The sequence below is a fragment of the Pinus tabuliformis genome, chromosome 1_1, assembly GCF_031772625.1.
Source record: "Pinus tabuliformis cultivar Carrire ecotype Pingquan chromosome 1_1, CPIR1, whole genome shotgun sequence".
Taxonomy (NCBI): domain Eukaryota; kingdom Viridiplantae; phylum Streptophyta; class Pinopsida; order Pinales; family Pinaceae; genus Pinus; species Pinus tabuliformis.
The window spans coordinates 474,904,874-474,976,962 of record NC_142297.1 but is presented as its reverse complement, the minus strand read 5'-3'; positions in this window follow the sequence as shown (position 1 = coordinate 474,976,962).

Here is a 72,089-nt window from a genome sequence, read left to right as displayed (position 1 = left end):
TGATTAAGGTCCCTTCTATAAATGTTAATTATGATAGGTCTTGTCTGATGCTTGTTGATGATGTTTTATTTCAAGTCCCTTTTGATAAAAAACTGCTTGATATCAAGCCATTGCATGGTTTGTTGATTTATTGTGAATCTTCCCCCATGCTTATCTTCAGACTTGTTCCCAAGTATTTTAAGTTTTGGAGAATGGTCCTATAAAAGCAAAAAAGGTAAAGAAAAACATGAAAAAAATTCATACTGGCCAAACATGTTGGTTTTATGATATGAATTCGAGTTTGTGTTGTGCCAGTATCCTGGGTTTTCACAACCAAACTCTTTTATTATTTTTTAACTTATTTTTTATTTTCTAGAGGTAGGGAAGGCATATTTCTATGCTTTTCCAATACTTCCATATCATTGTCTTCTGAATCTGTTTTCAAAAATTCTTCTCTGTTTATAGGCTTATGACAAACTTTTAATCTATGGCCATTAACCATAAAGGAATTTGTTGCTTCATCTATTGTATTTATCCTTACTGCTCCATTGTCAAAGATTTCTTCTATTTCATATGGCCCAAGCCAATGAGTAGTAAATTTTTCTTTGAAATATTTGAATTTAGAGTCAAAAGGTAGTGCCTAGTCTCCCTTATGAAATATTTTGTTTTTAATGAATTTGCCATGCCATTTTTTCTTCTACTGTAGGACTAGAGATGTATGTTCCATAGCTTGTTTTCTGATGTCATCTAGTTCATTGAGTTGCATGATCCTCTGTTGTTGTGCTTCTGTCAAGTCCAATCCAAATTATACTGCAAGTTTATATGTAGGAATCTCAAATTGTGGCAACAAGACTTCTTTTCCATAAACAAGATGATAGGGGCTAAATCTAGTAGTATTTTTCCATGTTATCCTATAATCCCATAGTGCTTCATTCGACTTCTCTGACCAATCTTTTCTTTGCAATTTCTCTATTTTTGTCATGATATTCTCAAGTACTTTGTTTGTTGACTCAACTTGTAAATTTTCCTATGGGTGGTATGGAGTTGATTTTCTATGCTTAATCTTGTATTTCTCTGTCAGGTTTCAAACAAGCTTGTAAGTGAATTGTGTACCTTGATCTGTGGAAATTTGCCTTGGAACTCCATATCTTACAAATATTTCTTGATAATGAAAACGAACTACTGCAGTTTTTGTTCCTTTACTCAATGCTTTAGCCTCTTCCCATTTTGTTACATAATCAGTACATACTAGGATGTACTTCTTACCATTTGATGGTGGGATGATAGGACCCACAAAGTCAAGAGCCCATTGTTCAAATGGCTCTATCAGTGCTTGTGGCTTCAATGGAATTTCATATAAAACTACAAGTCTACCTATTCTTTAGCAGATATTACATCTTTTAGCATAAGTCTTTGAATCTTTGAATAATGATGGCCAATAGTAGCCTTGATCTAAGACCTTGTATGTTGTCCTCTTCCCTACAAAATGACCACCACATGGTTTGCCATGACATGATTTTAAAATATCAATGATTTCATCTTCTCTTATACTTTTCCTAATTATAAGATCAGGTCCTGTATAGAAAAGATATCCATTATCCAAGTGTATCTTGTACTAATTCGAATTATTTTCTTTTTCTGCTTACTAGTGAAATGCAATGGTAATATTCAAGATGATATATAATTAGCTATATCTATAAACCATGAGGTTCTACTTGTGATAGAAAATAAATGATCATCAGGGAAGTTCTATGACACAAGTATAATATCATCAGAAGAATGAAGTCTTGATAGAAAGTCGGTTACTTGGTTTTCTCTCCCTGGTTGATCTAGAACAATGATATTAAATTCTTGCATTAATAACATCCATCTAGTAATTATGCAATTTGTAATTGTTTTGTTCATTATATATTTAATGGTTGAATGATCTGTATGGAAAAATACTTGATAACCTGTTATATAATGCCTAAATTGATTGAATGAATGGACAACAACTAGCATTTCTTATTCAGTTACTGTGTAGTTTAATTCTGGATTTTCATTTTTTCCTTGAAATGCTCATATTTTTGTGTCTGATACATCAGTAGATATATGGAATGGTAGAGACCAATTTGATCCTCTAAGAATGGGTGCTATAGACAATTTTTCTTTCAAATTTTCAAATGCACTTTGACAATTTGTAGTCCATTGAAACTCAGTGTCTTTTGAAAGTAGTTTAAACGAGGGTAAAACTATCTTACTAAAGTTTTCAATGAATCTTCTGTAGTAGCCTGCATATCCCATGAAAATTATTACTTCTTTCTGTGTTTTTTGTGGAATTAAGTTTACAATAACTTGTATCTTTGCTGGGTCTACCTTTATTATAGAAGAAGAAATCTGGTGTCCCAACACTATCCCTTCAGTTAACATCATAAAACATTTCTCATTGATGAGGGATAGGTTTGTCTCTATGCATCTCTTTAAATTTTTTTCAAGATTATTCAAACAATCACCAAATGCATCTCCATATACAATAAAGTCATCCATGTAAACCTCTGCACGTTCATGGATTAGATCAGCATAGATTTCAAGGATTTCTCTTTGAAAAGTAGCAGGTGCATTACATAACCCAAAGGGAAAAACTTTATATGCATATGTTCCCCATGGACAAGTAAATGTGGTTTTATCCTGGTCCTCTAATGCTATCTTAATCTGATTGTATCCACTAAACCCATCAAGAAAAGAAAATAATTTATTTCCAGCTAGTGAATCCAGTACTTGGTCAATGAATGGTAATGGGAAGTGATCTTTTAATGTTGCTTTATTCAGTTCCCTATAGTCTACACATATTCTCCATTTTCCATTTTTCTTTGGCACCACAACTAAGGGTGAAACCCATTGACTATTTGAAATAGGATAGATGAATCCTACTTGTAACAGATTTTGCAGTTCCTCTTTCACTATTTATATCATCATAGGATTCATTCTTCTTTGTGGTTGTATCACTGGTTTTATATGATCATCAGTATAGATATGATGAATACATGTATTTGGATGAATTCCTTGCATGTCTATATAATCCCAAGCAAAATCTTTTGAATATTTCTGTAATAATGCAATTACCTGTTGTTCTTGTGATGATTGTAGATTATTACTAATATTTAGATTCTTTCCTAGATTGATTTCAACAGTTTTGCTTTCATATTTGGTAATTGAGTTGACACAAAAAATTCCTTCAAATGAATTATGCGATGATTGAATATTACAATTTTCTTGAAAACATTGGTTTAAAATATGATTTGCAGCTTCATATTTTGTTATTCTTAGCTGCTTAGAAATATCAGGTTCTAAGATAAAAAGATCTATTAAATCCTCATTTTCTTCCTCTTCTCTAAAATTAAAGGCTTTATTAATGCTTAAAATAGGCTGAGTTTTTTCTTGTTCATCATCAAGCCATGATAGTAAAGAAGGATATTAAGCAGGAGGATAGAGTGTAATGTGTTTCCTTTCATCTCCATGTTCTATGATCATGCTTCCTGATATACATCCAATGAAGGCATCTGTTGTGGATAACCAAGGTTTGCGAAGAATTAAAGGATGGCCTCCTAAATTTTTTTTTTGGTTGCAAGATAAAAAAGTCTACAGGATATTTCCATGAATCTAAAGAAATAATGATGTCCTCAAGTATTCCTTCCTATACAACTTTAGATCTATCTGCTAATTCTAAAATTGTAGTAGTAGGTCAGATGTTTGGAAATTTTAAATACTTCATAGTTTATGTTGTCATGACATTTATAGCAGCTCCTAGATCAATTAAAGTTTTAGGAACTAAAAAATTATTGATCAAAATGGTAACCATAGGTATCCTAGGATCAATATATTTTTCAATTGTTGGTTTTGTAGACATGATACTAGCTAATTTGCCAATGAATTGAATTGTGGGTGGATCTCTTTTCTTTCTGCCAGTTTGCTTAATGCATAATTCCTTTTTTGTTTTTCTATAAATTGGAATTTTCTTAATAGCTTGCAATAAAGGAATTTTGACATAAGAATTCTGTAATTCTTCTATAATATCAAATTTAGGAAGAGAAATTGGAATTTTGATTTTCTACTCTACTAACCTCTCTATATAAGGTGGTGTTTGAGTCATAATAGTTGTTCCTTTCTAAATTTGACTTTCTGGATGATATTTTTCAGATTGTTCTCCTTGTTCCCTTTGCTCTTCTATGATTGATGGAGAATATTTGTGTAATACTTTCCCAAACCTTAAGTGGATATCTTGTATAGTAAGAATAAAATATGTAGGAAATAATGTTGTTTCTTCCATATTATATGTTGGCCTTTCCATTCTATTACTCAGATTTGCTACTTGATGGGATGGTAATTGAGTTGGTCAGGGTGGTGGTTGATTAGAAGGCAGATGAAGCTACTGAGGTTGATTTAGTGTAGGCATTGATTGTTGTGTAAATGGATTTGATTGAGTGGATTGTTGGAATTGTTGATATGGAAATGATTGTTGAGGATATGGTTATTGATACAATGGATAAGATTGATATTGTTGAGGGTAAAATTGTTGAGGAGGTTGGGCTCCATAGGCATATCCTCGCCAACTTTGTGAATTTTTGTTTTTGTTTCGCAGAGGAGGCCAAACCTTCCATGGCATAGGAGTATTCCCTGAGTTATGATATTGAAATTGTTGGGAATTTGTTGAGGAAAATGTTGAGATGTACATGCAAAACGTGGTTTCCAAGCTCTTCTTGGTGCCATATAATAAAATCCTTGAGTTTCTTCTATTTTACTTTCTTGCAACTCTTTTACTGTTGGAAAATCGTCTGTCACATGATTTTTTGTACATAGTCCACAAACATGTATATTATCCAAAGGACAGTCTCATAAAAGATACCTCTTCCTACACTTAGGACAAAATATTGACATTGTTTGTTCTTCTTGTTGTTGTTTCTTATTTTCTTTTAATACATCAAATTGTGTTCCTAAGTTACTCAAAAGATCTATTTTAAAGTTTTCTAACAAACTCCCTATATATGCTTTTGTCACTCCTCTTGCTGCAGATTTGGAGGCTCTAGAAGTTACATCCCTTTTCCTATTTTGGATCTACCTCTAGAGTACTTTTGACATAGTTAAGCTATTTCATCAAATGGTATGTATGAAATATTTCCTTTACCCATCACATTGAGAATATCAAGATACTCATCTTATATTACTTTAAGAAAAATTGTTATAATGGTATGAGGATTTAGAGAAGGTTGTTTGGATTTTTGCAGGTGGTAAAGGAATCATTCCAAATATTCATACAAACTCTCATCTTCTTGTTGAGACATTCTAAAAATACCTTATTTACATCTCTATGTCTGCAAAAGGATTGATATTTCTTAAGAAAAAATGTCTTCATTTCATCCCAAGAAGTAATAGAGTGTTCTCATAATCCCATAAACCATTTTAATGCAGTTGCTTTAAGAGTAGTAGGAAAAAGACGAAGTTTATGTGTATCATCAATGTAACCATAAGTTCTACATAAGATATCAAATTCGAACATGAATGAGTCAAGATCTTCAGTGGATATTCCATAGAAATTTGGTAAAACGGAAGGTCTAATATTCTTCATTTTTAATTTTTCTCCTATAATTGCTCTAGTATCTACAATTGGAAATCCAAAAGTAACTTCTTCATCATTTTCTTCATCTTGTCTTCTTGTATGATCATATTCTCTTTTGTTATCTTCTTCTCTTTTCCTTTCTTCTTCTCTTCTTGCCTCTTCTTCTCTTCTTCTTTTCCATTCTTTTTGTTGTTTTTCATATTGTAACCTTTGTTCAAAAGTGAGGATGGTAGATCCTTGCCCTTCTTCTGCCATATCTTTTTCAATAGTTTCAACTAGTATTTCAATAGAAAATTGAGACTCAACTTGTTCTATGTTTTCAAAGATAGGTTGATCTATTTCTTCAAGAATAGGTTGATCAATTGGCTTTCTTGTTTCTCTTTTTTTTCGTATGGAAGGTATTTCTATTTTTTTTGTCTTCTTTTCACTTCATAAGCTAACAAAGTTTGTCTTTCAACAAAAGTTAACCTTTGTCACTTAAGAAATGACGACCTTACATAATGGGAAGGCATTTCAAGGTAAAAACAGATCATGATAGTCTTAAATACTTTTTAGAACAATGATTATCTTCAAAGGAACAACAAAAATGGATCACAAAGATGTTGGGTTATGAATTTGAAATCATCTACAAAAAAGGGAAGCAAAATGTTGTTGCAGATGCACTTTCAAGAAATGATCAAGATGTGGAAGCATTTCTTTGTGCCATTTCTATTATCCAACCAGATTGGATAACTGAAGCGAGGGATGAATGGAAGAATGACGAAGAAGTGTGGGCACTCATTCAAAAGTTGCAGCAAGATCCTAGTACATCTGATACATTTAGTTGGAAAAATGATGCATTATGGTACAAAGGTCTTCCTGAACGTTGTTTTTCATCTAACTCTTTCAAAGTTGGTTTTCCAACAATTGGTGTAGTTAATTCAAATGGAGGAAGACCTGCTTCTACCAATGATTTAATAGTTGGGGGGGTCTTGTTTTATGTATCTATCATTTTCATCTCTATATCTAGGCATAAATGACCATAATGAAAAATCCTATCTATGCTTTTTTATGTTTATGTTTGTTTTCTATGTTTTTTTATTTACTTTCCAAATAATCTTCCTAATTACCTATATCCAAAAAATGCTTCCCTGGCAACGGCACCAAAAATGTCAGCTCAATTTATTGTTTAAATTAAGACATGTATTTTACTATCAATCCAGCTTGGTAATCTTAGAAGGAAACCACAATTTATGGATTTTTGGATAAGAACTAATATAGAAAGTAGTTATGAGAAAATAAGTGCATATTAAAAATATAAATCATTCTACATAACTAAGAATGGAAATGCATATTATAAATATAAATCACTTCACACAACTTAAGCAAAAATATCTAAGTCTATTCGATAAAAGCATTCATTATTGGTCAATAAAATTAGGTTATTTTAGAAAAGCAAGGAAGGGGCTCTTTCAAAGAGACTTGGTTGTCCTCCGTCAACAATTCTATAATGGCATTGCCAATATCTAAGTAAGCATGAACAAATATAATGAAAGCATAAGAACTTACACTAAGAAGGTTTGAAAGCAGTGAATCTTGTTCATCTTAGTCCTAGCTCACGGAGAAGAGGATCTTTTAAAGAGACCTAGTTGTCCTTCCACATTCAAGCTAATCACTAAAGGAAGCAACCTTCGCTTAACACGTTTCATAAAATAAATTCGCACTAAATATATTTACAAATATTTACAGCAAATGAATATAATAAACATGGAGAATTAAACTAGCATATGCACAAATATAAACATGATACAACAAAGTGTACTTAGCTTGGTATGGGGTCCCTCCTACCTTGCTGGTACACTACTAAAATACTCAGCTACAACAACTAAGTCACTCCAGAAAACACAAAGAAATCATGAAACAAAATCATTGTCTTCAATTATCTCAAATAATAAGTTTTTCTACATAGTCTAACTATGAATGCCTCTCTTTAAATAGGTAAAATTATAACCATATAAGCTAAGAAGTCTGAAACAACCATCGTTAATGTTATCCAACTTTGTCAGGTCGAAGCCATCCACTAGTTACAAGAAATCTAGAAAATTTCCAAAAACTCCTAAAACTACCCCTTTTTAATAGGGATTTCTGGGTGACAGGTCAAGTTTGACCAAAGTTGACCGGGCTTGTATTTTCTCATTTTTACCGAGACAATAGTTGTTCATTGTTATGAAACCAGTTCACAAAAAGATAGAAAAGATATATGAACGCCTTACATTTCAGCCTCTTCAAGGGGGAAACCTCCTTTACATTACACAAATGAACAATTATTCAATGATACAAATGAAAAGACCTCGTTTCTATATATAGGAGTCTAAGGGGTCATAATAATCAGAGCCGACATAACAATAATAATATAAGGGCACAATAATAACAATAGTGGGCTTCTATGGGGCACAATAGTAATAATATGGGCACTACATGGGTACATGAATATAATAAGGGGGTTGTAGTAATAACAATAAGGGGTTACACTAGTAGTATAGGGGCCTAACATGCCCCTATCCTTCAAAAAGTGTTATCCTCAACGCTTGAGTAGTTCTTGATGCTTCTGTATAAAATTATTTTCCTCCCATGTGGAATCTTCAGCGGGTAAGTTCTTCCACTTGATGAGATACCCTGAAATTGATCGATTTCGTAGCTGTCGGGTTCTTGTTTCTGTGACTGCTCCAGGTTCCAATATGATTTTTCCTTCCTCTTCAAGTTTTGGCAATACTGTTTGAATAGGGAACTTCTGCAACTTTTGAATGAGTGGCCATACTTCTTCGTCCTTCTTCCATTCATCCCTTGCTTCATTTATCCAATCTGGTTGGATAATAGAAATAACACAAACAATGCTTCCACATCCTCATCCTTTCTTGAGAGTGCATCTGCAACAAAATTTTGCTTCCCTTTTCTATGGATGATGTCAAAGTCATAACCCAACATATTTGTGAACCATGTTTTTTGTTCTTCTAAAGATAATAGTTGTTCTAAGAAGTTTTTAAGACTATCATGATCCATATTTACCTTGAAGTGTCTTCCCATTCGGTAAGGTTGCCATTTCTTAAGTGCATATAGTATTGCCAACATTTCCTTCTCATAAATAGCTTGCTTGAGATGTAGTAGTAAAAATACCCAATCACGTACATCAAAACATTTTTCACTACGATGTTGATCTACCTGTTGTTTCATTCGATTTTGCAGCAAAGTGGCGTTATCCTTTAAAGGTTGGAGAACTTGTTGTTGATGCTCGATGTGATCTTTCATTACTTGAACCTTTTTCTTCTTGATATGTCCTTCTATATTTAGAGTTTGAGGAGTGGTAATTTCTTCCAATCCTTTACAAGATATGGTTGGTTTCATTTCTTGATGCTCGATGTGATCTTTCACTTCTTGAACATTTTTCTTCTTGATATGCCCTTCTATCTTGATAGTTTGAGGAGTGGCAATTACGACCAATGAATTACAAGGTATGGTTGGATTAATTTCTTCTTTCTTGCTGTGAGCTTTCACTTCTTGCACCTTTTTCTTCTTGATATGTCCTTCTATCTTGAGAGTTTTAGGAGTGGTAATTCTTGCCAATGCTTTACAAGATATGGTCTGATTCATTTCTTCTTTCTTTGGGGTTGGGTCCTGGCGTATATCCTCTTCTTTTGATGTTTCTTGATCCTTTTCTTCCTCCTCTTCATACTCTATGTAAAATAATTTCTTCTCAACACACTTATGACCTTAGTGCATTTTCTATCACAATTGTAACAAAGCCCTTTTCCTCTTTTTTCTTCCAATTGTTGTGGTGTAACCCTTGTAGGTTGTGGAAGGCTAGTAGAAACAACACTTCCATATTTGTAGTTGTGAGGGGTAGACTTCCTTGTTGCCATAATTTTACTTTCCACTATGTAACAAAGCCCTTTTACTCTTTCCAATTGTTGTGGTGTTGCTCTAAAGAAGGTGTTTCTCTTTGTATCCTCATAATGTGTTATCATTTCCTCCATGAAAATTGACCATGTAACAAGTTGTTTACGAGAACAAAGCCCTTTATACCAAAAAAAATGATCTGGTTCTAAATATGAAGATGCAATACATACCTTTTGTACTAGTGGTACACCATGTAGATCAAATTATTGCTCCATCTGAAGTATCCAATTTACCGGATCCTTGCCATCAAACTTCCTCATATCGTCTTTTCTTGATTTAAGGAGGTCGATCTTGAAATGACTATAACTCTGTAATTTTAGTTCTTCCAATTATGAAATTGCAACCTACATTATCCCTATGCGTCCTCTTTCCAATGCCACCAGTCTGATCCAAATTGGATTCTCCAAGGAAGAGTTATTCCAAATCTCCCATAGTGACCTGACTATAGACTAGTTCAGTAGAGTGAACTTGTACGACGTGACACATGTCACTTTTTCGACCTTTTTCTCTGAAAAATATATACAAGAAACTACATCCCGTCCTCTTTCTGTACCTTCTTACGAAATTTCAATCCGATGCTCAGAGAGAAAGTTATGGCGATTTTCCGCAGGTCACCTATTTGGAATGTAATTCAGGAGTCTGCAAAAAGACCAAATTCCTTAGATCATATCTCCACAAATATAGTGCAAAAAGCTCTGAAATTCGGATACGAGGTTCAGTACGATTTCGTCTCAAATGGGTTTCTTTTTCTTCTGAAATGCCACAGAAAAAAAAGTTATAGCTAAAATTCCACGATGACCTATTTGGAGCAGCGAAACCCTAGAATCCAAAGCTCTGATACCAAATGTTATGAAACCAGCTCACAAAAAGATAGAAAAGATATATGAACGCCTTACATTTCAGCCTATTCGAGGGGGAAACCTCCTTTACATTACACAAATGAACAAGTATTCGATGATACAAATGAAAAGACCTCGTTTCTATATATAGGAGTCTAAGGGGTCATAATATAATCAGAGCCGACATAACAATAATAATATAAGGGCACAATAATAACAATAGTGGGCTTCTATGGGGCACAATAGTAATAATATGGGCATTACATGGGTACATCAATATAATAAGGGGGTTGTACTAATAACAATAAGGGGTTACACTAGTAGTATAGGGGCCTAACATTCATCCATCCTTGGTTCCTGAGATTTCCAAATATGTATTCAAATTGAGCCCAGGTGTCCTGGATATATCACTTTAATGAACCTATTACGGGAATTTCCAGTTCTGTCCAAAAATATTCTTAAAACGATTTTTTTCCAAAAATATCAAAAAATTGAAAAACATAATTTATTTACCTGAATATGAATAATAAGGTCAAAATGAGGCATATATGGATGATATAAGGTGGAATATTATGGAAGTTAAGTTGATTTTTAATAAGAAAAATTGATCAAAATCGAGGGCCAACAAATAGCTTCCACCCATACCAAGAAATAGGATACCAAATCACACAGGGGAGTAAACGTTCAACCCTAAAATTACATCAGGGAGCTATACCCTCAACCTAGTATCATATAAGGTCATCTCAACCCACCGGCCATCTCAGTCCATCCTATTGCCTACTGATCTTCCCATCAATGACCCAGAATAGTCATGTGGTAGAACACCTGCATCATAATCACCTTGGGTTACACACCCCCAACTACACTCTCAACTCATTGGAAAGGGGAGGAGTGGTACTCCCAACAAGCCTGCCTTGTGGGTATGATGCCAACTGGGGTATACTCTGCAAAGACTAAGATAGGGTGAGCTATAACTCCAACCCTATGGTTAATAGATATCGGTAACTTCCTATCATCTGAAGACGGATAGGGTAAAGCCCTATTGTCTAGAGTTCCCTCAACCCCAAGAGACCTTATCCCTCAATTCCTCACACTGGGATCTCAAACACAGGGGACGATTTTTCTTATGTTATCGATCAATGTCGCTCTCATCCCCAACTTGTCTCAATAGCAGCTATTTCCTGTTGATATAGAAAATAAAATCAAATATCATGTTAGATCATATATAATCATATAAATCACAGAAGGATACCATAATCATCCTCCCTCTCAAGGAGGTTGCAACCAAAATCCTAAGATTGTTTCAAACAACTACATTGTCTCAATTGTATGAGATTATCTCAGTCCCAACCATAAATATGGGACTTACTGCCTGTCAGATCATCACAATGTATCCATGTCATATCCAGATCATGCCCAAACAAATATCTAAGGAGCTTTCATATCCTTCCTCAGAGCTAGCCATGCTCAAGACATCGTGATCAACCTTGGTCATGCTATGGACCTCTCATCCAAGATATCATGGTAGATTGTATACTAAAGAAGCATCCAAATGTTCTTATCAACAATGATGTCAAATATCATTAATACATATATGTAGATACATATCATAGGAGAAATATCACATTCTCAAAATAGAACACCTCATGTAGATACTTCGAAGCATGCTCAGTGGTAGCTCTATGTGAGTGAAGCAACTCACTCATGAATTCATTAAGGTTCCATACACATAATACATATAAAAATGGATGTTCAAAATAGAACATCAATGCTTCAACCGTCGGATGCCATGATAAGTTCAACAACATCTTCAAATTACAATATCCAAGGATTTTCATTTTCATTATTCAAAACATTTTCCAATTGATTTGTAGTATGAAATTTATTTCCCAAACTCCATAAATCGATTCATCATGCCATGATACATTATTTTGGGCTTCATAAGTCATATCAATCTGATTAGATCATCAAAGGCTCATCATCTGTCACAAATAGATCATCAAGATATAAAACCAAAACCATAATCAATATCAAAGCCATACCTTGGAACTCATCATTCTGAATTCATCAGATAACTTTCAAATCTAGACATATCTGGATTGCAATTCTCTAACCATATTGCCTTGCTAAGCCACCATAAACATCCTTACATAACCCAATGTTATACCATCAATCAACAACGTCAACCCATCAAATTTTATAAGCCAAATCTCAACCATTATCAAAGTCATCATTTTCATACTATTAATACTTTAAACCAGGGCACACGTGGATCTCATATCAAATCTTGACTTCAACGTGCCAGCAAGTCATGCATTAACAATCTGAACTTGATTAAGTCATTCTCATAATCATAATACAAGTCATCCTGTGACTAGATGCAAATACATACACCAAGTATGAGCCATGAAGATTCCATTTTCATGCTAAATGAAAACAATCATTACTTCAACCTTTTTCCTAAGAACAAGGAGACTAGTCTCCAAATACCCACATAAGCCATCTTGCCCACATAGTATCAATATCAGGGCAAATCAACAATATTCAAATCAGATCATTAGACATCAGGTCAAGTCCAAATTTCTATCATAAAGAGATCTATAGTCAAAGAACATCTCAATCATCAATTCAAAATTATTGTCAAGCATCATGGAAAAACACCTTTCATATATACTAGTAATGCTAAATCATGTCAACATCTTGTAGAACAAACATAGTGACATATCTATATGTATGTCCCAATCACGTGCAAACAAAAGTTCAATCTGCATGTTCATGTTATGGAAAACATTCAAGCTTTTCTTGCTAGCAGATATTGTTGTTATCTGCAATACATTTGTGGTACTAATATCTTCCATGTGACCATCTGATTCATGCATAATAATTCATTATATGATCAAAAATTTAACTCAAAAACTTCAGAAATCAGTTAACAGTGGTATAATGTGTCAAGAAAATCATTATTCATGGTTTATTCAACTTTAGAAAGATTTAGATGATGGTCAACAATAGTCAAAATTATGTTCGCTCTCTTCAGGTTAGCATGGGAGTGACTTCAGCTCCCTGGACATTGTCTGGGCCATAGCATGCGTGCGACCAGGGACGAGATATCCTAGGTTTGTGACTGTGTCTGGAGCATAAACCCTAATTTATGTACGGACTTTAGATCTAATACCTTGATGTCTATCAATACTGTCAGATGCACATAAATCATACTTCAGCAACATATAAAACAAATGGTAATAAGGGTAAGAATCTTGAGAAGTGATTCTCCCTCTGACTTGGGATCTGCATCATTCATCTTCATTCATGTAAGAAACATGTATCCACTAGATTCATGTACCATCAGATATATTAGATCATAAACATATGACCATTAGCGTGATGACATCAATCTTTCATCAAGGGTTTGACTCAAAGCAGCGTATAGATCTCAAATATTATGAACACAATATCACTTTCTATCAAGTCACTCCATCATGTTAGGACATTCAATTTAATGATATGCTGTCAAGACAAGACCACAGGTAGTAAGAGGTTTGGAATATCAATCTTACACTTATACCTCTCACAAGCACTTCATTATCAGTGAGATCAAATTAGGTCATTCAATAAAAGTTTATCAAAACAACAAGAGTGTCAATCACTCTTTCCATATGCTTTCGTTGTGTTTTTCACAAGCATTACTAGCAAAATCATGTATATAAGTCAATGAACTATCCTTTTATATCAAATCCATCATGAAAAGTATCAAGAGTATCATTTTATAGAACCAAGGTGCTAGCCTTCTTTATAGGATCAATATATCCAACAGTTAGCCAAACATCAAGTGTATCAATGTATCGACATTAGATAGCCTAATAGAATTCAATAAGATAAAAAATGTTAAACACCAGGTGCATATTTTCATCATAGGAAACATAGATCCAAGTCACTTTCATATGAATGTATGAGCCAATAAACAAAGAGGCATTCCTGTCATACCTTAGGGCTTATCGAGCCAATAGTTGAAACATACCATACATACTATGTTGTATTCAAATACCTGAGCACCTACTTATTAGACATAGGACATTTTAAGCACTTTGTCATCTTTTCATCCAATACCTCTTTATCTCTTTCTAGATTTGCATCTCAAAATGATCCCTAAGAAGGAACTACTCATCACATCTCATCAAGGAGGTTAGAAACATCCATATATTCAAATACATATGTAGGAAGTACAACCATTAAATGTAATCATCATATCTATAAGTCTAACGAGTAAGAAACATCATAAGTCAAGAAATACTTATCTTCAATGAGAGGTGATCCTCTATCTCCTGAACAATTCTTCGAGAGCAATCAATTTCCATGGTCCATATACCAATGTTGTCATCAAATATCCAACCAGATCTGCTAAGGATTATCCTATCTAGGGATTCATCAAATCTTCCACAAGTGCTTGAGCATCTTCCCATTGACTAGCTAGGATCCATATCTCATATGCTTTCGAAATCCTAATCATCAAGATGCCTAGCGTTTTCATCAAACCCTAGAATTATTTAAGGTCTCCAACATCCTCTTCTTTTTTCCATCAAAGGTGTCATCATCAAGGTGATATCCATGGATTTTCTTCAGCTTAGCCCCGATACCATGTTAATTTTTCTTAAGGAGATATTTTTCTTTGCTATGATAGCTTCATTTCATCATTAATACATAAAGTTCGCCCCATTTCATCATTACATTATTTAGGTCTACACCATTATACACCAACATATGAAGTTAAATAGGAAGAAACAACATCACCATTATCACCAATGCAACAGAATATAAAAGGGATAGTAGAAGAAAGCATGCACACACATAGAGACACCATGATTGGTCTAAGACTAGGGAAAAACCCACTATGGGGAAAACCCTTAAAAATTTTCTTCTTCTTAGATCGTCATCAAATGATGCAGCGAAATAGAGTGCAATGATCCATAACTTTATCCATGTGGCAAAACAATAATGATATCTATGAAAAAAATCTAATCATGCTAGGAATCAGATCCCTCATACCGATGGCTAAAATGTGTTATCACAAACTAATGTCAACTATTGTATACCGCTATCGTTGTGTCGAACACTGCTGAGTACTGTTGTCACCGTCAATGAGCCCAATACATATGTTTGGAGCAGAAGCTAACAAATTATATCTACAGATCTACATAATAGTAGAGAGAAACCCAGATCTACGTGATCACTGAAGCCATATGATGCCAAGATGTCAAAACCCTAGATCTGAACAGGGTCACCCTCATCAACGTTGTCTTTGAGTGACTGAAACTTCTAGGTCTCTCTCATGAATATAGTATGCGAGAAAATGTGACTGTAGAGGCACCCGTATGAGGTATATATGCATTTGATTCTGGCACTAAAATGAAATTTCCCAAATTCGCTCCCTAACCGAGCTGCACGAACGATTGACAAACCAAAGTTGCACCCTTTCTAAGAGTTGTGAGCGACCGATATGAGAAGGTCACTCCAAGGGCTACCCAGTGTGAGCGACCATGGAATAGAACCTTCTGATCAACCTCTAAAGCCAGAGTCGCTCCCATAATTCTCTATGCTAGTGTCCAAGGGTCTATAGTTTCTCTCATAGGATTTTTTGTCAGCGAACAGGGACGAGAATTCCCTGTTCTATACTAGTGATCGAGATCTAGAAGAACCTAACCCAGAGCGAACCTTTCACTTACGATTTCGGAACCTTGAACGAACTCCTTTCGTCGAACCTGTGCGAACCAAGACAAAAGATGAGAATATTTGTCCAAATGATCTTTATGTGTCTTCTATTTATAGGATTTACTGAGGGCTCACTTGGGGTTAAGACTAACCCAAGTAGTTACTCATGTGGTTATGGTCGACTGATTCTGTAATACATGTATGAATAAAATAATTCATATCTCAACTTCCACTTAACCAAATGTTGTAGCATTTTTTTTTGGTTTTGATAAGATAGAATAAATTAGTCAAAAAAATACATAAAAATATTTTGAAAAAATGTTAATCTAGGATATGGACATAACAGTAGTGAATAAAAAGTTAGTAAAAAAATCTTGATGATGATGTCCATATCAAAGAAAATGTTAGGTTAGATGCTCTGAAAAATTAAGGCAAAAACAAAAGGTTAGGTTAGAAAGAAAATAAAACAAATAAACTCTGAAAGTGAGAAAGTCTAAATGCCACTACTCTTTTTCTGCAAAATAATGGTTGTGTGCAGCTTGTCTTAAATGCCACAACCCATGACAGTCAAACAATTTAATTTTGACTTCTTCATGCTTTAAATTTGATGTTATAGTTAGAGAATAAAATATCTCGCCAAACTGTTTAATCTCGGCAAATCAGTAGTTAGGTAGAGAATAATAAGGTGCTCGTCAGTTTAATTTGAGCCCTTGGAGGTTATAGGGGTAGATTTAGATAATTTGCTTTTGTCATATAAGAAGAAAGGAAAAGGGTTTGCTAGCCTAAATGCAACCATTAAGTGAAGAAAACATGATAGGATAAGCAAAGTTTAAGTAGAGAAAGGTTGCAAAAGTTTGATGATTGATTGGACAAATGTACATTTATCATGTTTCATCATATGTTTCTATGTCCATGAAGAAATTACACAAAGCAAATGATGTTGGCATTATGACACAGGTTTGGTGCTATGGCACAGGTGTTGTCCTCGATGGCAACTCACTCTGATGACAGATCACAGTTCAGTTTCTCAGATTGCAAGAAAAGATATATATGCAGGATCCCTTTGACCAAGTCGCATATACACACGGGTTAGACGAAGCAAAGATGCGTATATGTATACACGCACTTTCATGCAAGCAAAAGCGTGTACATGTGGGAGAACTTATTTTTGCTCCATGGTATTTAGTCCTTGGTATTTGAACCTATGGTTTTGGACCGTGGTATCACGTCTAAAGTATTTATCCCAAGTATTGGGTCCTTGGTATTGATTTGTTATGGTTTTGGACCATGGTATTGTGAAAGGCCTAAGACTATAAAAGAGGAAGGAGATCATTAGGCAAGGGCTCATCTGAATAAGGAAATATATGATAAAGTGCTAGATCTAGAATACTGGTGATTAGGTTATGGTGCAGAGCTAGATCTAGGAGGAACCTAAGCGCAAGGAGAAGGATAAGTTCTATTGATGGGTCAAAATCTTAAGGCTTGAATAATAGTATATTTGTATGATTTTGATCTGTTATATATGGCGCACGCTTGATCTATAAATTTGATAATCTAGGTTAACTAATGTCTGAATACTTGAAGGAGTGAATTATCTTTTATAGATCCGTATGTAGGTTCAGTGAAGCGAAGGCGCATATACACACTATTTCTGTAAGTGAAAACAGCGTATACGCAGGTTGGTCTTAACACAGAAGCGTATTCACATAGGTTTCTGGTTATTGAAGTAGCGTACGTCTCTTGAATTATGTTCTAGCTGCTTCTGTTTATTGCTGCAATGTTCTGGGTTCAGAATTGGTGTGTGGTTACTGTTACTGTGTTCTGGGTACAACTGACAGAGAAGTGTCTATTTGATTCAGTTTTGAATGGTGAAAAGGAGATTGTTTGATGCAGAATTCTTGATGTTTGATTGATGTTATTCATGGATCCAGTCTGAAAATGTATGAAATGAGGTCCCTGGAAGAAAGAGAAGGTTGTAGCCTTCTGTAGGTCAGCACCTACGTACTAGTACCTCAGCTAGTACAAGAGCTAAGGGGGTTGTAGCTCCCTTCCAGGAGAAGCTGGAGAACGAGAGAAGGTTGTAGCTTTCTGCAGGCAGAAGCCTGCGTACTGGGATAAGTCTGCTCCAGTACATAAACATTGTAAAAAGAAGTTTCTAATTAAAAGAAGATAGAGACAAATTGCAGCAGGTGGTTTTCACCCATATTGGGTTTCCACCTTATATCTTGTATCCTTGTGTGTGATTGTCTTCTACTCTATTTTATTGTTCCTGGTCACTGTTTATATGTTTTTGATGCACAGATTAATGATCAACATCTGTAGAATAAATTAAATTACAAGTCTGCATGGTATACACTGGTTTGCTTATCTGTACCTCTGTATATACGCGATTTTTACTAACTGAAGTAGCGTATATGATCTGGGTGTGAAATTAAAAGAATTAACTTGATAATACTGATTCACCCCCCCTCTCAGTATTATTTCCAACAATTGGTATCAGAGCAGGTCCTTTAGAAGAAGCTTGATCGCTTGAAGGAAGATATATCATCATGAGAAACTACGAGAGAGAAGCATCGATCAGGGCACCAATTTTTGATGGAACAAATTTCGTCTATTGGAAGGTAAGAATCACAGCTTATCTTCAATCTCTTGGTACAGAAGTCTCGGATATCATAGAAATAGGGTACACATTTCCATCAGCAACACCTATAGATTCGGCTTGCAAGAAGCAGTATGAAACAAATGAAAAGGCTGTCAATACTCTATTAGGGTGTCTATCTCAATCAAAATTCGTCAAGGTTATGCAGCTCAAAACTGCAAAAGGAATATGGGACAAGATCATTCTGAGCTATGAAGGAGATGAACAGGTAAAATGAGCAAAACTTCAAACTCTTAGAATTCATTATGAAAATCTCAGAATGCATAGTGATGAAAGTGTGGCTAACTATTTTCTACGTATAGATGAGAATGTCAATTGTATGAAAAACTTGGCTGAATAAATAAAAGAGGTGGTTTTGGTTGAAAAGGTTCTAAGATCTTTGTCTTCTAAGTTTGAATCAAAAGTTTCTGCTATAGAAGAAAAACAAGATCTACATAGCATTACCATGTCACAGCTACACGGAATTCTAACTGCCTACGAAATGAGGAAAGGGGGACCATCATACAGGAGAGAAGCCGCATTCAAGGCCTTAGGAAAAGGAGATTCCAATGACTCAGGACATATGTTAGAAGAAGAGGAAGAATCAAATTTCATCAAGAATCTTCAATGGGGCTCTGGAAGATTCAAAGGTAAGTTACCTTTCAAATGTTTTGCTTGTGGAAGAGTCGGTCACTATGCTACCAAGTGTCCTCATAAAGATAAGCTTGACGAAGGTAAGGAACTAGTTAGATGGAACAAAAAACAGAATGTAAATAAGAAAAGCTATTACACTCATGAAGACAGTGATGGACTTTCAAATAGTGATGAAGATGAACAAGGTAATAATTATAGACTTTTAATGGCTTTTGAAGATGATGATTTATTGGATGCTATAGATGAATAAGGTCTTTGTGAAGAGATTTCTAAACTCAGAATTTGCTTAGAAGAAAAGAATATGATCATAGATACTCTGCAATTCCAACTTGCTGAAAGGGAAAAACATCATGAAAAGTTAGAATGTGAAATTGTGGGACTTAGAAAAGAGATTGAGAAAACAAAAGCTCTTAATCTTAGATTTGTTAAAGGATCTGAAACTTTAGATGAGATTATCAAAGTGCAGCGTTCTCCACTAATCAAGACAGGTCTGGGATATAATGAAGAAGCATCTCAAACGCAGAAGCCATCCACCTCCAAAAGTTATCTAGATGCAGCAAGGAGAATTGAAAAGGTTGACAATCAATAGCAAAGGCACAATGCTGCTCACCAGGTAAATCAGGGACATTTTACTTCAAGAATGAACAAAGATCACCAAGTAAATCGGGGGCAATATACTTCAAGGATAAACAAAAGCTACAACAAACCGTAGGTAAATCATTCTCAATGTGCCTCAAGAATGGATTTCAATGAAAAATACAATCATTTGGTCCGCAGGGTTGATAATCGCAAGAATTTCTTCAATGGCCAATGTTTCTCTTGTCATAACTTTGGTCACAAAGAAGTTCAATGTGTTGCCTAAAAAACTATCATGACTAGAGAATCTCAAAAATAGACGAGTATGACTGGGATCATGAAAAGGACCTACAATAACTTTTCCGCTCTTGAAGATGAAATTGAATGTTCTATTTGTAACAACTTGGGTCATGAAGATTTTGAATGCAGGAGCAGGTTTTGGCAGACAACTTAGAAGGAGCAAGCCTCAAGTGCCAAAACATGGAGAATGAAAGAACCACAACCAGAAAGGTGTGGTATATCCTTATATGTGAAAGGGCAGGAAAATCAATGGTACATTGATAGTGGATGTTCGAAACATATGACAGATGATAAAGAAAAACTTCAGTCATACAGTGCCTTAGAAAAGGAGAAGAAGGTCTCATTTCGAAATGACACCCCTGCACTCATAAAAGGTAAAGGTTCTTTTCTTTTAAAAGAAAAGGTCAAAGCGGGAAATGTTATGTATGTTGATGGCTTAAAGCATAATCTATTGAGTATCAGTCAAATGTGTGATCAAGGAAATGAGGTGATATTTCAATCAAATGGATGTATTATTCGTGAGCTTGATACAGGAGAAACAGTGATCAAAGGCATAAGGACTCCAAATAATCTATACACTCTCAAGGGAGGACAACAACAATTCTACATGAGAAAGAATGATGAACACTGGATATGGCACAGAAGATTGGGGCATCTTAGCTTCTCTCAGATAAGGAAGGCATGCAAATACCAGGCAGTTCGTGGTCTTCCAGACATTAGAATTCCAGACAATACTATATGCAAATCATGTCAGTTTGGTAAGCAAACCAGAATTGACTTCCCTTAGAAGGAAGGATCAGCTAGCAGGCCACTTGAACTTGTTCATACTGATGTATGTGGTCCATCTACGAAAAGGTCACCTTGAGGAGAAGAATACTTTATATTATTCATTGACGATTTTTCCAGGATGTGCTGGATAGGACTTATGAAGCACAAAGACGAAGCATTTGAAAAGTTCAAATATTTTAAAGCCTTGGTTGAAAATGAGTCAGATCACAAAATCAAATGCCTCTGGTCTGATAGAGGTGGGGAGTTTACCTCGAATTAATTTTTCGATTTTTGTGAAGAACATGGAATAAAAAGAGAATTCTCTACTGCAAGGAATCTGTTAGGTTCCTATACCAATAGGTTTCATTTTTCATGATTGACTGTAGAAGAGCCAAATATGTTCATCCTTTCATGCTGTAAAGGTTCCATATTTTCTAAACAAATGAAGAAAATTAAAAAATGAAAAGAGGGTATGCCCTAAAAGAAAAATCAAAGGGAAAAAAGAGTGAATTGGTCAGAAAAATGATAAAAATGAACCCCAAACCAAAAGACCAGGAAAGTGTGCTAATTTAAATGCCACTACCGTTCCATTTTTGAAGAATTTCATTGTGTACAGGTGGTTGATTCTTGCAGAGTTGATGAATAGCCAGACAGTTCAATCCTGGTTAGATCATGTTTGAATTTACTTGTCTTTAGAATAGAGAATAAAGATCTGTCCAAACAGCTCAAGCTTGGTAGATGAGTAGGTAGGCAGAGAAACAAAGGAGCCCAACTACTTAATCTGGGCCCTTGGAAGAGATAAGGGCAGACTTAGATAGTAGGGCATTCAAAAGAAAAAGAGGAAAATCAGGGTTTGCTAGTCCAAATACACCCAATCAAAAGGAAGAAAAAATGTTAGGTGTATTAGGCTGGGTAGGCAGTTTGAGGTTGCAGAAGCAACTTTGTAATCATTTTTTGTGTTGTCAAGAAAGACTTATCGTGGATGTCACAAGTACCATGACAGTTGTTTGGTTGTAAAAAAATGGAGCATGAATAATTTCCCCTCTCATTCCCCCAAGTACCCTTACTGACATCCCCTCAAGGACATTGGGATCTGCCCAGTAGTCCTAGTTCATTTCATTATATGATAACTACTAAGTGGAACTTTGTGTTTACTTAGTCAAAAGAAGCCACATTTCTTGTGTAAAAGATCTTACCATTTTACTTCATTTCCCAAAAAACCTAAGTTATTACCTTATAAACTTAGCGTTACCTATCCATAAAATCATATTAACATTAACTTTATTGTATAGCTCCTTTATCATTTTCCCACCCCTATTTTATAAAAACTATATAAAAAACCCAAAAAATACATAATATCCCTACCCCTGGCAACTATAGCCTTATAACAAAGTTTTGGGGAATTATGGGTTCATTTGGGACCTTAATAATAGCCCCTCCACATTCAAAAAACCTTGGGGTTTATTTGACATCTGGTTAAATAAACAACCGCACTGAAACCCCCCACCTAAACCATATATTAACTCCTCGCGCGCATGTATATATTGGGATTTGTTTGACATTTGGTTAAACAAATAACCATAGCCGCCTGCATAAACCACATAAAACCCATAATCAAAGGTTTTAAACCCCTACAAACATTATTTAATGCCGAAATATTAATGCGGGTCCCGTGTCATAAACCTTTGCCGCTTACCTCACCCGTCGACCGTTAGATCCCGCGCCATAGATCCAACGGCTGGTGGCAATATCGGAAGCCCTTATCTACCGAACGTTAGTGTCCGGGGGATTGGTAGTATTGCTGCCATATCCCTGCCACGCGTCTACTTGCCGACGTGATCGGAGCCCCCTCCTCCAAAACCACCATGGCCCTAAGGCAGTGCGTGGAATACCGCTTATCGCCCTGCCGCCTACCCCCTGATGTCATACCCACGTCACTTGATGACGTCACCATCCACGTCACCCGCCACCACTCTGTATCAGCACCATGTCATCTGCTGACATCACCACCTCGCCTCCGTGTCGTCCGCCACGTCATCCGACACGTCATCCTCCGTACCCGCTACACGACAAAATTACGTCATGATGACGTCATCATAAAAAAGCGCCAAAAGCCCAAAAAAGCCCAAATTGTGTTAAAAGTCATGAAAGTGATTGTTTTTTGTTTATTTCTATTTGTTTGTTTGTGGAAAACTCTGCATGCGAATTACGACGAATTCGCCACCAAAACTGCATAGTCCATCACCCACTGAAAGCAACTCCACAACGAATTCCTCAGCTCAACCTGTAGTCCATGTTGTGCACCTAACGCCCATTTGAAGCAGGTATTTACCCAGTTGACCCCGAACCCTCTGCATTTCCAGTTTGTCTTTCTGTCTGAACCTATAGAATCAATAAATTGCACAAATCGAGTCACCAGCTCTTGACAGATATACTGCCACCATCCCTGTTTTTAACACCCTTTCCACAAAGCGGCCAGTTTTACCCATTTTCACAGTAAACCACACTTTTTAAACAAAAACGCAGTTCCGTACTCAAACCTGCGCGCTATAGCCTTTGTTTTTGTCCTGTTTATCAAAGGAATTCCTCAAAATCCATTTCCCTCTACAAGTTTCGCTCATTTAGCTAAAATTCAAGCTCATTTTCTCTGCAGTCCACTCGAAGAGCGAGCAAATCCAGCAAATTCAGTCAAAAACCCTGACTAAACTCTGAAAATTTTGTTTTTACCCATAAATTTTACACAATAAGGCCATTTTTGTGTAAGGCTCAGTCTGCAATTCCCTGGGAAAACCTCAGAGCTAGTACTCAGTGTTCTGTTGCTACTTAGACCCACATTCAAATTAAAGACATAGAGAGTTTAAAGATGGAGACTCCAGCAGCCTTGAATGTCACTCCTCTCAATGCACACCACAAGGAACTGGAATCATTACCTTTGGCTGATAGGTATTATCTAATCTAAGGCTTGGTTGGTGTCAGAAACCACCTGCAGACATTCTGTGAGCTGAGGAACAGTTATCTGAATAACAATGATTTTTATGGGATATGGGAATTAAATTTGCCCATATACTTCCTCCCCTCTGTCAATATCTTCCCTGAGATAATTCATCTCTGCTGTGAAAACTATGAACCAACTCAAAGGGCATTCAAGTCTCCATCTGGGAGCATCCTCTTTCATATAACTCCTGACTCCATCAATCAAATGCTAAATTTCAAACCAACTCAGCTGCTTTTCCCTCTTTCTATGAAATTCTTGCTTGATGAAGGTCCTAAACTCTCCAGCTCAGAGATAACCTGAATTTCCCAAATATTTATGAGAGCAGATCGCCAGCCTACAGAGCCACCTCCTTTTCACTATGTATGGTTCAATGAAGTGGGTAAATTACTGGTTGATATGATATCCTATGTTCTAGGTTTCAAGACAAGTGGACATGTTGATGAAACTATATTGGTCTTACTGTCTACATTTACCCCAGGGCAGCCCCCTGCTGTCAAATACAACTATGCCAAATTCATTGCCAGCAAGATACATGACCAACTATTGAAACTAGATAGGAGGGAGTCTTCAAGTATTCATCCTACATCTATCATTTGTTCCTGTATTATCAGCCTGACTGTTCCCAATGCCCCATCAAAAGATTGGACTCTCAAGGAGAAAAGAGGTCTGTGATTTTTTGGACCTCAGTCTTTCATGAAGTCCACAGCTCTCCCTACTCTTACTGTGAGTTCATTGACATGTTTTTCTATCCAATCTCTTCTCTCCTAAAGAGAACTCCTCCTCCTAGGCTGTCTTATGATATGCAGAAAATATTGTAGCTCTCAAAAAACTACAGAATAGGTGACTGGTACTTCTACCAGAATCACACTGTCATAAGGAGATATGGCTATGAGTTGTGCCCCTATATGCTGCCAAGATATGTGCCAATGAGACAGTTTTCCTTGGAATATTACAGGCAATTTATCAATTCAGATTTGACTCATTTCCATGGCACCAAGAAAAAGGCTCAGTTGAAATTCAGAGACCAACTAGGCCCCTATGTCATGAACAAAAAAGAAGGATGGCAAGATGCTGATCAGATATTGGGTGAAAAACTTAGATTAAAAAGGAGTTTTTGGTGGGTACCCTATGACCCAAATGGATTTATCAATGCAAGAAAAATAAAATATACGCTGTCATCTTATGAACATTGCAAAATCCTAGAGATAGAACAATTTTCCAACCAAGATGAGTGGGTAGAAGGAACACTAGTTGAACAGCTCACTGAGGAATAGATAATGGAGCAAAATATGAAATTTTTGGAAAAGACTCTTGAATTGGATTCTTTTGGGCAAGTGTCTTTCAAACTGCTACAACAAGTCGGAGAAGGCACATCAACTACTGTAGCTTCACAAGCTGCCCAAGAAAGGACTACACCAGCAGCAGGTATAGCAAAAGGCAAGGAGGTAGTAGATACAAAGCAAGAAACAATGACAGACCAGCCAACTACCTTAAAGGAAAAAATTCAAGGGCAAGCCCCTCCACTGTAGACAGAGGCACCACAGATTCCAACATTACAGACTCCTCTCAATGAGGAAAGGAGCAAGAAACGAGACAGAGAAGAGACCACACCTACAAGTGGGTCAACATAGCAACCAGAGGCCAAAAGGAAAAGAGTAGATCCTCTACCTGAAGAGGAAATTAGTGAAGAAATCACAGGCAGTCCAAGGAGGGAGAGGGAAACTAGTCAGCAAACATCCACCAGCTCTCACAGACAAGAAACAGAGAGGCAACATGGTATGGAGGTGCCTTCCTTAAAGCAGCAAAGTAAGCAGCCATCTGGTATTAAAGGAACATTCATGGAAATTAAAGCCCAAAATGAATTATTGAGAATACAGCTTTATGATCAACTTCTAAAAACAACACCCTCCAAACAGCAAAGACTGATGGCAGCTTATGACATTAAGGAGGAAAAAATGATCTTAAGTCATTTCAAGCCTAAGGTTCAGCAACCACAGACAGCTGCGGACTACATAAAAACAAGTCTAGAAGTCCTCGCCAAAGACATACACCCAATGGACCAAATTGAGCTACACAAGCAAACAGGCGAAATGGTCTATGCTACATTGGCAGACAAGGCAATGCTGGCCCACCAATTGAAGGAGTCATTAAGAAATACATCTGCCCTATTGGATTTGGAAAGAATATCTTCCTTGGTTAAAGACAACAAAATAAAGACCCTGGAGGAAATTATTGTTGAGCTAGGGCATGACCCTAAGGATGCCAAGGGCATCAAAGCCCTCATAAGGAAAAAGGAAGAAGATTTGTTGCACTTAGAAAGAAATTGAGGTTGCCTAAAACCATGCACCCACAAGCTACAAAACTTGCACAAGAAAAGGCAGAAGGAGATACGATGGATTTGCTGATGAGGATGAATCAAAGGATAATTCAAATGGAGCAAGAATTGGAGAAAGCGTTGCAAGAAAAGTAGGGAGAGTCGACCTCCCAGCCACCTGAAACAGCTCCAATAGTTGCCACTGTCCCTCCCACACCTACAGCAGCAATCCCTCCTATCAGCCCAACATCAACAACAGGTACATCAACCACAGATGCTTCAGTAGCAGAAATAACAACACCAGAATCTAGCATGAGTATGGAAGAAATGATGAGAGCAGTAAAAGAGCTAGAAGTCCAAATGTCAGAGCTGAAAGAGGCCAAAGAAAAGTTGGCCAAGCTAGAGGTAAGCTATGACAAATCCAAGATAACAGTGGTTGAAAAAACAAGAGAAATAAAGGCCTTGGATAACAAAATAAAATCCTTATAAAAAGAGCTTATTCTACTTAAAACTCTGCCTGAAATCAAGTCAATTCTGTGGACCAAAATTGGCCAGTCTATCATTGAATAATGACAATCAATTCAGACAATACATGAGCAAATAGAATTGATAGAAATAGCCTGAGTAGAGATTCAAAGGGCCAGGGCATCATTGGGAAATATGCCTGAACAGGCCAATAGAATGATTCAATTTTTGAATACTCATACCAAAGAACAACTAGCAGCTCTAGACATCAGGAACAGAACAGACACCATTTTGATAGTGAAAAAGGTGCTGACCCTGAGGAATTTTGTTCAAAATCTGGAAAGAAAATGTCAGGAAATGCAGGCAGAAATAAATGCCTTTACAGAAAAGTTTGCAATGTTACAGAGCAAAGGGTTACCCAGCTTATTGACCAGCAATGGGAGACTGTTAACACATGAACAATATGCTAACAGGGTAAATACCTATGTTTCTAATCAAATTACAGCATCATCCAGCATTTCAGAAGACACAGTGCCTCCCTCTAGACAGAGTCCATATGACAAATTAGAAAATCTGTTCTACATTGAACATGAGATAAATCATCTTTTTGAAGTCCAACCCAACTTCTATAGGTATATTGAAGTTGATGAGACACTAATCAAAATACAAAGACATCAGTTGCCAACAAACCAATGGTGGTAGGGAATGCTGGAGGTTTTACCGAGGTAATTTTGGTTCTTTTTCTTTTTTGATTAGCTACATGTCAGAAAATTCAAAATGCATGGGCCACCTGTCAAAGAATGCAAACATCAAAAAGAGGAAATCAGGTTGGGACTACAGCTCATTAAAGAAAGACCAAGCACCAATGACAAGGCTGGGACAACAACACAGCAAGACAGCAAACGCAGGAACACAGAGTAAAGACATAGCTACCAGCCGACTCACTCAGTCCAAAAAGTCAAATATATCTGACAGACTAAACAACCAGCACACCAACATTTACTGCTGCATTCATTTCTCTCATTTACTTCATCTGTAGAGTGGGTGAAGGAAGTTATTGCTTGATATCTTATCTACACGATATTTTGTATCTCCTTTTTGTATAAATGCCTCCCCATGAGATGTATTCAGGGTTGGTGATTTACTCTCTGGACTGTGCTATAACTCTGAGACTCGTTAATACAAAGGCTGTTGAATTTCATTGTTGCTGGACCGTCTGAATGTGGATTTGATGTTCTGGGACCTGCTACAGAATTCCTGTGTCTTTCTATGGATCAATAAGTTGTTCTAACCTGCGTTTTATGTCTTCTGTGTTTGCAAAATTCATATATGTATCATAATCTTAGTAATAGAGAAAAAGAATAGCCCAGAATTTTTTTAAATACACTCTATGTTCAATCTCTGTTATTAATTATTTTTTCTTCAGGGTTAGCATAAACATGAATTCTTAGCTGCTCCTATTTCCACTGATTCTTTCACTTTGAATATTGCCTAGCAATTCTTCACTGCTCCTTGATAATATTCATGCACTTTCCCTCTTCCAACATGATGAAGGATCCTTGACTGCCCTTCATCTATTGGCTTACATTCCACCAATTTCCAGATTTCAAAATTGTTCGAAGATCAATTATCTTGCTCTGTAATATTTCCCTTTACCAAAGAAAACACTCTCAGCAGTTCGTCCTCATTCACCCCATTTTCCCAATGGTATAAACTGTTTTAGACTTGCATACCAGCTCTGTTTAAAATCACCATCCAACAAACTTAAAACCAAACCCTGTGCATCATAACTAGCCTAAAATACTCCAAAACAAAGCTAAATTACAAAGAGAGAGCCCTCTTTGGTTGCAGATTGGCTAGAATCTGCAGCTAAAAGACTGGTTAGTGGTTACCTCGGTCGTATTCCTGCTTTAGAGCTTTCCTGGGGAACAACCTGAGTGATAACAGACTCCTCAACAAAATGGAGTAGTGGAAAGGATGAACAGAACGGTTCAACAAATGGCTCATGCTATGATGGATGAATCTGGAACTCCCGCAACTTTCTAGGGTGAAGCTGCATTTGCTACAGTTACTATTCTGAACAAGACAAACATCCGGGTGAACAGCACTCAAACTCCTAATGAGCTCTGGTATGGTAAGACTCCTATGGTAAAATATTTCAAAATTTTTGGAAGCAAATGCTATATCAAAAGGATTGATGAAAATCTTGGAAAGTTTGAACCTAGAGCAGATGAAGACATTTTCCTTGGGTACTCTCCCCACAACAAAGCATACAAGTATAACTGAATAGTCTTTTGCGAGGAGGGGATTTCTTTCGTTTTCCGAGAGAGGCTAATTGATTGGATTATACGAGGGAGGGGTTTCAAAAAGACAGTCTTCTTGGAGAGGTGAGAGCCATAAGCCAGGATTCCTGGAAGCTTCAGTAGTTCAAGCACCAATTACACTGGAAGAGGAAGACCAGACCCTTTATCTAGGAAATGACTCGTTACCCCCCTAGCCCCCCAGTTCTTGGGGGGGGGGTACGTCGTCCCCGAGGCTTCACACCAAGTCTTTGCAACAGTAGGGGCATGCTTGAGTAGGGTCAGACTTCCAGCAGTTTCAAAGCTCAGGTCATGTTGAAGCATAGGTGTCCTTCATATTGTATTTCTTCCAGCACTCTCAAGAAATAAGCCAATCTCATGCCCTATCTCAGGCAGTCTCAGGGAAACAACACTATAGAATAAAGATAGAACTCTATAAGATCCGAAGGTCTTGCACTTCCGAAGGCCTGATCGATCCCCTACTTAAAGTTGTTAATCTGGGGGTGAAGGATGGAGCCTCCGGGCTGGCCTAATTGTTTTGTCTCTTGGCTAGCTGGTTCCGGCTGGCTGGTTGGAAGGCAACTGGCTGCTTAGCTCCTCGTTCGAGCTAGTGTGCCTCAACTAAATTGGAACCTCTACGCTTAGTTGAGCGTCGTACCTCTAAGGTATTCATCCAGCTCGAAGAGCATGAAATGCTCTGAGAGCTAGCCATAGCTCGAAGAGCCTCTGTTCATTTATTGAATTTAATGGTCAGGTCCTTTCTCCTTTCCCTTATCTCTCCTTCCTTATTTTTTTTCTTTTTCTCCTTTCTCTTATCTTCCCTTTCCTTTCTCCCCTCTCCCTCCCCGCACCCCGCCCTCGCCCAACTAACTAAACCATTTGCCGTAGGTTTTAGATCCTCTTATCACCATCCTGCTGTTAGATTGTAGATCTGATTCACAATAAAAGACTTGGAAGAATTGTTGACAGCATTGATGTAGTGGTTGATGAAGAAGGAAACATTCCTAGGCAAGTAAATTCCGAAAATTTTGAAGATGATGAGGACTATCCTTCAACATCAAATCAGACTTATGATGAAGAAGAAGCTCAAGAGGCACTAGAAGAACAGATAAGGATAGAAGAGAAGACTCCATCCAGGTACGTTCAAAGGAATCATCCAAAAACTCAAATTCTGGGGCAGAAAGAGGTAGGTATATAAACAAGAAGAACAATTTCAGAAGCTTCAAGCTATTTGGAATTGCTCTCCTCCACTGAACCACAAAATGTAAGAGAGGCATGCAAAGATGAATGCTGGGTCAAGGCAATGGACGAAGAACTTGAGCATATTGAAAAGAATAACACTTGGGAGTTGGTTCCTATACCAAAAGATAAGAATATCATAGGGACAAAATGGATATTCAAAAACAAGTTGAATGAAAATGGGGAAGTTATTAGAAACAAGGCCAGACTTGTTTGTAAAGGGTATGCACAACAAGAAGGAATAGAATTTGAAGAAACTTTTTCTCCCGTTGCTAGACTTGAGGCCATCAGAATGTTCCTTGCTCTCTCTAGCTTTCAGAAGTTCAAAGTATTTCAAATGGATGTGAAATCTTCCTTTTTGAATGGACTTAGAAGAAGAAGTGTATATTGAGCAACCAGATGGATTCATCCTTGGAAATGATCCAAAACTTGTATGCAGACTTAAGAAGGCTCTATATGGTATTAAACAAGCTCTAAGGGCCTGGTATTATCGTCTGGACAAATACCTTCATCAACAAGGCTTTTCAAAAGGATCAGCAGATAGAAATCTTTATATAAAAATTGAAAATAACAATTTTCTAATACTTGTTGTGTATGTTGATGATATCATCTTTGGCAGCAACGAAGAAGCCATGAGTCAAAACTTTGCCTTCGTGATGTAGAAAGAATTTGAAATGTCCTTGCTTGGTGAGCTGACATTTTTCTGGGTTTACAAATCCAAAAAAATGAAGATGGTATCTTTTTATCTTAAACAAAGTACCTCAAGGAGATCTTGAAGAAGTATGGAATGGAAGATTTGAAACCAGTATGTACCCCTATGATTATAGGATGCAGCCTCAGTGAAAATGGTGAATCAGTAGCATTGCATCAACCAACCTATAGATCCATGATTGGAAGTCTACTCTATTTAACAGGTACCCAACCGGAGATCATGCATGCAGTGGGAATGGTTGGAAGATTTCAGGCAAATCCAAAGGAAACTCATCTTCAGGAAGTAAAGAGAATTTTCAAGTATCTTCAAGGAACTCAAAACTATGGCTTATGGTATCCTAGAGATACAGATCTCACACTTCATGCTTATACAGATGCAGATTAGGCTGGAAGTGTGGATGATAGAAAAAGCACTAGTGGTGGTGCATTCTTTATGGGTTCCAAATTAGTATCTTGGTTCAGCAAGAAACAAAGTTCCAGTGCATTATCTACAGCTGAAGCAAAATATGTTGTTGCTGCATCTTGTTGCACACAACTCCTTTGGATGATGCAAACTTTGCAGGATTTTCAAATCACTTGTACTCCACCTATCTCCATCTTATGTGATAATACAAGTGCAATCAGCATTTCAAAGAACTGAATCATGCATTCAAAAACTAAGCACATACCTATCAAATATCATTTCCTTCGGGAACAAGTGCTTGAACAAAAGGTCAAGTTGGAGTATGTTCCCTCTAAGGAACAATTTGCTGACATACTCACCAAACCACTGCCCAGGGAAACATTTGAATACCTCAGAAAGAAGTTGGGAGCAATTGATGCATCATCTTGCTGTTGATACCTGTCTGTTTCAGAGAAAAGTGGTTGTACGTGAGTTGCATGAGGAGGATCCATGTACATACGCTGTTTATGCAGATACAATCGCGTATATGTTGGTTTGAAAGAAAACAGTGGAGACAGACTCTGGTTGAAGAGAGTTTGACATGGGTGTGACAGAGGCCATCTGGCACAGGTTCAGGGGGAGAAGATAAACTTATAATAATGCATTATTGGCATTATCTTAGAAGCTCTTGATTCAAGTACACAGCTATTGTTGGGTTCAGGTGGAACAAGTGCAGAGGAAGAACAGAAGGAGAACATGGTTGTTGATCTGAATAGTGATTAATAGATGCTGCTGATATTAGTTATTAGTGACTTTCATAGTCTTGCTCTAGATATTTCATCTTTATGTCATGTATATCTTTTATTATTATCAAGGTCATGTAACGGCCTATTTTGGTTTCCCCACTATGCTTGGGATGAATGATGTAATGTATTTCGTTGTCATATGTAAATTTCTGATGTATCCCCACTTGGTTGGGTGATGGATGTATGTATAGAGTCTTTTGGTGATAGGAAGGTCATTTATGATGTATAAGTCATGGTTCTTCTTGAAGAACATCTTTTTGCAGATCTTGCCTACAGTCACGGGGAGCATGGTCAGCAAAACAGAGTAGAGATTTCAGCATGTACTCAGCGGGAGCATAACCCTTTGCCCTTGATGACAAAGGGGGAGAATGACCTTGAGGATCTTGGGGTTGCCATCAAATCCAAAGCAGGAAATTGTTGGCATTATAACATAGGTTTGGTGCTATGGCACAGGTGTTGTCCTTGATGGAAACTCACTCTGATGACAGATCACAGTTCAGTTTCTCAGATTGCAACAAAAGATATATACGCAGGATCCCTTTGACCAAGTCGCGTATACACGTGGGTTAGATGAAGCAAAGACGCGTATACGTATACACACACTTTCATGCAAGGAAAAGCGCGTACATGTGGGAGAACTTATTTTTGGTCCATGCTATTTAGTCCTTGGTATTTGAACCTATGGTTTTGGACCATGGTATCACGTCCGAAGTATTGATCCCAAGTATTGGGTCCTTGGTATTGATTTGTTATGGTTTTGGACCATGGTATTGTGAAAGGCCTAAGACTATAAAAGAGGAAGGAGATCATTAGGCAAGGGATCATCTGAATAAGGAAATATCTGATGAAGTGCTAGATCTGGAATACTGGTGATTAGGTTATGGTGCAGAGCTGGATCTAGGAGGAACCTAAGCGCAAGGAGAAGGATAAGTTCTATTGATGGGTCAAAATCTTAAGGCTTGAATAATAGTATCTTTGTATGATTTTGATATGTTATATATGGCGCACGCTTGATCTATAAATCTGAAAATCTGGGTTAACTAATGTCTGAATACTTGAAGGAGTGAATTATCTTTTATAGATTTGTACACAGGTTCAGTGAAGCGAAGGCGCATACACACACTGTTTCTGTAAGTGAAAATAGCGTATACGCAGGTTGGTCTTAACACAGAAGCGTATGCACGCAGGTTTTTGGTTATTGAACTAGCATATGTCTCTTGAATTATGTTCTAGCTGCTTCTGTTTATTGTTGCAATGTTCTGGGTTTAGAATTGGTGTGTGGTTACTGTTACTATGTTCTGGGTACAGCTATCGGAGAAGTGTCTATTTGATTCAGTTTTGATTGGTGAAAAGGAGATTGTTTGATGCATAAATTCTTGATGATTGATTGATGTTATTCATAGGTCCAGTCTGAAAATGTATGAAACGAGGTCCCTGGAAGAAAGAGAAGGTTCTATCCTTCTATAGGTCAGCACCTACGTACTAGTACCTCAGCTAATGCAAGAGCTAAGGGGGTTGTAGCTCCCTTCCAGGAGAACCTGGAGAACGAGAGAAGGTTGTAGCCTTCTACAGGTAGAAGCCTGCGTACTGGTATAAGTCTGCTCCAGTACAGAAATATTGTAAAAAGAAGTTTCTAATTAAAAGAAGATAGAGACGAATTGCAGTAGGTGGTTTTCACCCACATTAGGTTTCCACCTTATATCTTGTGTCCTTGTGTGTCTTTGTCTTCTGCTCTATTTTACTGTTCCTAGTCACTGTTTATATGTTTCTGATGAACAGATTAATGATCAACTTCTGTAGAATAAATTAAATTACAAGTCTGCATGGTATATGCTAGTTTGCTTATCTATACCTATGTATATACGCAGTTTTTACTAACTGAAGTAGCATATATGATCTGGGTGTGAAATTAAAAGAATTGACTTGATAATACTAATTCACCCCCCCTCTCAGTATTATTTCCAACAAATGAAGGTCTACAAGATCAATTAATTAACTTCCCATTCATCCCCATTCATCCCTATATATTCACTAATTTCACCTTCCTACCTTCATACATTCATATTCATTCATTTTCCATAAAAACCTCTTTTCCTAAGGACAAAACCCTTTTGCCTAGGAAAAGTGAAAAACCCTATGCAAAAACCCTTTTTACCATGTTAAAACGCCTTTTACACAAAAAACCCACAAAAAGGTGTTTTACCCTAAGTATTATGCATATATGAAAAGTAAATAAACCATGAAAAGGCATTATACATAGTCTATTTTCCTTTTTTCGCCTAATTTCCCTTTTCTACCTATATTTCCCCCTTTCACATGTATTTCCCCTTTTCCGCTCATATTTTCATATTAACATTAACTATAGTATTAAAACCCTAAAATCCCTTTTCCCATATACTATTAACTCCTTTAATAAAATGAGCCCTTACAATATATTCTACCCCATCTTTTGTTATATGGTATTTGTTTTCATGACAGAATAAGATTTCCTTTCTATCATATAGATATGGACTCCCTAACACCATTCCACAGATATCCAATGGTATTACATCAAGTTTTACCTCATCCACTAACTTAGAAGCGATCACAAATTTAACCTTACACTACTTAGTTACATTCAGTTTTGCCTTATCATGTATATGTCCAAGTGGGTAAGGTTTTGGATGTGGTTTGGTTTCCAAGCCTAGCTTCTTCACCAAGGACTCTAAAATTAAGATTTCTTGGGATTCGGTATCAAATAGAGTTTCCACTTTTGTATGATTTATGATAACTCTAATATGAAATAGCTCAATTCTCTTTCGTTCATTAGGAAGAGACTCATCTATTGAAGTAGTGCCTTCTTGTGATTCAAAATTGACATGGGGTGTTAGAGTACCTTTTGTTCTTGTTGTTGTGATCAATGCTTCATCTCCTCAATCAGATCCAGGGTCTTGCTGCACAGTTGCCACTGTCTTTTGCTTGCCTTTTCCTCCATACTTCTTTGGTCTCTTTTCTGGGTACTATTTCCAACAATGATTGTCGTCATGAACTTCCTTTTTGAAGTGATCGCAATAAGGTCTTTCTCCTACATCTTTCTTGGTTTATGTCATCCTCTTCTCCTTTCCTTTTCCTTTCACTTTGTTTTTTCCATTTGGAGGTTTGAAAGGTGGTTTCTTGAAATCATCATCTCCTTCATTTTTGCCCCTGTTCTCAAGATGGATTTCCTTCACACTAATGGAGTCAATAGTAGTTGGTTCAAACAATAATAATGAATGTCTAAGGTAACTATGTAATGATCCAATATACTTAGTTACTACTTCAGGTGAGTCAAGTGCAATGTCCAAATTAAGTGCCTGTTTTCTAAATTCCTCTGTAAAGCTTTGAACATCCTAACCTCTTCCTTTCCTTAAGTATTTCCAATCCATTAAGGCTTTTATTGGTAACCCAAGGGATAGAATTGTTCCTTTAATGCAGAAATGAAACTAGGCCATGAGGAAAGAAGATTACCCACACTCTTACTGCTTCACAATTTTCTCTCCCACCAAACGAGAGCGGTGCTACTCAGTCGAAGAGAGACCAGTTGAATCTTTGCCTTGTCCTCATCGATCTGTTGAATCCTGCAATAGCTTTCAATCTGCCTAATCCAGTTGTTAAGCTTTTTTGCAATAATTTCACCATTATACATGGGACGATAAAATTTGACATCTAATTTAAAGAAAGGTTTCTTAGATGCATCCCTTGAACTTCTATGATTATGGTGATGAGAGGAAGAAGAACTTTCACTCATGGAAGGAGAAGGAGGGGGTTCTTCTCCACCATTTCCATGCACTGAACCTTGTTCTTCTAGGTTTCTCTCTTCAAGACAAGCCTCTTCATCTACCATGTTCCTCCTTCGATCTACACACCCCGCTTCGGGATCGAAAGACTTTAGTTTCCGTTTGCCTCTTCAGAGCCTATTTCTTTTTAGCATACAAACATGCAATTCACATCTAAAAAGTACCTGCTATGATACCACTTGATCCAAAATCTTTTGCTTATAGATGTGTTAAAGAATTACATGCATAAATTGTAGCTTAACATAGAAAACTTAATGTGCACATGAGAGAAGAGGAGAAACACATAAAGCATGAAAGAATACAACAAGACTTGATAATAGAGTTCGTCTGACTTGGACTACGTCTCCGAGCCCTGCTCAATCAATGGGGAGGCCTTCATTCATTATGTGGAATGTAAAAGAAGAGTACAAGCATCAATTACAAAAAGGAGTCGTATACCTCCATACTAAAAAGTGGCTAAAAAATGCAGAACTCTAATGGAGAAACAGACAGCGCCATTTTGTTTGTGGCATCGAGAAGTGTTGAAACCATATAGAATTTGTCAAATTCTGGCAAAGTGAAAATTCGGCCCTCCTGCAAAATTCTACGTCAAACTGCGTGCACTGCCTCCTCTGACTGGGCACACTGAAAACTACATTTTAAATAAAAATAGGTGGCAGATTTTCCCAAGTTTCTGTTGTGGTGCATTGGCTGAAGATCCGGTTAATAGGGAGGAGGTCAGGAGGTCAAACCCCGCCTCCACCTTTTTTTATACACCACAAACCAATTCGTTTTTAAATTAAAATAGTGGTTTGGTCGGGCCCACCCACCATACTTGCATGCTCTGAATTTTTTGGTAATGGCCATTTGTTTATTAATGCAGCTGCCATTTTGGGTTGGGTTCATGCCCCAAGGGCCAGCCCACCCATTTCTTTGTTGTTGTTTGTAGTGGCTCCGAGGGAGCAACGGAGGGGTCGGGGTCATGGCCTGTCCCTCCCATCTTATATTGATAGTTCCGTGGTTGGGGTGTTGGAAATACTGAGAGGGGGGGTGAATCAGTATTATCTAGCAATTTACCAAATCTTCCTTATTTGATCTTTTTTGAAATATTCTTGCATATCAGTACCATAAAACAATGAGCATGAATAAAGAAAATAGACAGTCACACCAAAGAACACAAGATGTAAGGTGGAAACCCAATGCGGGAGAAAAACCACCTGCTGCAATATGTCTCTATCTTCTTTCAAGAAATTCTTTTTACAATGATTTTGTACTGGTGCAGTCCTTTACCAGCACGCAGGCTGCAACCTGCAAAGAGCTACAACTCTCTCGCTTTCCAGTTTCTCCTGGAAGGGAGCTACAACCCCCTACTTCTTTTCATGAAGAATCAAATGATCAACAAGTATAAAACAGATACAGTTTACTACAGATATCAGATCAGTAATTACATAAACAACCCAGAACACCTTATGAACAGAAATATACAGTCAACAGATCATCTTAAGACAGGGACGCATATTTTCTTTCTGTGGCCTGCGACTGGACGCAGTATACCTTATGCTGTTCTGCGTGCAGACGCACTGTTCCTTTTTTCTTTTCTGCGACCGACGCTCCCAGAAACACTATCGCGCCGCGTCTTTCGCTTCAGAGACGCACCTGAGTCTTTACTGTACTGCGTCCCGGCGCACTTTCCCTTCACTGAATCTGCGTCCCTTCAGATATAGAAGATAAGAGGACTTCAGAACCAACCCAAACACTCAGATCCACAAATCTGATCATGCGCCATATAGATCGTAGTCCATTAGAAGATTTGCCCTTATAGATTTGGACTAGATCTCACCAAGAGATGTTCAACCAAGATGATGCTAAATCCAAATGAACTCCTTTGCTTTATATAGGCAAGCTTCTCCCCAAAGCGTGGAACAATACCACGAGCCGACACCATAGAAACACAAAACCGTCGGCTAGATACCACACAAGAAACCCCCACGTGCTTTTCTCTGCCTTGAAATGTGTGCACTGGGCGGACGCACCTCCTGAACGGCTGGCCTGCGTCCCTGGACGCGGGTTCTGTATGGTATACCTGCGGGGACGCACTTGCTGAACATATTTCCTGCGTCCTTCTTGATTTACCACCTGAATGAGTTTGCCATCAAGGACAACACCTGAATCATAATGCCAACAAACTCCCCCTTTGGACTTGATGGCAACCACATAATCTTCAGCTTACATAATCTTCAGCTTCATCATTCTCCCCCTTTGACATCAAGGGCAAAGGGTATGCTCCCCCTATGCTCATGCTTCTCCAGATCTGTAACCAGAAATCCATCATGAAGGAGACAGAGACATATTGCAGCTATTTCCAAGATCTCCTTCTCCATAATGCCAACAATGCATTATGTGCTCCCCCTGAGCCTATACCATCAATAGGAAGATGATCAACAGTGAGATGATGCATCAACAACCCCCAGCTTTTGCCTGAGGTATTCAAAAGTGTCCCTGGGCAATGGTTTGGTGAAAATATCAGCAACTTGTTCCTTAGAAGGAACATACTCCAACTTGACCTTCTGTTCAAGTACTTGTTCCCGGAGAAAATGGTACTTGATTGGTATGTGCTTGGTTTTTGAATGCATAACCGGATTCTTTGAGATGCTGATTGCACTTGTGTTGTCACATAAGATAGGAATAGGAGGTGTACAAGTGATTTGATAATCCTGCAAAGTCTGCATCATCCAAAGAAGTTGGGTGCAACAAGATGCAGCAGCAACATATTCCGCTTCAGCTGTAGACAAGGCAATTGAACTCTGTTTCTTGCTGAACCAAGATACCAGTCTGGGACCCATAAAGAATGCACCACCACTTGTGCTTTTCCTGTCATCCACGCTTCCGGCCCAATCTGCATCTGTATAAGCATGAAGAGTGAGATCTGTATCTCTAGGATACCATAGGCCATAATTTTGAGTCCCTTGAAGATATTTGAAGATTCTCTTCACTGCTTGAAGATGAGTCTCCTTTGGATTTGCCTGAAACCTTCCAACTATTCCAACTGCATGCATGATGTCTGGTCGGGTACCTGTCAAATATAGTAGACTTCCAATCATAGATCTGTAGGTTGGTTGATGTACTGCTGCAGATTCGTCATTTGCACTGAGACTACATCCTGTGACCATGGGTGTACATACTGGTTTTGCATCTTCCATGCCATATTTCTTCAAAATCTGCTTGAGATACTTGGTTTGAGATAAAAGGATTCCTCCTTTCTTTTGTTGGATTTGCAAACCAAGGAAGTATGTCAGTTCTCCTAGCAAGGACATCTCAAATTCTTTCTGCATGACCGAGGCAAAGCTTTGACTCATAGCTTCTTCATTACTGCCAAAAATAATGTCATCTACATACACAACAAGTATTAGTAATTTGTCATTTTCAACTTTTATATAAAGATTGCTATCTGCTGAACCTTTTGAAAAACCTTGTTGATGAAGATATTTGTCCAACCGGTAGTACCAAGCCCTTGGAGCTTGTTTGAGACCATAGAGAGCCTTTTTTAATCGGCATACAAGATTTGGATCGTTTCCAAGAATGAAACCATCTGGCTGTTCAATGTACACTTCTTCATCCAAGTCTCCATTCAGAAAGGCTGATTTCACATCCATTTGAAATACTTTGAAGTTCTGACAACTTGAGAGAGCAAGAAACATTCGGATGGCCTCAAGTCTTGCAACAGGAGCAAAAGTTTCTTCAAAGTCTATTCCTTCTTGCTGTGCATACCCTTTACAAACAAGTCTGGCTTTGTTTCTAATTACTTCTCCATTTTCATTCAATTTATTTTTGAAAACCCATTTTGTTCCGATAACATTCTTATCCTTTGGTCTAGGAACCAGCTCCCAAGTGTTGTTCTTTTCGATTTGCTCAAGTTCTTCATCCATTGCTTTCACCCAACATTCATCTTTGCATGCCTCTTTCACATTTTGTGGTTCAGTAGAGGAGAGTAATGCCAAATAACTTGAAGCTTCTGCAACTGTTCTTCTAGTTTGTATACCTGCTTCTTTTTGTCCCATGATCTGAGATTCTGGATGGTTCTTTTGAACATATCTGAATGGAGTCTTTTCTTCTATTCTTGTTCTTTCTTCTGCTTCTTCGTGAGGTCCTTATTGAGATTGTTCTTGCGGTTCTTCTTCTTCATCATTCTGTCTTTGAGGGTAGCTTTCATCTTCTTCAATGTCTTCACGATGTATTTGCCTAGGAATGTATCCCTTCTCATCAACCACTACATCAATGCTGTCAACAATTCTGCCAAGTCTTTTATTGTAGCATTTGTATGCTTTGCTATGTGGAGAGTAGCCAAGAAGAATTCCTTCATCTTCTCTAGGATCAAGTTTGCCAAGCTGCTCCTCAGTATTCTTGATATAGCATTTGCTCCCAAAGATTTTGAAGTGCTTTACCGAAGGAGTTTTACCACTCCAGAGCTCATGAGGAGTTTGAGTGCTGTTCACTCGGACATTTGTCTTGTTGAGAATAATAACTGCCGCATGTGCAGCTTCACCCCAGAAGGTTGCAGGAGTTCCTGATTCATCAAGCATAGCACGAGCCATTTGCTGGATTGTTCTGTTCATTCTTTCCACTACTCCATTTTGCTGAGGAGTTCTAGCTGTAGAAAATTCTCTCCTTATCCCATGTTCATCACAGAAATCGAAAAATTCATTTGAAGTAAATTCTCCACCTCTGTCGGATCTGAGGCACTTAATCTTGTGACCTGATTCATTTTCAACCAAAGCTTTGAAGGATTTGAATTTTTCGAAAGCTTCATCTTTGTGCTTCATAAGTCCTAACCAAACAAACCTGGAGAAATCGTCAATAAATAATATCAAGTATTCCTCTCCTCTAGGTGTTCTTTTTCTGAATGGTCCACATACATCTGTATGTACTAGCTCAAGAGGCATGCTGGCTGATCCTTCTTTCTCTGGAAAGTTAGTTCTGGTCTGTTTTCCAAACTGACATGATCTGCATATGGTGTTGTCAGGAATTTTGATATCTGGAAGATCGCGAACTGCCTGATATTTGCAAGCTTTCCTTATTTGTGAGAAGCTTAGATGTCCCAACCTTCGATGCCATAACCAGTGCTCTTCATCCTTGCTTAGATAGCATTGTTGTTGTCCTTCATCAAATATGTATAGATTATTTGGAGTTCTTTTTCCTTTGAGAACTGTTTTACCTGTATCAAGATCACGAACAAGACATCCATTTGATCTGAATATAACCTCGGTTCTTTGATCACACATCTGGCTTACACTTAGAAGATTATGCTTTAGTCCATCAACAAACAAAACATTTCCAGCCTTAACATCTTCTTTTAAAGGAGCAATACCTTTTCCTTTTATAGTTGCAGGAGTATCATTTCCAAAAGAGACTTTCTTTCCCTTTTCTAAATTAGAATAAGATTCAAGTTTTTCTTTATCACCTGTCATATGCTTTGAACATCCACTGTCAATGTACCATAGATTTTCTTGTCCTTCTGCATAGAATGCTATCCCACATCTTTCTGTTTGAGGTTCCTTTATTTTCCATGTTTTGGTGCCTGAGGTTTGTTCCCTTTTTTTTTCTTGTACCTTTCTTTCCGGAAACCTGCTTCTGCATTCAAAATCTTCATGTCCAAAATTATTGCAAATAGAGCATTCAACTTCATTTTCAAGAGCTGAAAAATTGTTATAGGTCCTTTTTGTAATCCCTGTCATACTTCTTTGTTTTTGAGCTTCCCTAGTCATGATTGTTTTATACGCAACACATTGAGCTGCTTTGTGACCAAAGTTATGGCAAGAAAAGCATTGTCCATTGAAGAAGTTTCTGCGATTATTGAATCTACCAGCCAACTGATTGTAATTTCTATTTTCATCTATTCTTGAACCAAATTGGGAAGATTTTACCTGTGGCTGGTTGTGGCTTTTGTTCACCCTTAAGCTGGATTGCCCCTGATAGTTTCTGTTTGACGTTTGTCCCTGCTTTACCTGATGATCTTCCTTGTGCTCTTGCTCATTTCTTCTTGCTGCATCAAGATAACTTTTTGAAGTGGATGCTTGAGAAGTTTCTCCATTATAGCCCAGGCCTGTCTTATTTAGTGGAGACCGCTGCACACTGATAATCTCATTCAACGTTTCAGATCCTTTGACAAACTTGAGATTAATAGTTTTTGTTTTCTCAATTTCTTTTCTAAGACCAACAATTTCACCTTCTAATTTTTCAAGATGTTTTTCCTTTTCATCAATCTGAAATTGTAGAGTATCAATAATCATGTTCTTTTCTTCTATACATCTCTTGAGTCTAGTAATTTCATCATAAAGGTTATCCACATCTACAGCATCCTCATAATCATCATCTTCAAATGCCATTAACAATCTATATTTGTTACCTTGTTCATCTTCATCACTGTTTGATAAGCCATCACTATCTTCATGGGTGTAGTAGCTTTTCTTATTTGCACTCTGTTTCTTGTTCCATCTAACTGGTTCCTTTCCTTTATCCTTATAAGAGCATTTTGCAGCATAATGACCTACTCTTCCACAAGCAAAACATTTGAAAGGTAGCTTACCTCTGAACCTTCCAGAACCCCTTTGAAGATTTCTGACAAAATTTGATTCTTCTTCCTCTTCTTCTGGAACATGACTTGCTTCATAGTGATCTTCTTTGCCTGATGCTTTAAAAGCAGCTTCCCTTCTGTCTGATGGACCTCCCTTTCTCATTTCATAAGCAGTTAGAATTCCATGCAGCTGAGACATAGTGAGAACACGGAGATTTTCCTTTTCTTCTACTGCAGATACTTTAGATTCAAACTTGGGGGATAAAGATCTTAGAATCTTTTGAACTACTATAGTCTCTTTTATTTCTTCACCCAAATTTTTCATACAATTTACAATCTCATCTACCCGAAGAAAATAATTAGCCACACTTTCATCATTATACATCTTGAGAGTCACATATTGAATCCTGAGAGTTTGAAGTTTAGCTTCTTTTACCTGTTCATCTCCTTCATAGCTAGTGATCATTTTGTCCCATATCTCTTTTGCTGATTTGAAGTGCATGACCTTCATGAACTCTGTTTGAGATATACTTCCTAATAGAGTACTGACTGCTTTTGCATTTGTTTCATACTGCTTTTTCTCAGCTGGATCTGTAGGAGTAGCTGAAGGAAAGGCATAGCCTGATTCTACAATGTTCCAAACTTCTGTACCAAGAGATTGAAGATATGCAGTAACTCTTACCTTCCAATAATTGAAGTTTGTCCCATCGAAGACGGGTGGCCTGATTGATGCTTCTCTCTCGTAGTTTCTCATGATGAACGATCTACCTTCAAGCGATCAAGCTTTTCTGAAGGACCCGCTCTGATACCAATTGTTGGAAATACTGAGAGGGGGGGTGAATCAGTATTATCTAGCAATTTACCAAATCTTCCTTATTTGATCTTTTTGAAATATTCTTGCATATCAGTACCATAAAACAATGAGCATGAATAAAGAAAATAGACAGTCACACCAAAGAACACAAGATGTAAGGTGGAAACCCAATGCGGGAGAAAAACCACCTGCTGCAATATGTCTCTATCTTCTTTCAAGAAATTCTTTTTACAATGATTTTGTACTGGTGCAGTCCTTTACCAGCACGCAGGCTGCAACCTGCAAAGAGCTACAACTCTTTCTCGTTTTCCAGTTTCTCCTGGAAGGGAGCTACAACCCCCTACTTCTTTTCATGAAGAATCAAATGATCAACAAGTATACAACAGATACAGTTTACTACAGATATCAGATCAGTAATTACATAAACAACCCAGAACACCTTATGAACAGAAATATACAGTCAACAGATCATCTTAAGACAGGGACGCATATTTTCTTTCTGTGGCCTGCGACTGGACGCAGTATACCTTATGCTGTTCTGCGTGCAGACGCACTGTTCCTTTTTGCTTTTCTGCGACCGACGCTCCCAGAAACACTATCGCGCCGCGTCTTTCGCTTCAGAGACGCACCTGAGTCTTTACTGTACTGCGTCCCGGCGCACTTTCCCTTCACTGAATCTGCGTCCCTTCAGATATAGAAGATAAGAGGACTTCAGAACCAACCCAAACACTCAGATCCACAGATCTGATCATGCGCCATATAGATCGTAGTCCATTAGAAGATTTGCCCTTATAGATTTGGACTAGATCTCACCAAGAGATGTTCAACCAAGATGATGCTAAATCCAAATGAACTCCTTTGCTTTATATAGGCAAGATTCTCCCCAAAGCGTGGAACAATACCACGAGCCGACACCATAGAAACACAAAACCGTCGGCTAGATACCACACAAGAAAACCCCACGTGCTTTTCTCTGCCTTGAAATGTGTGCACTGGGCGGACGCACCTCCTGAACGGCTGGCCTGCGTCCCTGGACGCGGGTTCTGTATGGTATACCTGCGGGGACGCACTTGCTGAACATATTTCCTGCGTCCTTCTTGATTTACCACCTGAATGAGTTTGCCATCAAGGACAACACCTGAATCATAATGCCAACATGGGGGAGGCATCGCGGGTCATGGCCCACCTCTCCTTTAGTTATGTGTTTTTTTTAGGGTGGCGGGGTTGGTGGCTCGCCACCCCTTTTTTTTTAATATTTTCTTGTTATAAAAAAAACCCGTGCATTTTTGAAAATTTGGTTTTGGACCGAAGGACTCCTTTTAATGAGGCAACAATTTTTCCCAGAATCTAGCCAGAGTTGGCCGGATTCCATCCTTCAGAAAAGGTCCAAATTGTGCCTTCATTAATCCTACCGAGTCATCAAAATTCAACCCAACTTTGACTGCCTCTATCTTCTTCATCCAGACTCAGATTGGAGTGTCGTTCGCTCCGTTGGAATCAGGGCAATGAGCACTTCGATCTGATGTCAAGTTCATCACCTCTCCACCAATTTGAGTTTTGAGCTTTTTCCATGACATTTTTTGAAGATCCACCTGGATCACATAACAAGGAGACAAGAAGATATGTTCACATGGACTCGTGACATTGCATCTTCAACTTTGTTATTTTATCATCTATGACATTGACCATCCCATAATATGAGGATCTATAACATGTGATATGTAGAGAAATGAACCAGCATCACCTCTAATAACCTTATTAATCCAAAGATAGATGCAAATTCATGCTTCTCCTAATGTTACAAAAAAAATAAATGATAGGAAATGTAAATGAAAAGTGCCTTAAGACTAAGAAGGATTAATGCAAATTTAAAAGAGAGCCAAAAAGGGATATTAATAGTAAATAAAAATGTAAAAATCATGACTTTTCATGAAGAACTAGTGCAAAGAAATTGTTTCCTATATTCCAAAGCAATGTCCAACTAGAAAAAATCCAATAGATAATTCAACAATTTCTAGTTTTCTATGCAACAATAAAACTAGGGGTATATAGAACAAGGAAGGAGAAAATTAACATGATAATGGGGAGGAAGGGGGTAGTTCTAGATGATCCAATAGAATTCATAGTTCTTTAGAGAATTAATTTCAAGGGTTGTTGGCTTGTTGGGGCCTAACCCAGGTTCGGAGTTAATTAGCCAAACGAATCCTTGTACTGCTGGCCCTTTCGGCAACACCCCGTGAAGCGTGGGCTGAAGTCTCACCTCAAGCAATACGAGGAGGTGTTGGAACCAGGTTTTCACACCCTTGAGATGTTTGAGGGGTCGATTTAGTCCAATTGTGAATACCTGCATGTAGGTTACTCCGCACACTTCCCTGACCTATGGGGCCTTCGCGCCCTATTATATTTGCCTTCACGCAGCCCTAACCAGGGGCTATAGGGTTTTCGCGCTGCTGGAGCAGTGATCTGCATTGTTTCCCTAAGTCACACCGTGGATCTTACCTATCTTCTTGTGACAGTTAGTTATCTTCGCATAAACAATTACCTTCTATTATATTTACTTACCTGACACATTTATATAAGTTCGCGCAATAAATAAATAGTAAGCTTGCAATTCATACCCAATATACTTCAATGCACAAAACAGGAAAAGATACATAGAAATATGGTAAAACCTCTCTTTGTTAATTCTTTCAACCGGTTACAGACTCGACCTACCCTACGCACTCAGCTGCAGGGTCCACGCTCTTAGCTGCGGACTACTAGGCCTCTGTGCACTCAGCTGCAGAGCCTTCTCCTCCTCTATGACCCAAAGACACGACTTACACTTCGACTCAATGCTTCATTTACTCTTTAGATTATCACTCCATGATGATTTCTACACTTAGAGCCTCACTCTATTTATACAATCCCATGGTCTGCAGACCATGGGTAGATCTTTCAAACCGACATTACATTACAAAAACAAGGGCGGACAACCCTATACTCTATTATGACTTCGCACTCCGAGCTCAAAAATTGTGGAGTATTTACAATGGAATTAGTCAAAACTTGGGCTTTAAGCCCCAAAACATGCCTTGGGGGGATCCCATGCCCAATAGGCCCCCAACACAAATATCGTGACTCACCCTCAAGTCACTTTGTCGGGGCAGGGATTTTCACGCGGAGACCCTCCAATTCTACTCGGATGGCTGCAAGTTTGGCAACGCACTGAGAAGCTGCCTACTGTATCTCTTGTACTCGTTGTTTCGGGACCGAAGTGTCAAAACTGCTTCCCTGGATCTGGTCCTGCATCCCCTACATCTGCAAGAGGTTGCCTTCAATTATTGTTGTGATGATGAAGGCCTCTTTGATCCAAGGTTGAACGCACACCTTCAAAAATTCTTCTCTGTGTCGCACTGCATCTACTTTCTCATTAATGTCTTTGTCCTGTTGCATTCGCATGAGCCTCTAAGTGAGGGCCACCATCTGCGTGGTCCCTTTGATGTCATACTACTGCTGGAGCTCACACGACTCTGTCTCTAAGCGCTAGATTTTCAGTTCCTCTTGCAGATTGATGAGGACCTCAAATGATTCTTCCAACATTTTGGTGCAGTCCCCTACTGCACTGCTAATCTCCTCCAACCCTGATGTAATAGTTCTAGCACACTGTTCCCTTACCTCTGGAGGAGTTGAAGGCTGTGCCTTCAACCGTAGCTCTATTATTTGAAGGTTCAGCTCTAGCTGAACCTTGGCCATTTCCTCTTGTGCCTTGCACACCCCTACTGCTAATCTCTGGATGTGCGCCTCTGTTGGTTCTTCTGCTGGGATGGCCAGCTCAGGGACCATCTTCCAGGCTTCTTCAAGTACCTGCACCATCTGTCGGTTCTGAGACACGACCTCGTCATGCTGCAAGCTCAACTATTCCATGTTGATCTTCTGCTTGCTCAGCACCTACAATGTACGGCTCTTCCTAGCCCGTAGTTATACAGTAATCCCATCCTATAAAACATAGAGTGTCTCCCGCGGGAGCGTAGCTATGTTGATCCCTATCCCCTTCAGTGTACTAACTGTAGACCAGTTGGCCTCATTGGCTGTAACTAGTGCCCCATCTAGCAACACTATTGTGTTGGTTGTACAAGCGTGCAACATTTCCTCAACTGCGGTTGTCCCGATTGTGAGGCTGGTCAAGAGAGTACTAACCTGAGGAGTGTGCACCTGCCACTCTTGAATTTGTGCTCGGAGGGCCCCCAACACAATCTGATTCTCCACCGCGAATTTCTGGAGGGTCTCTGTGGTGACGTCGTGCACTGTCTTTCATATATCGAGTAGATCCCCCTCTGTAAGGGTGATCAAGTCGATAGACAACTTGGAAGCTTTTACCTTCTTGCGTGGCCCCGTCCGCTCGCTTGGGCACTAACGCTTAAATTGTGTTAACAATTTTTGTGGGTCTGTGTTGCCCTCCTCTTCCTATGTTTCCATATCTTTCTCCTGCTCGGGCGAAGGTGACTTCTGGCCCTCGTGCGCCTTCTCTGCTCCCTTCTATGCTGTTGTTGCTACGACCTTATTTTTTTCTGCTATTGTCTGTGCAGCGTCTCGTTCCTCCTGCCCTTTTGTTGCCGCTGCTTCTTTCCTTGTCTTTTCTGCCAATTGTGACATGTGCAATTTGGCCTCCTCCATCTTCTTCTATGCAGCAGACTTTTCTACCACAACTATGTCTGGGGCGTGCCATTCTAGTGGCCATGTCTCCAGTACATCGAAGATCACATCATCTGTGGCTATGTAAGGTAGCTCACTCCACTTCTTGGCAAGGTCCTTGTGCACTGCAAAAATTTGCAAGCTATTGTAGATAGTGGGTGATAACCGTGGCTTGCAGTTAATCCCCATTCTGATGTTCATCTCTGTGAACACCCAGAATATCTTGCTGTCACATATCCAGTTTGCGTCTTTTGTGTCCCATAGCGAAGTGTACTTCATGGCCTCTGGGAGATCCCTTGCAATTGTGGGGAACTAGCTGTCCTCTGACAATTCCCCTGCCACCAACACTATGAACAACAGAAGCCATGCATAATGGAACATGTTTCCTTGTTCTTGTGCCTCATAGAAATTCTCCATGAAATCTTTGAACAAGAATTCAAACCAGTTAAACTAGACCCCTTTTGTGCATTATTCAGCAAGTACCACCACTAGCACGGGTACCTCATTCGTGCAACACTTCTGCATGAGCTTACCTGCCAGTATCTAGGTCGAAACTTTGACTACTTTGTTGTTGATACTGGACATGGCATAGTCCCTTTTCTTCTTCTCCAACTTGTATTTCTTTTTCATGGCCTCTGTGATGGCCCAATCATTTCTCTTACCCTCTGAAATGTCTTCATGGTACTCTCCTTTACATGGGAGCCTGGTAATGTGATGGATTAAGTGGTCCATGATGGGGATGGCCTCCTCTAGCTACAAACACCCACCACACACCAGGCAGATCAGCTGCCTGATGACGAAGATCATCACTGGGGCGCAGTGGTAATGTGGCACCTAGAGCAGGTTTAGTAAGCCTGCCTTTTCAACTTTACGTAACCACTTACACATCTCGAATTTTATAACTCCCACCGAGGTGTTCTGCTTCGGCTTCATGAGCCGCACGGTCTCTAGGTGAGGGAATTACTTGTGGTCAGCGAGATCCCAATCTTCAAATTTCAAGTTTGGCACCCATCCTAGGTGCATGCCCTCAAAAATGATATCATCAAGGAGGAGCAGAGTCTATAGAGAGCTCTTTCTCTTGTCGAGGTCCTTGGGCACTTTTGCCTTCCCCTTCTGTGGGGGCACATACACAAGCAGCTTTGTTGGAGGGCGCGTAGCCTCAGTTTCTTCCTCCATGCCCTCGTCCTCGTCTTCTTCAATTATGAGATCCTCCAGGTCTTCTTCCTCCTTGTCGATTTACGGGTTAACTACTTTCCCTTTTTCCTCCATCGTTAATCTAGTGCGCAGTGGGTTTCGCGGGAACACATGCACCGGAATCATTGGTTTTTTATATTTCTTCAGTCTCGGTGTGCGTAGTGATTTATGGATTTTTTCAACAATCCTGGTGCCTTCAGGGGAATCTTCTATGGTTAGGGCCTGTGCGGCCTCTTCGGTGGTCATCTTTGCAATTTCCCTAGCTTCTTCAAACATTTCCATCTTGCTCACCCAAAAATCTCTTGGCCTCTCAATCAGGGGCTCACCTAATGCTCTAAATAGGGAAAACAGGTCTCGGCTCAGAATATGCAGGGCATATGATAGCTCAATTCGCCAATGACCAAGTGTTGTTTGCTAGGTAGCCCTTTGTAATTTATAGAGCCTATTGAATTTGAATTCGACTGTTCCCCCCAAATCCGATCCATTAATGCTCCCTTCGCGGAAGATTTTCCCAAATCTTTCCCATAAAGCATGTATTAAATTCCTGTTGCCCACTCCATTTGGTCTCAATTCAAGCATCACATCGTGAATAGTGACTACAACAGTCACTTTCCAACCAACCCACACGACAACGCAACCCCCTTTGCATGGTCGCGGACCTTGTGACACTTTGCTCCTGCACGCAGCTCCAACATCGCGTAGCTCCCAGGAAGAGTAGTTTATAGTCCCGTGCCTCCTTTCAACTACCTGGAGTGCTAAGACTGTACTTCCCACGGCTAGTTAGGTGGTCATGCCACCTGTATAGGGTTCCAACCGATCATCCATCACTTTCCTTGGAACAAATCCGCCTTTTTTTTATTGACTATGTTGCACACTTCACCATATACATCGCACCACCATGGGTGATCCCTTTAGTAATATAATGTCCAATCCAAGGAATCAAGCTCATCAATTTTCGGCGGTAGTCCCCAAATTTATCACCGTAGCTGTGCACACCCTATTGTATCTCCTTGGTTTGCTTATCGTGAAAATCCTTCTTTATTTCTTCCTCAAGCTTCTTAACTTCTACTTATATCAGAGCGCTTTTCTCCCTTAAGCACACACTTTATTTTATTAGTTCTTGGAGCCTAAGATCACCCTATCAGATTTATTCTTCAGGTCCCAAGTAGTCTTCTTCATTCAGCTACGCTATCCCTTCTTCCAAAACTCCATGAGCCGTCATATCTACCGGCACTACTATGCGCGGACTAGGCATTTTGTACTCTATTGGGACTAAAACATTTGATCCATACTCCAGCCTTGGAGGCATTTGCCTCATCATTTTCTTGCATGTTGTCCTATAAGCCCACAGAACTATTGGTATGCGCAGGTCCCAATCAGTCTGCTGCATATCATATACCTTGTTCAATGCTTCACACACTTCGTTAAAGGCTTCTACGTGGATAACCTTCTACACACTCATTATTTCCATACTCCATTGTCCTGACCGGAGGGGTCGTTTGTGAAATTTCCTCACCTGCACATGCTTAGTGATCGTCCCCTAACGCCAAGTCTATGTGCATCTTCGCATGTTGTTTAACATATGCATGTACCCACCTGGACAGGTGTGTGCATGGATCGTTTCGTTCGGAAATCTTGTCTGTTAATCGCATTTGAGGCTTCCCAAAATGCATGCGCATCATTCTCATGCATTCGCGCTAGTCCTCAAAGCTTCCTTGGTGTGTGCCCCACCACCTCACAAGAATAGCGTGTAGTACCCATTTCAAAGCTTCAAAACATTATTCTTCTAGCACCTCTCTTTCAAATATGTTAAGGAAAACATCTACCTCACTTAACCCATCATAAGTAGGCATATCCCTTACTTCTGTTGATACGTAGTGCAAAAATCTAGTTATCATGTTACAGTTCAGCATGGTTACCTCATGTAACCAGTTCTACCATCGTTCTATATCTTTGTCAGAATCCCATGTACAGGAGCTTTTGAGTTCCCATGAGATTCATCCATCCGCGGTGGGATTTACCCAGCCTTGCTCTCGCGCTGTTATCTTGTAGACGCAAACCAAGTCGTCGTCGCTTTCATAGTCGTGCACTAGTTCTATGTAGCGGGATCCTTCTATAGGGTCCAAAGGTACTACTACGCGTAGGGAATTTTTCTCAAATATCATCTTGCCCTTCTTTAGGTTTATCACCCCATTCATGTCAGTGGCCCAATCTATTCCTAATAGCATGGGGTAGGGATTCTTGTCATCCACAATCTCTATCACTTCAAAGTCTGCTAGCGTGCTTGCTCCTTCAATATCCACTGTGATTCCGTGTAATCTCCCCATAGGTAATATCTTTTGTTGGTTTTCCATTCGTAGCTGGATAGGAGACCATTGTAGCATAGGCCTTCCCATGCACTCCCATGTCTGCTTCAGCAGAACATTCGCATCCAATCCTAGGTCCAGAATCACTTGGTCCATCTCGTATTCCCTAATCTGTGCGGTTAGCCTCATTTCTCTTCTCATCCTTGTCACGTACTTTCCAATCTTTCGGACTACACACGGTTCCCCTGCCGCAACCCCAGTGCAGTAGGGTAATCTTTGGTTATATCCACATTACCCTTTGTTTTCAAAGCATCTTAAAAAATTCATAGGACACTATATGGAGAGATAGGTAAAACCTTCTAGTTTATGAAAATAACGAAGATATTTAGAGAATCTAACTTTACCATGAAACATAGAACAAATAGAGGAAATCAGGAGGTATGTATTGCATTGATAAAATCCATTCAAATTAGGATGGTGTCCTAGATAATAGCATGTTAACTCATGAGGATATGAAATAATGGTAAATGAAATATATCTATCTATCTATCTGTTATCACAAAATCACTACTGAGGGCTGCAACCAAGTAAGATTTCATGTAACTATTTCAACCTATCTTTAGACCAAAGATTAGCCTCTTTGATCAGAGAGGGCTCTCTCACAACTCTTGATAAAATCCTTCAAACACTAGATGGCTAACTCTTTATTTACTTATGAAAGCATAACTGGTTGGAAACACATCAAACTGGCTCTCATTGGGCTATGGAGTCTATAATATTAAGTAAATAAGGAAAACACAGTGATCTCATGGAAATCAAGGCTCTTAGCATTACATGTCAAACATACTCCACCAAAACATAGCTTGCTGAATACACAGGAAGTCAGAGCATATAATTATGAATTCTGAGTGATTGCATTACAACAAGACTATAAAAGAACATAAAGTATAAAACACCATCACTACATTTGAACATGACAATCCTTCGAGAATCTTGAGAAGAGAATAACTCTGTTTTACTATTACTGTCAAAAAAGGTCTTACAATGGCCCAAAACAACACTGTTTTTCTATAAAGTATCCAACCTTTTTTACATAAAAGTTATTCCTATATATAGCCAATCAAAACACTACTGCATGAGACTCCTCAACAAGCATGAAGGGAGCTCGGAATTTAGACATTAATGACCTTAACTATATCATAAACAAACTAATTGATTACAAGAGATATGGTGCTACGAAAACAGAGGACTCCATCACATTGGCACTTTAAGTCTTTCTCCTCGTATACTTTGCTGCGTTCTTGGAGCTTGCCACCTGTATCATTACAATAATAACCAAACCCAAATTGAAAGCAGATTCAATGTATGGACAGCTCCGGATACCTGATGCATAGATGATTCATCAACCAATAAGAAAATGATCCCTATATTCTCGGTTGCTGCCTCCCATCGATGTTCATGTATTAATGATCCAGTTTCAAGCCATTTGATCCTTGGATAGTCCCGTGTGACTGAAGAAAACTCATGATCTGGCCATCCCATAACTAGACAAGTGTATCACTTAACACCTCAGCAGCTCTATCATAACCCTAAAAACTCGGACATAAAGTGAAACTTTCAATAAGAGACAAAACTTCACCTTTTCTTCGAATATTTACACCTGGCATCCTTTTTTAAATATCTGACTGACCTTCTATAACCTCCATGCTGGCATTAAGTCATCTCTTTAAATATTTGCTGACCTCAGCATTCAAACTCAAGTTTTCAACATAACCAGTCATCTACAGCAGTTTCGTGGCGCGCTACGAAACTGCTGTAGGTCATCAAAATTAAATACATGAACCTTAAAGCAACAATAACTCAAGTCTGTGATTTCTTCAGTCATTCTATACAGGTGTAAAGACATCAAAAAGTCTCAAAAAGCTTTAAAAAGACGATGGCCAAAATATATCAAAATTTGGAAAACACATCCCTTCTTGAATCATTTAGCTAGTTTGTCTAGCTTCTCTTTCAGGCTGATGACTTCTTCCTTCAACTTCTTGTTCTCTGCTCTTAGACCTGCATTTATTTGTTTCATAGTCTTCGCCTGCTTCAGAGCTGGCACTGTCCATACATAGGCATCAGATACTGAGCTAGCTTGACTGATCAAACTTGTTTTACCTTTCATTACAGCTTTCTTATAGCTTGTATATCTTACTGCCTTTTCTTTAAAAACATTTTGAACCTGAGGTATTTCCTTACTTGCTTCAGCTTGTTTCTTAATGGCAATCACATTTCCACTTTGACTGATAACAACTTTATCATCCTTGTTCTTGTTTTTAGCTGCTTGGACTATTTCAGAGAAGATTTCAAGTGCCTCTGTCCTAGGCATCTCTGAAGGTGCTTTCTCTTTCTGAGCTTTTTCCACTTCTTTCATTTGCCTTCTAGTCATTGGTCTGCGTGGTTTAAAGGCATACTCTTCACTTGGTTCTTCAAACTTTAATCTTTTAGAAGCCTTTGACTTCTTAGAACTTTCAGGTGAGGACTGTGTTAGATCAATATGCATTGGTGATACCAATTGATCTTGCTCAAGTTCAAGTGGTTCAATTTGGATTGGATGATCTTGCTCTAATTCAATGGCTTCAAGTAAGTCATTTAAACTACCCTTTGAAATAGGACTTTCTTCTACAGGGGCTGACTTTCCTTTTTCTTTGCTTAGCTGGCCTCTAGTTCTCACCCTTGAAACCCTTTCAACTTCACTGGATTTAGTTTCATCTTTTCTTTTGTGAGTCTTCTGTTTTGATGACTGAGGTGTTTCCTTGGGAGATGACTTAGAGGTTTCCTTTTCAGATACTCTAGATGATTTTGAAGTTTTATCTACTGATGCTTCAGGTGTTTCTTTAACTGCTGGCTTAGGAGTTTTCTTCATTGATGCTTCAGGTGTTTCTTTAACTGTTACAGACCTCTCTGATTTCTTTGTTTTAGCTTTGGGCTTCTTATGGTCTGTTATTTCTCTCCTAATTTCAGCCAAAGTAGTTTCCTCACTCCTTTCTTCTCTTTCTCTTACAGGTAATGGAGTGAGGCCCGTTTTACTTGGGAAACCGGCCATAAACACAAATGAATCCCAGTCTTTACCAATTTTATGTAGGCTATCCAACACCAGCAATTTAACCAGACCATGATGAAAAAGAGATGTTTCATAAGCATCTTTCTTTAACTGAATCTTATCACACATCTTGCTAATACTCCTGAACAAGTAAAAAGGTATGTCTATTGAACTCTTACCAGTGAAGTGTAACAGCAGCTTGAAGTGGTATGAGTAGACTTTGTTGTACCTACCCTCACATGTCAGGTACTTCTGGATACATGTCAATAGCATAGCATAATTCTCCTTTAGATAGCTCCTTGGGACAGCTTTAGTGAGATCTTCATCTACATAAGGTGCCTTCAAGAACTCTTTACACGGACCCATGTCAAACTTGAAATTCTTGAACCACTCTTGGCCACCCCTCCGGATTTCTGTGACAGTAGAAATGACTTCAGGGGACACCGGAAACTCCAAGATGGCCACCTTCGAATTCAGTCCAGTGAAGTTCAATGCAAATGCCTTGGTCACTTCTGCATGTCCACCCTTTAATTTTTCACAGAATCGCCAACAACCAGCACTTCGAAATGCCTTTGCTACCTCCTCATTTCCGAGAGTTACATCTAACCCCTCCGGCTCTGTTCTCACACATTTACCCGAACGGTGTTCCTTTCTTTCCATGCTTCTTTAAGTATTTTTACACAAGGGAATGACGGTGTTTTGCAGCATGAAAACAATCTTTAGCTGTAGAGAGCAGGCTCGCTTGCAGTAGTCCGTTTAAAACAAAGCTCAGGCTTTTCATAGAGCAAAAACATTCATATGATATGAAGAACTCATTATGGAATGACCACCCCCTATAACGTCCTACAAACTGACACACAACTATATGACTTCGGACCTTATGGAAAAATAATGGCTAATCATGACATAGAAAGGGTGTGAAAAGACAATCATAACCGGATTTGTGACTCACTACTCTCGGATTAGACATTCAGAGAAAAACGCTGCAAAAAACCCTGAAACTCCGATTTCGTAGCGCGGGCAGTTCAAATTTAAGAGGATGCGCTACGAAATCACTGACAAACAGAGCGCTACGAAAACACGCAAACATTATTTCGCAGCAAAACTGACCAATCACACCTGCGCTGCGAAACTGCGCAAAGTACCATGACATGACATGCTTTGACTAACAATGATGGAGGGTTTCTAATGATTTTTCCTTTACACGAATTCACAACAATACCTCTTGAATTTCAAATTTCAAATTGACATATACTAATAAACCTATTCACAAGACTTCAAGGCTTTATATAAAACTTATGGACAACCTTATATACATGAACTATAGTTCCAAGTGATAACAGTGGCTCCACTAGGGATAGTGTGCCCCTGTGGTACACTAAGAACATGCAGCTCCAGTGCCTTATCCATTTTTGACAAACTAAAATTTGCTTGACAAGCATGACTGTAGGAGAAAGAAAACCATATCTACTGAGAAATGCTCAGTTGACCTTGAGCTTATTTTTCATTTACCTCTACCTACCTACCCTATCAGCTGCAAACTCCACTTGTAGCTCAAGCAACATGATATTTCCAATGTAGCCAATCATTCATCTTATCTGACATTTGAGTCCTTTGGCTGTGCTTGAAACAAAAATAAATCAGATACTCAAGTAACCGAGGCGGCATGAGGTGTAACTGTTCTTCAACATGAAAATATAACTGGAAGCCGCCTGAACAGTAAATCTTATCCATGTATTCAGCTATAGGGTCAAAAAACACATGGTTAGTTTGCTGATTCTCAAAACTTTCTGTATCTTTAGACAACTTATCTTCAGCCACACCAAATTTATTTGATATACTATCCAACTGCCTATCTGAATGATGCTCACAAACAATGTAATTTTCCTCACTACTATGATCATTATTTGAAGTAAGCTGCTGTAAGGAATTACAAAATTGAGCAAGCTTTTCCTCTGCCTGAGGGTCATAGAAAATTTCCTCCAATATTTCTTCTTGCTGGGTGCAATCAATTTCATCTTCATCATGATCTGAAGCCAGACCAATCTGCTGCATCTCTACATCAATATCAAAGGATGAAACATGGGTTTCACAACTAAACCCCTGCTGCTCCTCATGCTGTGCTTCATGGAGTATTATACCTTCTCCTTGATGCTGAAAAACATTGCTATGAAGAGCCTCTAAAATTTCTTCATCTGTAAATTCATCATCATCATAACAATCCTCCAAGTACTGAATAAGATTCAAAGAATGCCTACAGCAATCTTTGAGCAGCAACAAAGAAGGATAACATTCTTTATACATTTCACAGAACGCATCATGGAAATCAGCAAGAGAAGGTAATGAATCATTTTCCAAACTTTTATACCAAGACCATGCTTCTCCTTCTAAAGTAGCCATAAACATCCTCATGAGACAATCTTCAGGGAAATGAACCTTAAGACTGCGTACATGTATGTGAAACTTAACCAAATGGAGAGCAGCATCATCCTTCTTTTCATCTTTGAATATTGGAAGATCATCCAACCAATCAACCTTTGGCATAGGATTTGGAAAACCAGGGATATGAGACCGATTCATAGGAGCATACCTGGCATTCTTTCTTGCAGTGGAATCCATCTTGAAACTTCATCAAGCTACTGATCTTCTAGCAGTGGAGTCACCTTCTAATTTGTTCTTTGATGTGTGGAGTCGCCAAGGTAGTTCTGCAGCCTTGAAAATCATTTGAACTCCTGCTACCTTCAGAAATTCAATCTTAAGCTCCCGGCAGACGCACCAAAATGTTATCACAAAATCACTACTGAGGGCTGCAACCAAGTAAGATTTCATGTAACTATTTCAACCTATCTTTAGACCAAAGATTAGCCTCTTTGATCAGAGAGGGCTCTCTCACAACTCTTGATAAAATCCTTCAAACACTAGATGGCTAACTCTTTATTTACTTATGAAAGCATAACTGGTTGGAAACACATCAAACTGGCTCTCATTGGGCTATGGAGTCTATAATATTAAGTAAACAAGGAAAACACAGTGATCTCATGGAAATCAAGGCTCTTAGCATTACATGTCAAACATACTCCACCAAAACATAGCTTGCTGAATACACAGGAAGTCAGAGCATATAATTATGAATTCTGAGTGATTGCATTACAACAAGACTATAAAAGAACATAAAGTATAAAACACCATCACTACATTTGAACATGACAATCCTTCGAGAATCTTGAGAAGAGAATAACTCTGTTTTACTATTACTGTCAAAAAAGGTCTTACAATGGCCCAAAACAACACTGTTTTTCTATAAAGTATCCAACCTTTTTTACATAAAAGTTATTCCTATATATAGCCAATCAAAACACTACTGCATGAGACTCCTCAACAAGCATGAAGGGAGCTCGGAATTTAGACATTAATGACCTTAACTATATCATAAACAAACTAATTGATTACAAGAGATATGGTGCTACGAAAACAGAGGACTCCATCACATTGGCACTTTAAGTCTTTCTCCTCGTATACTTTGCTGCGTTCTTGGAGCTTGCCACCTGTAGCATTACAATAATAACCAAACCCAAACTGAAAGCAGATTCAATGTATGGACAGCTCCGGATACCTGATGCATAGATGATTCATCAACCAATAAGAAAATGAAGCCTATATTCTCGGTTGCTGCCTCCCATCGATGTTCATGTATTAATGATCCAGTTTCAAGCCATTTGATCCTTGGATAGTCCCGTGTGACTGAAGAAAACTCATGATCTGGCCATCCCATAACTAGACAAGTGTATCACTTAACACCTCAGCAGCTCTATCATAACCCTAAAAACTCGGACATAAAGTGAAACTTTCAATAAGAGACAAAACTTCACCTTTTCTTCGAATATTTACACCTGGCATCCTTTTTTAAATATCTGACTGACCTTCTATAACCTCCATGCTGGCATTAAGTCATCTCTTTAAATATTTGCTGACCTCAGCATTCAAACTCAAGTTTTCAACATAACCAGTCATCTACAGCAGTTTCGTAGCGCGCTACGAAACTGCTGTAGGTCATCAAAATTAAATACATGAACCTTAAAGCAACAATAACTCAAGTCTGTGATTTCTTCAGTCATTCTATACAGGTGTAAAGACATCAAAAAGTCTCAAAAAGCTTTAAAAAGACAATGGCCAAAATATATCAAAATTTGGAAAACACATCCCTTCTTGAATCATTTAGCTAGTTTGTCTAGCTTCTCTTTCAGGCTGATGACTTCTTCCTTCAACTTCTTGTTCTCTGCTCTTAGACCTGCATTTATTTGTTTCATAGTCTTCGCCTGCTTCAGAGCTGGCACTGTCCATACATAGGCATCAGATACTGAGCTAGCTTGACTGATCAAACTTGTTTTACCTTTCATTACAGCTTTCTTATAGCTTGTATATCTTACTGCCTTTTCTTTAAAAACATTTTGAACCTGAGGTATTTCCTTACTTGCTTCAGCTTGTTTCTTAATGGCAATCACATTTCCACTTTGACTGATAACAACTTTATCATCCTTGTTCTTGTTTTTAGCTGCTTGGACTATTTCAGAGAAGATTTCAAGTGCCTCTGTCCTAGGCATCTCTGAAGGTGCTTTCTCTTTCTGAGCTTTTTCCACTTCTTTCATTTGCCTTCTAGTCATTGGTCTGCGTGGTTTAAAGGCATACTCTTCACTTGGTTCTTCAAACTTTAATCTTTTAGAAGCCTTTGACTTCTTAGAACTTTCAGGTGAGGACTGTGTTAGATCAATATGCATTGGTGATACCAATTGATCTTGCTCAAGTTCAAGTGGTTCAATTTGGATTGGATGATCTTGCTCTAATTCAATGGCTTCAAGTAAGTCATTTAAACTACCCTTTGAAATAGGACTTTCTTCTACAGGGGCTGACTTTCCTTTTTCTTTGCTTAGCTGGCCTCTAGTTCTCACCCTTGAAACCCTTTCAACTTCACTGGATTTAGTTTCATCTTTTCTTTTGTGAGTCTTCTGTTTTGATGACTGAGGTGTTTCCTTGGGAGATGACTTAGAGGTTTCCTTTTCAGATACTCTAGATGATTTTGAAGTTTTATCTACTGATGCTTCAGGTGTTTCTTTAACTGCTGGCTTAGGAGTTTTCTTCATTGATGCTTCAGGTGTTTCTTTAACTGTTACAGACCTCTCTGATTTCTTTGTTTTAGCTTTGGGCTTCTTATGGTCTGTTATTTCTCTCCTAATTTCAGCCAAAGTAGTTTCCTCACTCCTTTCTTCTCTTTCTCTTACAGGTAATGGAGTGAGGCCCGTTTTACTTGGGAAACCGGCCATAAACACAAATGAATCCCAGTCTTTACCAATTTTATGTAGGCTATCCAACACCAGCAATTTAACCAGACCATGATGAAAAAGAGATGTTTCATAAGCATCTTTCTTTAACTGAATCTTATCACACATCTTGCTAATACTCCTGAACAAGTAAAAAGGTATGTCTATTGAACTCTTACCAGTGAAGTGTAACAGCAGCTTGAAGTGGTATGAGTAGACTTTGTTGTACCTACCCTCACATGTCAGGTACTTCTGGATACATGTCAATAGCATAGCATAATTCTCCTTTAGATAGCTCCTTGGGACAGCTTTAGTGAGATCTTCATCTACATAAGGTGCCTTCAAGAACTCTTTACACGCACCCATGTCAAACTTGAAATTCTTGAACCACTCTTGGCCACCCCTCGGGATTTCTGTGACAGTAGAAATGACTTCAGGGGACACCAGAAACTCCAACATGGCCACCTTCGAATTCAGTCCAGTGAAGTTCAATGCAAATGCCTTGGTCACTTCTGCATGTCCACCCTTTAATTTTTCACAGAATCGCCAACAACCAGCACTTCGAAATGCCTTTGCTACCTCCTCATTTCCGAGAGTTACATCTAACCCCTCCGGCTCTGTTCTCACACATTTACCCGAACGGTGTTCCTTTCTTTCCATGCTTCTTTAAGTATTTTTACACAAGGGAATGACAGTGTTTTGCAGCACGAAAACAATCTTTAGCTGTAGAGAGCGGGCTCGCTTGCAGTAGTCCGTTTAAAACAAAGCTCAGGCTTTTCATAGAGCAAAAACATTCATATGATATGAAGAACTCATTATGGAATGACCACCCCCTATAATGTCCTACAAACTGACACACAACTATATGACTTCGGACCTTATGGCAAAATAATGGCTAATCATGACATAGAAAGGGTGTGAAAAGACAATCATAACCGGATTTGTGACTCACTACTCTCGGATTAGACATTCAGAGAAAAACGCTGCAAAAAACCCTGAAACTCCGATTTCGTAGCGCGGGCAGTTCAAATTTAAGAGGATGCGCTACGAAATCACTGACAAACAGAGCGCTACGAAAACACGCAAACATTATTTCGCAGCAAAACTGAACAATCACACCTGCGCTGCGCAAAGTACCATGACATGACATGCTTTGACTAACAATGATGGAGGGTTTCTAATGATTTTTCCTTTACACGAATTCACAACAATACCTCTTGAATTTCAAATTTCAAATTGACATATACTAATAAACCTATTCACAAGACTTCAAGGCTTTATATAAAACTTATGGACAACCTTATATACATGAACTATAGTTCCAAGTGATAACACTATCTATCTATCTATCTATCTATCTATCTATCTATATATATATATATATATATAGATATTGATTAAGTGGTTAAGGATTAATTCAAAGTAGGTGTAAGTCCCTAATTTTGAATGGTTTTAGGCATCTTCATTGCATGATCACTTGGTAGTCATTAACTGATAGAGATTGAATTGATGATAGGATGAAGGTTAGAAGGGTAAATTTTGGAGTGCCTTCAACCATTGGAAAGGAAAACAATGAACATGTTTGGTTCCCTTCCTTAGGTTGGGTGCACCATATAGCTTGGAAGCTCTCATTAATTCGAATTTACCAATAGGAACTTGGAACAAATGTTGGAAAGGAAAGGAAAAGGGGTCTACCATAGGAAACGTCACCCATAGACATATTTTCTTCATGAAAAACAATATTGGAAGACAAGAATTCAGTATATTGGGTGCTTAAACCACATGTGGACCAATGGAGTTAAGATACCCACACATGGAGTTTGCAACAAGTAATAGGAGTTCCTTTGTGAACAAGTATCCATGGATCACAATCATGGGACATGCTTATTCTATATACAACCATTAGGCATGAATTCATCAAATGGAAATCGACTAAATGCACTTGGGTACATTACTAGTCACACTCGGGTGTATTTGGTTAGATTCAAATGGTTGGTTATAATCATGTGGTCTCCAATGGACTTGGTGTAGTAAACAAATTATTTCCCTAGTAGGAATTGGTTTCACCAATAGTTTGTAAATTAAAGTGAATTTATGGATAGATTTAAGTGAATATGTACAGTCTATCTCTAGTATGTGTGGTTTTTCGAATCCCCTATGATTGAAATAAGGAAATTTTGCACTACCTTTGGTACTAAAATGGACTTGGGAGGAACTCAGGTTTGCAAAGAAAATTTGGGTAGGTTGTGGATTCATGCTTTTATGTGTCCCAATTAAAATTATTTACTCCTTAATGAGTTTATTAAGGCCACCATTGAAACCAACATAAAGATATTGGCTTATAACTACATGTATTTTATTCCAAAACTTGGTATGTTCAACTATGAAGCACAAAAACATTGTGAGCTCAATCAACTGAGAAATTGATTGATCTTAACAAAATTTTCACCATGGAGAGACATAAATGATATTTATCACCTAAATTTCAACAAAAAAAGGGAAAATACTACAAAATAATGGTGGACGTTTTGAAATTTGGGTAGCTTTGAGATGAATTTCCACAAAGGAAAACCCTAAGTCCCTGAGAAGAAGCCCAACATACCTAAGCAAAGAAAATTTAAATCAAGAAAAATATTATTATGTGGGAAAGAAATTATTAAAATGGAATATATTTAAACTATTTTAAGTGAAATTAAAATTCATGTGATTCCCTCCTAAATTTCCAAGTCGGCCTTATAATACATATGTTAGCTTTCTCTAAGGGACATGTCCCATTCCTCCAAGGAACAACTAGATATATACAATAATATTCCATCACCTTGTGAGTATTGAAAAATTGATCTTTTGAGGCTTGTATCAGACGTAGGCTAGTATTATTTCAGTGATAATTTTGCATGGTTCCGTGGACAATTCATGTGGCTCTCTCCTCAACAGGCTCACACAACAGAGACTAGTTCTGAGGCCTATATTTCAAGTTCACTCATTCTACAGACCTTGTATTTTCTGTGAAAGCTTGATTACATTGGCATCTCATTTGTTATAGTGACTTGTTCATTTTTTATTTGGTTCGTATTACTCTATTATGGCTCATATATCATATGAAGTGGTTCATGTTAATTCTGAAAGCCCATATTTCCTAATACAGAGTGAACACACCTAGATGTTTTTGATCCACTCTAATAAGATTCGATGAATTTTCATTATGCTTATCTCTGTGGAATTGGCACATGTTGCAGAAAACATGGATCACATAATATATCGATTCATGGTTGGCTTAGTGGATTGCGCAACGAATCACATACCCTATCTTTCATTAACTTTGACATCATTTTCTATATACATTCTATGGTAACATCGATATATTATTATGACATAATATTATTGTGAATCAACTCAATTTATTGTTGTAGCATAGTATATTGTGGCTTGATACATTTTATACATGGTGGAATGAATACATTCGTACATTCCTACTTTGGCATCACCATATCACACTTTGTCTGGCATCAAATTACTGTATCAATGGAATCTCTCGTATGACAGTGTTAATCTAACATTATTTTTCTCTACAATAGTATCATTACAATGTATCTATTTGTTAATAAAATCAATACATATATAATGGCAGTTCCCTAATTATTGATATGATGATTGACATGTCAGTGCCCTGATGATTGACATGATAATATGGCAATACTCTTTATGGAATTGCTCTAATATGTCACAGTAATAATGGGCAATAACCATAGATGGCATATATGACATAATTGGTACATATTACAGTGAAATTACTTATGATTCGTGATGATAATGTCTTGATGTTGAATGATGCATAAATGTGATCTTGATGATATTAGAGTCTAATTATGACAATGACCTTTGAGGATAGTGTTCGCATGATGTATGTTATAGACATTTTTGGGCACCGCAAACCCAAGCATGAAATGTCAACAAACCAAGGGCTCCTAGGCCCCTAAAAGTGTTGTTCTAACCCCTAAAGGAACAAGGTCAACTGATTATAGCTTCTCCCAGAAGTTCTCCATGAAAAACTGCTCAGAACTGGTCAAAACAGGATCATTTCAACTGCTCCATAGGCAAAGTGTGTTGCATCTCAACTAAATACATTGTGTGGGTGCATTTCATTTCAAAAAGCCCTTCGATGGGGTGCGATGGGTGAGAAGTGACAAATGGCAGTGTCATTCCGCGAGGTGGAGAGACATGGAATCTTCCAGAAACTTCTCCTGTGACACTTGCCTCTCTGAATTCGACCAAGGATGAGTAAGAGATCATCAATCTCCAAGTGGAAGTAAGAACTATCAGAGGGAAGACACTAATCAAATCACAAGCTGACTCATCTCCCTTACAGATATCTATATATGGATCCCTCATCCCAGAGATCCAGAGGCTGGAATTTTGCATATTGTAAGGAATTGCTGTTGGTTTCTTGAGACAACATCAGAGTGTTGGGTGATCTAAGATTTGTATGAGGTGAAGAGGGGCTTACTTGCTGAGAGGATGATGCTGGGTCAGAACAACTGGTTGTAACTCCCTTGGCTCTTTCTTGTTTATCAATAAAAGCTATTCAAGTTTTCATCCATACTCTTGTGTCATTTATATTTTATGCATTTGTATGGTCAATTTACATCTGATCCTACATTGTTTATGATTATAGATCCATGTTCTTGTATAGTGCTATGCTACTGTGATCTTACAGGTACTCTGTGAAGCCGGGCATACAAGGGAGCAAGTAGCGAAAGACTATCAAGAGAGAGAGGAATCAAACTAGGAGATTAGCGCAAGACAGAGGTTGGTTTTCTTTGTTCTTCTCTCATCTATATTTCATAAAGGAAAAATGAAAGTAGCTTTACTTTGTTTGTTTCTAAGGTAGCTACCACACCTTAGTGGGATAAGCAGTTCTGTGTAGACACTTTTCCCTGTAACCCCTAAACTGAACTGCAAACTGTGACCCGGAACCCAAGAAAAGTCTCGTCTCTGGCCCAACGCAGGCTCTGTTTTGTGAATCTGAAATTCAGCGCACTTCCTAAGTGTAGTAGGTGCGCTGAATTTCAAGTTCACTGTGTTACAGGTGTGTTGATCATACTAGGCCTTGTTCCTTAGTTTTGGTTTATGTGTTCATTCTTTTCAGTTCTATTCACGATTTTTGCTGTTTGTAATCAGTATATCTTTGTTTGAAACCCCTTTCCTTGCTGATATTCCGCCTCCATTGTGCAAAAGAACTGTAAATGTTTTTGTGTATTTGTTGACTCATTTTCAGTTCTCCTTTGCAAAAAGTAATGTAATTGAACTGTCGTTCCATGATTTGAAAGTGTCAAAGTGTTGTTTTCAGTCATAGGAGAGAGTTTGGTTGCTCTTGATAGTCGATTACCCTGTTACTATTGTATTTGGTCTGAATTTGTAGTTTTTCTAGTGTCGAAAGCAAGTATTCATTTCCGAATCGTAAAGTGTTGTGATTGTCTTCATTTTTTATTTTGAAAAGAAACTTGTTAGTAACTGTCGCTTGAAAAGTAATTCAGATTTGCGCATTAGCTTTCTTTTTATCATTCACATACTAAGAAAGCCGAAAACAAATACATGCATGTGCATTTGCATTTAGACTGTTTGATTGGTTTGATTTAGGACAGTGCATTTAGTGTGTGCTCTTTGCTCTTTGTGAAAGAATACTGTCTCTCTTTCCTTAGTAGCTAGGATTTTCATTGCACAAAGAAGATAAAAGATTGTTTATCATCTTAGATTGCATTTTAGGAATTGTACATCTACATCTCGCGGTGAACCTGAAAGGAAAATTTCTTAAGCAAGATCAACTATAAAATAAATTTAATGAATCTAACAACGCTTTGGAACCTAACGCACAACGTCTAGAAGTCTAGGCTAGAGACGTATTCCGGTGTCGTAAAGCCTGGTAACTGTTATTCTCACTGTTGGTTGGGTGATTCCTCCACTTTGAGACGATAAGTGCCAGTACATATTTGTGCTCCCACGTACCGTCGAGTATATTTTGGGAGACCACAATAGGCTTAATCCTTTATCCTTAGGAAGCCGTGTCTGCCGCCCTATCGATCGCAATGCACTGAACACAACATTCGGGAATATTGACTGCCGTACCGTAAAAAGTATTCTGCAGTTTTATGATTGGGTTGGTAATCCCTTTGCCTAGATTTCCAGAGTAGTCCCTTTCGTTCCTTTTCAGACTCCTTAATGGAAAAGGTCCATCTGAGCACTTGTCACTTCAGGCTCACTAAAAATCGAAGGCGACAAGAGTCATCTTTTGTTTTTTCTCGACTCTTAAAAATTGAAAAAGCAAGTTGTGTTAAATCGTCTAAAATTTATTTTAATCGGAATAACATAACTGTTCCCTCGTTGGTCTTAGAAGTTAGTCACCTTCATCGCAAGTTCTTGTAGAATCGCTAGAAAATCTTTTGGATAGACTAGATATGTCTGAACAACCGTCGACATCCAGGACTATGTCATCCAACACAGCAGCGGCAGAACCTCCTGCTGCTACTCCAACGATGTTCGATGGTATACCATCTGTCCTGGCAAGTTATTAACAACAAGTCGGAGTCCAATCAGGGACTGTTTCGACGACATCGTCAGTTCCTATTTCTTCATCTGGTATTTCTTATGTTGAAACTCAACAAATTGATCCAATGTGTCTTCAAAGGCCAATTTACCCTTTAAGTACTGGATTTACACCATATGGAGGGCAGTATGCCTTTTCATTGTTCCCTCCCAGAGAACAACCATATGGGAGTTTACAACAAAGTTCAGGCCAAACTGGAATTACATCCAGCAGTTGGGTACCAATACTGCCTCAGCAACCAAGGGTTGTATATTCAATGCAACCAGTCCACCCTGTGTCAAATATTCCCACTATACATACTATGGTGACTGCGTTGCAAGTACAAGCGCTACCTATTGTATGTCAACCCCAAGTTTCTTAGGTTGCAATATAACAGCCTCTTGTCTCAACGACTCAATCACAACCTCAGGTTAGTGCCTGCTTATCTGGAGCGACTCAGGCTCAAACAACTACTATGACTCCTCATCTTGGTCAATCATCCAGTATTGGGCAACAGCGTATGGTCCAACAACCATGGCTGATTCAATCTCAAAAACCGCCATTCCAACAATCATATGAAGGACCTGAGCAACAAGTCTTTGTAAGTAATGGGCAACCTCATTTCCAAAGCGATTATCAACAACCATATTATAATGCTTATGCCCATCAACCTTATCAAAGTTACCAACATCAAATACATTATGCTAGTATGCAAAGACCCACTGCTCAGGCAATTCCATCTTATCCTGGGTATGCTTCGCCTAACCTGAATCAATAGTTGCCCTTTGTAGCAACTCTAGAATTACCAGATCTAAACTGGCTGACGAATGATCCAATTGCTTATGCCCCTTGGTGGCCGGCGATTCCACATAAACTTCCGTTAGATATTCCTAAATTTAATGGAAATCCAGGTGAAGACCCGTTGAATCATGTGATGACCTTTCATCTATGGTGTTCATCAAACACCCTAAACAATGATTCGATTAGGCTTCATCTTTTTCAGAGGACGTTAACTGGTCCGGCAGCAAAATGGTATATCAAATTGCCCAGAGCTTTGTTTCATAACTTCAGTACCCTAGCCACAACCTTTTTAACCCATTTTCAGTTACCCATAAGGTACGAAACGGGAACAGAACTTCTTACCAATTTCAAGCAGACAACGACCACTCACATATCTGATCATATTCATGAGTGGTGATGTCATCGCAAAATGGTAAAAACATATGTTCCTGATCAGCTGCTAGCTGAATGGTTTATTAATTCTTTATTACCTTCTATTACGGAAGATGTGGCAAAAGGAGGAGTCATCACTGAAGAGCAAGTTATTGCTCGTGCACAATATCTAGACTTGATATATACTCAGTCTAGCACGCTCTACGATAAAATCCCTGATGCTCCTAGACCGGAATTCTCCATTCCGCCTCCTCCTAAATCAAACAAAGACTCTCATGCCTGAAATGTTGTGATAGGTACGACAAGCACGAAATCGACAAAGGCTACATCTAAGAAATCCCGTAAGATTTCTGATCAAAATGCAAATGAAGGACTTCTTGCCTCAGAGGTAAATGTCATGTCGACCAACACGGGCAAACAATTGAAGCAACCAAGAGGCAAGAAGAAAAAGAAAGGGAGAAAAAAGAAGCAGGATGAGTCATCTCCTGAAAAACCTTCTGCAAACCCTTCTAGGCAAAGGAAACCCCCTGCAGGGTGTCATATATGCGACGAGGATCATCGAACGAGAGATTGTCCACATAAAGCTGAAGTTAAGAAACTCTTTAAGAGTTCAAAAACCTCAGCAGTATTGACTAATCCGTTTCCAAACCCGGGAACCAAACTGGTTGCTAATCAAAATGCTTCCCGATCCCAAGTGCTTATGTCGTCTATCTCAAAGCAGAAAATGATTCTTTAACAAGGAATAAAGATTACGGTAATCCACTGCTGTCGAATAACAAGGCTAATGAACAACCTAATAGTTCAACAACAACGTTGACCGAAGCTCTGCCACCCATCATTCCTGAACCAATGATAAAGTCGCCAAAGAGTATAGTACACAAATCGACATTTAATCCTCGTGCAAAAGTAGCACAGAATTATAATATAGTAGAGGACCTGGCCCAATCGCCGTCCGCTATGTCGACACTTGAGGTACCACAAAATTGCCTCTCCCAAAAGCAAGATATATTATCAGTAATAGGTGGGATTGACCCAACGGATTCCAATCTTGTATCCTTTAATCACAAAGGATATGACCCTCAGTTACCAGCTCAACTAGCTTTCCTTATTCAAGTGAAAGCCCTCAACAAAACTATTCATCGAACAATTATTGATGAGGGAGCATCTACATGTATTATGTCGATGAGTTTCTGGAAAAATTTAGGCTCACCACCCTTGTCGTGATCATCAACAATGTTAAAAGCATTTGATGGACGATCATACACTCCATATGGCATTTTAAGTAACTTGCAAGTTGAACTAGGGGGCAAAACAGTAGGAATCGATGTTGAAGTAATTAACGAAAACCTCGATTACAACATCCTACTGGAAAGGCCCTGGATATATGCCATTGCCACAGTTGTGTCGACCTATTTCAGGAAGATTTCATTTCCCTTCCAAGGAGGAATTACAATCGTCGACAAACAAACATTTCTCCCCAACAGTTCACAAGTTACGGGAAGCATTCCAATGATTCATGGAAGCAATCACTCGCTTCAAAATATTGGAGTAGGCCTCCTAAAAGACCCTGACTTAATGGGTACTTTTGCCCTACCGCCTCCGAGTAATATGGCAGAAAGGGCCACAGTGGAAACCTGCAATATGAAATCTTCTATATCTAATGGATTCAAAAGATTCCTAAACATTTTGTCAGCATGGATCATTGCCATTTTAGAAATATTGTAGCAATCAATTTTCTTGGCCTGGGGGAAAACCCAAATCATCGCTCATCGAGTGTGTGGATAGATAGGTCTAAGGAATATGGCACCTCTTCAGATCCTTGGTCGCATGTACATTCCACAGACGAAGGAATCATTCAATCAATGATGATAGGAGAGGCACCATGGGAAGATTACCACCATCGCTCCCATCTTCCGAATTGTAAGGAAGATAGTTCCAGTGACCTTAATCATCCTTCAATTTTTGATTTTCTATCAAATACTACAAATATAGTGGATTTCGAGGATGTTTCTTATCTCGTGTCGACCTCATTAAAAAATGAAACAAGGAGTCATGAGGATAGTTCTTTTACTATGTCAACCTCATTAAAAAAAATGAAACAAATCCCCTTTCCAAATCTCAAAGGTAAACCTTCATTCCAACCACCAAGTTGAATGCAATGAAGCTTGGGGGGCATGCACCTCGATTTGTGTTATTATGCTGGGGGCATGCAAACTTATCGCGAGCAGTGTTACTGCAGGGTTCAAGCTCGTTAAAAAATAAACCCGCCACGAGCAGTGTTATTGCAGGGTTCAAGCTCGTTAAAAAATAAACCCGCATCGAGCAGTTTTAGCGCATAGTTCAAGATTGTTAAAAAATAAACATTAGCCATGAGCAAATGTTTTCTCCCGCGTTTAAGATCATTAAAAAATGAACTATTTTCCGATAAATAGCCATCGTGAATGTAGTACTTCAGCCTTTAAAGCCTTGGTCATGTTCTCATCATCACCTCCACTCTGTATTGGCCAATCATTCACCTCCATTTGATTGTTTACCCCTTTTTGAGGAACAGCTGCGAAGAGTGATCCCACTAGCCATCCTTGTAACACTGCCTGATTGGAAAATTCCAAACCTTACCTGGAATCAGCTGCTACCCAATTTTATCACTCGTTCCTCAAAAGACGAGTCTCCTTTAAGTTGTTTTCAACTGACTCGTAAAATATGAAAAGATTGCTGAGCCATTGGCCTCTCCAGCTCGTTAAAGGGACCAGAAGTGCTATCCCTCCTTTAGATTTTAATTTTTTTGGACCTGAGGGATTATTACACAAAAATATTGAGCGCTTGTTTTGTTCGGCTCATTAAAAGTATCGAAAATTCATCCCTTCTGTATTGTTTTATACTTTTTCAGACTTAAGGGATTAGATGACGTAAAAGGATTTTTGAGTTTCCTTTACATTCCTTTTCAGACTCTCTAAAATTGAAAAGGACCGAGTTATCTTTGTCGTTAAACTCATTAAAACTTAATAGCGACAAACTTGTCCATAGCGAAAAAGAACGAGTTTCACTATCGCTAGGCTTGTTAAAACATAGCGATGGGTTTGCCCGAAGGGAAAATTATAGAACAAGCATATGTTATCCTCCTCAAGCTTGACAAAAATAAAGAGGTACTGGTCAGCAATGACTGGGGAAAAATTGGGAAGAAAATTTGAAGAAACTTTGTTGGTAGCAAGTCGCTCTTGGTAGCAAGTCGCTCTTGAACATGGCACTTTCACTCTGCATCCAAGTCAGGTTGGGTTGTTTCATTCACCGGTCACATCACCATGGTCCCATCACACCATCCACATTTGGGGTTAATTCTACCAATCCATCACGTCAGTCTCACCGATATGGTCAAGAGAAGTCATTCAAAGAATTCACCTGTGTCTCACCCGCTACAATACATTTACACTCCATTCTTTCATGAATGCCACCCTGAACCTTATGTCATCAGATCGTTTTCACCTCCATTAAAATCATTTGCTCCATTCCGTGCCATTGATGTGGGATTCATTAAGGCCCTCCTGTGACGGATCACTTCTTGTCGACATCAGCTCATTATCCAAGAAGCCAATCTAGGAACACCCCATTCAGTACTTTGAAGCTTGCATGCCTCAATGGCAAGTTTCTCACTTCCAGCGCCAGGTTTACATCAATGGCCTTCGACTGAAAGATTTTGCGTGGTGTTCAACGCTAAATTCTTTATTCACACCACGTGAATTATACTGCAGTACCTTGAGGGTCATTATCATTATCAGTGATTCCTCTCACGCCTGTTAACATCTTACATCATTGGCTGGTAATCAGGCGATGTCTTTCCATGTTCGACTCCAGAACATCTCTCACATGGGTAGACTTGTACCTCGAGTGAAGATCGAACGAGATTGAAGACCTCGGATCTAGTTTCATCCATCCGGGCTGCGATATATATTCAGGGAATAATGACATCAAATGTACATTATTGCTTTACAGATAATCATCCAATCAAAGGGATGATGGCTCTACCAGAATCATCAGTCTACACTCAAACGATTGTTTGTCCAATGTACATGAAAATGAATTTATAAAGCTGAGCATGGGAATGCCCGCCTCAGCTAGATCATGAAAATATTATGAAGATAATGTATTGTGTTGTATCTTATTACAGGTCTCCTCTCAGCTTGAAAGAACTTCAGATCCTCATAATAAAGCATTTCACCCGACATTAAAAGCTTAACGACCTCATGCTTTAGGGGGAAACTGTTATAGACATTTTTGGGCACTTCAAACCCAAGCATGAAATGTCCATAAACAAAGGGCTCCTAAGTCCCTAAAAGTGTTGTTCTAACCCCTAAAGGAACAAGGTCAATTGGTTACAGCTTATCCCAGAA